At 40.0% G+C, this 72,089-nt stretch overlaps 4 protein-coding genes across 5 annotated transcripts in view; 2 read left to right on the top strand and 2 right to left on the bottom strand.

The window, feature by feature from the left end:
- Window positions 1–3,940, top strand: part of abhd4 (abhydrolase domain containing 4, N-acyl phospholipase B) — a 4,069-nt gene extending 129 nt beyond the window's left edge. The window contains exons 1-9 of one of the 2 annotated variants that reach the window (XM_080503760.1): window positions 1–40; window positions 679–705; window positions 1,012–1,097; window positions 1,189–1,293; window positions 1,425–1,713; window positions 2,594–2,778; window positions 2,875–2,986; window positions 3,080–3,266; window positions 3,369–3,940. The exon at window positions 1–40 is cut by the window's left edge and continues 129 nt beyond it. In XM_080503760.1, the coding sequence (XP_080359886.1) occupies window positions 1–40; window positions 679–705; window positions 1,012–1,097; window positions 1,189–1,293; window positions 1,425–1,713; window positions 2,594–2,778; window positions 2,875–2,986; window positions 3,080–3,266; window positions 3,369–3,458 (1,121 nt within the window). In that variant the 3' untranslated portion in view covers window positions 3,459–3,940. The remainder of the gene's footprint in view (window positions 41–678; window positions 706–1,011; window positions 1,098–1,188; window positions 1,294–1,424; window positions 1,714–2,593; window positions 2,779–2,874; window positions 2,987–3,079; window positions 3,267–3,368) is intronic. The other variant, XM_080503761.1, reaches the window with a different exon arrangement.
- A 2,514-nt stretch (window positions 3,941–6,454) lies between these two features.
- tgm1l1 (transglutaminase 1 like 1) lies at window positions 6,455–25,246 on the bottom strand. Its single transcript, XM_080503082.1, has 14 exons — window positions 25,134–25,246; window positions 20,572–20,864; window positions 20,280–20,471; window positions 16,308–16,559; window positions 13,091–13,209; window positions 11,778–11,885; window positions 11,458–11,635; window positions 10,773–10,911; window positions 9,747–9,939; window positions 8,966–9,119; window positions 8,415–8,699; window positions 7,895–8,055; window positions 7,653–7,789; window positions 6,455–7,546 (listed from the first exon to the last, which is right to left on the bottom strand). The coding sequence occupies exons 2-14, from the start codon at window positions 20,861–20,863 to the stop codon at window positions 7,402–7,404; spliced, it is 2,355 nt and encodes a 784-aa protein (XP_080359208.1). The 5' UTR covers window position 20,864; window positions 25,134–25,246; the 3' UTR covers window positions 6,455–7,401.
- Window positions 25,247–32,404: 7,158 nt separating this feature from the next.
- On the top strand, window positions 32,405–39,928 carry nop9 (NOP9 nucleolar protein). The gene is made up of 12 exons (XM_080503985.1): window positions 32,405–32,441; window positions 33,538–33,867; window positions 35,033–35,269; window positions 35,370–35,576; window positions 36,191–36,298; window positions 38,051–38,192; window positions 38,317–38,509; window positions 38,601–38,741; window positions 38,915–39,034; window positions 39,213–39,425; window positions 39,551–39,656; window positions 39,749–39,928. The coding sequence occupies exons 2-12, from the start codon at window positions 33,645–33,647 to the stop codon at window positions 39,901–39,903; spliced, it is 1,845 nt and encodes a 614-aa protein (XP_080360111.1). The 5' UTR covers window positions 32,405–32,441; window positions 33,538–33,644; the 3' UTR covers window positions 39,904–39,928.
- An 8,714-nt stretch (window positions 39,929–48,642) lies between these two features.
- Window positions 48,643–71,590, bottom strand: rem2 (RAS (RAD and GEM)-like GTP binding 2; the record flags this gene model as incomplete). Its single annotated transcript, XM_080504091.1, has 4 exons — window positions 48,643–48,971; window positions 58,953–59,130; window positions 69,126–69,199; window positions 71,245–71,590. 4 exons carry the CDS (start codon window positions 71,588–71,590, stop codon window positions 48,643–48,645), a joined length of 927 nt encoding a protein of 308 aa, XP_080360217.1.
- Window positions 71,591–72,089: the final 499 nt, after the last annotated feature.

The following is a 72,089-nucleotide window of genomic DNA, read 5'->3' as shown; positions in this document are numbered from 1 at the left end:
CTACGACCTCAGCTCCTCTTCAAAACGACAGTGAGCCCGAGTGAGTAACAAGCTCTCACAACACAAGCTGTCTCCAACCACATGTCAGCTCAACTTCTACAAACTGGATGAACTGAGGCTTTGTTTTATTGACTGTGCATCACATACTTGGGGAATGTGCTTTGTCATTGTGTCTGTTTCCTACTTTCAGTTCCAAGGCTTTGATTACAGAACTTTTTATGCTTTGACATTCGTAGGACAATATACTTGGAACACATGAAGCAAGTTTTATTTTGAATTCAGCTATTATTTTCCTCACATGTGCTGTATTTGACCTTTATGACAGCCCCACTACAATAAATCAGTGAAGTTGCCGTAAATTATGTGATTTGGCAACGTTTCCTGTTATGTAAGTGGCACCATGGAGCCCGCAGGAGTGGCTCATTCTAGATTAAATTATATTGGGATGAATTTATCCTCCTGACAAGCATGTTGTGTTTTTTTATTTAATAGTCGCCGTCTTGAAAGGAAGGGCAACAGTGACACTTCTTCAAATGACTCAGCAAAATTAAAGTGCTCCTTTGAAAGTAGAGCATGTGAAAAGTGTGGTGGACCTGTTGTGCACTGATGGTGGAGGTAGAAATGTGAAACAAGCTGACAAAATGGAGAAGATAATTTCAACCCATCTTTTTGTTTTAGAAGAGACACGACAACAACTAAAACTTGGTAAGACACTTGTCGCATTGTGTGCTTGTGTGAAAATAAAACCCCAACTAATGAGTGGTAATAGATAACTACAAAACAAATTAACCTTTCAGTTGTGCAGTGTCCCTGCCCTGGCAGGCCAGCCTGATGACAATGAAATGTGACACCTTTGTACGTGCACAATGCAAATATTAACTTTGGCTACAGCGGCTTTCACTTTGGACCTGTGCCGGATGCATTGAGCCTGCATTGATCCTGCATAGCATTTCCTCTCGAGCCACCGGCCTTTCATTCTTCACACGTTTCTTTCCATTTTGCTTCTGTCAGGTCCAGTTCAGTCTGGAGTCTGTGGCCTTCCTGGCGTCCAACTTCCATGTCTCTTTTGAAGACTGCGGAGTCCAAGATCCTCGCCTGTAAGAGCACGTTGGCGTCATGCTGCGTTGCGTGATTATACTGAATACCCAGGAGTGGATGTAAATATAAAACTGTTCTTTGGTACGGCAGGTATTCAAAATGACCTATGGGCCAGATTTGTGACCCTACCAAACCAGGACCGGATATGGACCCTGACACTCGCCAACAAGTCGACACGCAAACCAGCAGAACAAGGTACTCTCCTCTGCCATCATTTTCTCAGTGTTTGTGTTCTTCCAAAAAGAAATCCCACAGAGCTATACAGCATACATCATAATCCAGACTACGTAACTCTGATGTCTTTCTCCTTCCTACTTTCCCCCCAGCACCCAAGACCCCCCTGGTAATGATACACGGCTTTGGTGGAGGGGTGGGACTGTGGATCAGGAATCTGGATGCGTTGAGTCGGTCACGGGCCGTCTACGCCTTCGACCTCCTGGGCTTCGGCAGGAGTTCCAGGCCTCCGTTTCCTTCAGACGCTGCCAAGGCAGAAGAGCAGTTTGTCAGCTCCATCGAACAGTGGAGGCAGTCTGTTGGCCTGGAAAACATGATTCTCCTGGGACACAGTCTGGGGGGGTACCTGGCTACCTCCTACGCCATCCAATATCCATCTAGGTAATAAAGCAGATGAGCTACGTTATGGAAAAATATATTTAAAAAAAAAACATCAAGGGCAGCAACACCGAATGACGGTAAAAGAAAGTGATTTACCGTTCGGTTTAAGGATTCAAGACATCACTGAATCAGTTCTGTAGAGAGACATTACTGAAGTCAGAGATTATGCTTGAGTCATATATATGTGTTGGCAGTGGCACTAACAATGTTAAAAGTGTCATCCTGCTGTTAAAAAAGATATTTTGATATTGTGAAAAAGGCACTTTTTTGGTTTTCTTTCTAAAATAAACATGATTCCCAAAACAGGTAGGTAATACATTCTGTTACAGCAATATTTTTTTTTTAAACATTAATAGTGCCTCTGATTTATGCTCATAATACGATTTATTGCAGTAACAAAGGCAAAAAAAACAACCCCACAACACCCAGCTTTGCACTTTCTCTCAACTCTGAAAGCCTATTATTAGGCTTTTAAGTCACAAAGGTTTTCTGCTTTGGTTCGGTCTCGCTGTGTTTTCAGGCTCTGGAGGCCATTCAGACCCAACAAGCTGTTGTTTGATGGATTGATAAAAAGATCAATGTTTGCCAGTATGTTTGCTTGAGCAGCCTTTTTTTATTATTCTATATATTTTACAGGTTATTCTGTTTCCTCTGAAGAGGTTTAGAGATGTAAGTAAATATTTCTAGGATGGCATTTTTACCAAAATACAGGAAGCTATCAGATAAAACCGTGCTATATATTTGGATTATGCTCATAAAAAGTGCTTCCACATTTGTCGAGATAAGCACAAAAATCCTAAAAACCATTTGTGAAATGTGAGATGATTACAAATCAGAGTCAGTTTCTACATCACAATCGTATCTGGCTGTCTTTTTGCAGAGTTTCTCACCTCGTCTTGGTAGATCCCTGGGGTTTCCCTGAGCGACCCCAGCCTCAGCCCCAAGATGCTCAAGGCCAGGGTACAGAGGTGGTGAAGAGGCCTCTTCCCCGCTGGGTGAAAGCCATCGCAGCAGTCGTTTCACTCTTCAACCCGCTGGCTGTCATTAGAGCAGCAGGCCCATGGGGTAACCGGTCTTTGGTCATGTTATGGTGAATATAGTAGCATAATTATCTGTGCCCCCCCCCCCCCCCCATCTCATATTATGCTGTCTTTCATTCAGGTCCAGGCTTGGTGAACAGGTTTCGTCCTGATTTCAAAAGAAAATTTGAGGATCTGTTTGACGATGACACCATGACACAGTACATCTACCACTGCAATGCACAAACACCAAGGTATTAAAAAAAAAAAAAAAATTATAATTTCAGCTTACAAAAAGCTGTGCCACAAACTACTGATGTCCTACCGTGTCTCGTTCTGCCTCATAGTGGAGAGGTGGGTTTCCGAGCCATGTCCGAGTCCCTGGGTTGGGCAAAAAGTCCCATGCTGCAGCGCGTTCATCTACTGCCCCCGACCATGCCCGTCACCATGGTGTATGGAGCACAGTCCTGGGTCGACAGCTCGTCAGGCGACAGCGTGGCCCAGATTAGGGGTGAGAGCCACACCAGAGTCCAGGTGAGAGGAGATTTACACATTAAAATCCATCGATACGTAAACCGTCTTGTCTGAAATACAATATTGAGCTTCGAATTTAATTGTGTCTGTTCCCTTCTGCAGCTGATTAATGCAGCCTCTCACCACGTGTATGCAGACCAGCCAGACGAGTTCAACAGAGTGGTGGAAAATATATGTAAAACAGTTGACTGACCATCTGTGAGTGTATGTTCTGCATATGAGCACTGACCGGGTATAGACAATTCGTATTTTAGCACTGCAGCCTTTGCATGTGAAGCATGCCGGAGGGTTTTTGTATCGGGGCATATCGAAAGAGAATGAGTTTGAATGTAATTACATTTTTTTGTATTGTGACAAGTTATGAAGATTATTGCTGTCGAATTGCATTATGATATATATATAAGCCAGTGTATTTAGATTCATTTATAACTCCATTGAACTCAGTTGTTAACCTCATTACAGCATTGTATTATGCTGTTTTTTTATTGATCCATGCATATATTTCATATTGCACTCGGTGTGTTTATAAGTGGTGGCCACGTGACGGTTGAGTCACTCTTGAACTTGTGCCTGACATTTGTTTCACTGCCCCTCACTTCTATGTTTCTCCCACTGTATCACACAACTGTCTGTATTTTAAATGTGAAAGCAATAAAGCCACACATGACATTGAATGCCCCACGCGCTGCACTTTATAGCCCAACCAGTAGAGGGCGGTAATATGTGATATTTCGAGGCGCTGTCTGTATCCGGTGGAGGTGAGGAATAGTTGATAAATAGTCGGAGCCAAATTGAAATAAATCAGTTTGTTTAAATGGCATTTTAAAATTGCAAAATTAGTAATAAAAACAGTAAGAAATGTAAACAAGTGAGAACATATACCTTTTATAAATAATGTCAAACATGTGAGGAAAGAGACTTAAAGAAATGTGTTAAACAAGTCAAGCAGAGATGTCTAAAAAAACAAAAAACATTCGTATATAAATAATTTTATAAGGCTGAGTGATAGTTGGTTGAGTGATGTCCAAATAAGCACTTAAATAAAAAAAAAAAAACAGAAGGGAGTAAATATTTCAAGGTCTGCAAATACTAAAAGTGTAAAAGCTTCACTTTTAACTGAAAGGGAAACATTTGCCAAACAAGTCAAGTGTTCCTGTTTTAAACAGCCAACACAATTTAAACAAGTAAGGCATGTCTGTGAGTGGAAACTGACATTTTCGATGTCCAAATATTAAAAAAAACAACAGCAGAAGAGGATTTACTCTGCGTTTTGTTTTGGAGTTTTGCTGATGATATGATCTTATTAAACAAACACACAAAATCCACATGAAACGTATACCTTGTAGTTACAAACTAACAAATACTCTTACGTCAGAACACAGATAATCAAGTTAAATGCCTCACAACAGGGACCAGATAAATGTGTTTATGGCAAAAATTGATTCTACACTCGTACAATGAGTAAATTGGATAAATCAATATGTAAACCACGAAAATGAAGCATAGGAAAAATGTTAAGCCTTTAACAAAGAACATCTGCAGTTCTATTGTTTCTTCCAAATGATTAAATATAAATTCATGTCAATCATCAAAAACAGGATTAACTAGTTTGTGTTATGTTTTGGCCACATTTACCTTTGCGAAAACTTCTCCCCAAGTCACTGCATTGATATATTTGACTTGAAATAAAAGAAAAAGGGGAAACATGCCTGAGCACAACCAAAGAACCATTGCATAGTGGAATAATGGTAAATGGTCTAGATTTATATAGCGCCTTCTAACCACACTGAGTGCAGTCCCAAAGCGCTTTACATATCAGTCATTCACCCATTCACACTCACATTCACACACCAATGGGACAGAGCTGCCATGCAAGGCGCTAGTCGACCACTGGGAGCAATTTAGGGTTCAGTGTCTTGCCCAAGGACACTTTGACACATAGACCAGTGTAGACTGGGATCGAACCTCCGACCTCTCACTCCGAAAGACGACCACTCTACCACCTGAGCCACGGTCGCCCTTAATAATAATATATTATATTATAATAATAATAATAATGGTCGATAATAGTGTGTAGAACAAAATTCCAGTAACTTCTTTCTAAATGTGAAGAATGGTTAATTGTGCTCCAGGTTCACCCGTTTAAATGCATTTCAACAGAACCGTATTTAAGGTAAATGGCACTAAATGGTAGTCATTCCCACTTTGACTACTCTTGAAGCATAGAATTTATTTCACCAGTGCTTTTTAAAGGTTAACATAAAATTGCCACGCTCACTCTAAGCTTTGTATATCAAAGCTGTCTTTCAGGAGTAAGTGAATTATTATCTATCGTTTCTATATGTGCCGTCGATACTGTACATTTATAAGTTGTGGCGGTAACTGAAGTCTTGCATTTTAAAGTAAACATGTCAAAGTGCAAACGAAAACTGGAATAAGACGCAAATATAGCCAACAAACAAATCTGCCTGTTTTATTGATATTATCTGAAATCTGTCTCTGAGTCCAACTCCTGAGAGACTGCATTGACGGCTCCCTGCTCCATCTCACCTGATTCAAATGACTGGGTTGCCGTGGAGCTTTGCAGAAACCTGATAATGACCCAACTCATTTGAATCAGACGTGCCAGAGCAGAGTTACAGGACCAGAACTGTGAAAGAGCTGGATTAAGTTTTCTCTTGTGGGGCTGAGAACCAAAAATAAGTCCTCTTTGAAAGATTGAATTTTCACAATGCTGATGAAAAGGCTGTAGGAAATGCATGTATTTCTATTTGATTAATATTGACTTGTAGTTACAAATCAATCACTGGATTTTATAAAGCCTTCAATTTGATAGCATGCTAGCAATAATAACTATTAAATCACAGCATCTGGAGTGTTGGAGTGCAGTATTTTCTCATAAAATATAAGTCTGTACTTGGATGCAGTCAACCTGAACTGTGAAGACTTATGTCATCCTGCCAGAAGAAGTGGAATAAAAGGTGTGCCACACACCCAGACATGCAGTAAAAGTAGTCATTGTTGAGTCAACCACTGTACTCACTACAGCAGAGATGGTTAAATTGATTGTTTTTTTTTATTTTTTATTGCGGTGACGCTTTAATTACATGATCTTCCTCTGCCTCACCGTCGAACCAGTAAAGACTTGTCTAATGATGCATGGAAGAAGAAAGGACTTGGCAGCCGGGTCGCCGTTTAAGTGTGAGCTTTATTACTGACACAACATAGGTGATACAAAAAAAAAAAATCCAAGTAGATAAAGAATATTTTAGTGGCAAAAGGATTTACTTCACATTGTACTTTCAGTGCTGAAGTTGGAGATATTACAACAGGTGAATTGGGTCACTTTGCTCAGATGTGCAGGTGAAACACACTTTGCTGTAGAGCTGATGCCAGTGTAACTGTGCACACGCACATACACACACACACACACGCACGCACGCACGCACGCACGCACGCACGCACGCACACACACACACACACACACACACACACACACACACACACACACACAAACAAATACAGAGCAGCATTCAAAAGGGAATGCTTTTGTATGTTGCAAACTGAGACATTTCATTCAGTGGAAGTTTTTAGATTTGCTGAATCTGTGTTGAAATATTCTTAAAAAAAAAAAAAGAAAAGCTTTCCATCTCTAATTTAAACCCTTTTTAAACATTTCACAATAATCCTTCCTTCATTTGAGCCATGTGAGGTTCATTTTGTCGGACTTCACCTTTCACATTATGACTAACAGTAGGAGTGATACACAATGCAGTACTTACAAGTTCACAAAATAACCCAACTTCATGCACTTTCACATGCTTTCTTCAGTGTGTCGAAATGCACTTGTGTGGCAAATTTAAAACTTCACTATATGTGTTTGCTTTGCTCCAATTCAAATGCAGCTGCATATTTAACTTCAGTGACACAAAGGAGTGAATATATAATATTAGAAGTTACAAAATAATACTGATAATATTACGGTTGTTAATTTTTCTTTCATAGTTTTGAGATATCAAAAAATAGATACTAAATAAAAACGAGTTAAAGATACTTGGCACACTTCATATATATTTAGACGCTCTCGGTGGGAGGGACAGTCATTTGAGAGAAGCAGGAACCTTTTGGCTCCCGCTCATTTATCAAGAACAACAATGTCAGCCACTCCGTGTACTTGTGTGAGCTGTTTGCAGTCTAGAGAGGCCACCAGCTTCCTTTGACCAGGCCGGGATGGGATGAAGTGCTCCGTTAGCGTCACGGTGGAGTGACCGCTGACGTCCCTGAAGAGAGATGGGGAGGAATTAAAAGTGACAAAAAAAAAAAGTGTGTGTGTGTGTGTGGGGGGGGGGGGGTTGGAAGGAAAATGAGAGTGCAATGTGCTCTTACCCTACAACCACTTCATGGCCCTTCTGAAGGCCCAGGCCCTCCACTCTGAATACCACGTCTTTCAGTGTACGTGGCAGCGGGTTGGTGAAGGTTATCTTTGCTGCCATCTCTTTACCAACCACAGCTTCTCCCAGAGGCTGCGGGACAAATCCATATTAGTACAAATACAGTTTTCCATGTGAAAATAAAATGTATGCTGTTATAGAGAGGTGATAAAAATGAAATGCAACATGAGATCCTACTGTGATGCTGAGGTCAGGTGTTCGTAGTCGGAAAGTCGTCTGGTTGGCCAACACTTGTTTGGTCTCGTTGACTTTTCCAGACAATGTCAGCATCAGGGCGGCCTGATCCACCAGCTGGTTCTGATACTCCTGGTAGGGCAGGACCCATTCAATTGCCTTCTCTGTGCAAAGACATGGTGGGGCGAGTTAGTTTTACTTCTGCTTTCATGTTGAATCGAAAACAAGTTGTATATTTCGGGATATGCGCCTACTGTTGGTTAGATGAAAAGATTAACACTGCTTTCTTGCTTAGCTGAGCTTTGCTTAACGTGAGTAAATGACTTTATGTTCAATCCCAGGCAAATAGAGCAGACAGACTAATGGGTGAATTACTTTATATATCCCCGCTCAGTCCAATTCCAACCATCTTCTAGCAGCTAATGTGAAGAATTGACAGCTATTGCAATCAACAAGAAGCAAAAAAATCTGACAAGCTGCTATCAGCATATGGAAAAACTGACTTAACGAGGGAAAATCAAACCTTCATTGGGCAACAGCGCCACAGAAATTTGTTCCTTCTTGATGGCTCCCTTGAGGACACCCGTGTAGTACATGACAGCCACCTGGCTGTGGAGCGTTGTCTGACGGGCCTCTGAGCTCAGGTTTTTCACCATAATGTTCAACTGAGCGTCCGCACCCATCCTGGGCCCCTCGCCCTCCATCTTCACCTCCACAGACACATCCTCGGCTATGGGTGAAGCGTAAACCTCTGGCTTGCTGCCGTAGCGGCTCGCAGTCTCCACAGCAATACGTTCCTCTTCTGAATCTGGTAGGAGAGAAGAAGAAGCTGAATGCATCTCTTGTTGTTTGAAAGTTGTTGCTTTTCTGAAGAAATTATGAAGCACAGGCCTTTCAAACATGTCAGCGAGGTATATTCTAATATTGTGACGAACAGGAGGGATGTTAGGTGAGGGTATGTCCATCATAATAATTCATGCAGAATGATATGATACTTTATTTGTGAGATTTCCTGATAGTTTGAAAGAACTAAAAAAAAAAAATCTGTCTGATTCTGTAAAATCAATCTCATACCTTCTGAATGTTTGTACAGGTGTGTGATGTCTGCCCGCTCGTCAGAGCCCACGGCTTTGGTGCTGATGTAGTGGCCCACAGCTTTCTTCTCACTGTGGAACTGAGTGAATGTACCATCCAGGTTCCTCTGCCAGTAGATCTTATCACTGTTCACCTGACGCGAAAATAAACACAATCAACTCAGTCATCAAGTTCACCTGACAGCTTACACATAGGAAAGCTATAAAACTCAATTATCTGTCACCATTTATCTATCCAAGTACGATGATCCTAAATTGAGGGTTCTGGAGATTATCTCTGCTGAAAGTACCACATCTTTAAACTAGTGCTGTCAAAAATAACGCGTTGATTTAATTAATTCAGCTTTGTAGAAATATTCAAATTGTCAAGGTGGTGGACCTGCACTCGAACAAAACCCAGACTTATGTTAGATATTAATTAATTAATTAATTAATATTTTTATTATTTTGCTAACCTTGGAGAGAAAATTTCATGCAAAGCTAGAATGACGTCATGAAAATAGTCTTTGAATTTAAATATAGTCACTGTGTGTTGAGTCGACATTAATTCTGTGGTTTTCCCTCAATAAATATCCATTACAAGCTTCATGCTCCAGTAGAAAAATAATGCAATTGCAATCAATTACAGAAAATTGTGCAATTAATTATCAATTGACAGCACTATTTTGAACCAAATTAAATGAAGTCTGTGAATCTAAACTGCACCTTTTTTGAGTTCCTGAGTCAAAGGTCTCGTCTTCATGCACATTTCGAGCACTCACCTCAGCAAAGACGAAAGGTGTGTCGTGTTTGAGGTAGACCTGGCCAGAGCGGATGGCATTGATGGAGGCGGGGCCGCATCGGAAGGTGCCCTGACTGGTCTCCTGAGGGGTGGAGTCAACCGCCTGCCAGCCGCCATGACCAGGAGGCAGGTCCGGTCTGGCCATCCAGCAATCGTTCCACACATGGAAATTCCTGAGGATGGAGCAGGATGAATATGAGTGAAGTATATGTCTCCTTCTGAAACTGTCATAATAATTTGAGTGATTTAAGGTGCCCAAATGTCCTATTTTGCCTCGCTTGACACATCCACATTCATCTGATAATGCTCAAAAAAGAGAGCTAGTGCACAATTAATTATCGATGGCAGATTGCTTTATGCGTAACAACCAATATCAAGTAACTTCAGACAATGTTCAATCAATAAAGAAGAGGATAAAATGTTTTATTTTCATTCGGCAACTTTAAAAGGCCAAGTGTCCTCTTTTTTTGAGAAAGCAAAATATAGTCACCCAAAAGGAATCAGAAAGTATGTTTCTTAAGAAAACAATATCATTTATTTCAATTTGATTAAATAAAATGTTTGACTTTATATTTGTATTGGTATCATTTTATGAATCTGTGGCAGATAATTCAACACAGCAATAGAAAACCAACAACGACCCCATCAAAACCGAACACAGATGGCGTTGATACTTCGCTACAATAAGTTCCTGTTTCATAGTTTGAAAGGAAAAGCATGTAAACATGCTAAAAAGAATGAAAAATAGTGAGAATGTTTCAAAGCAATTTTAGGACACCAGTGCTCCCAAATAACCCACCGATACAAGTTGAGCCGCTGCAATTTCAGAGGAGTTGCAGATAATTGAAACTGCCTGACACCTCTGGAGTTTCAAGTTAGAAAGGTGCTTTAGAGGCTGATCTATATATATATATATATATACGGCACATTCCTAAGGTATGGATTTAGCAGCTGACAATTTTTTTCAAAGCCGGGCACCCGGGCTGTGCAAGGATCCACATCTTACCATACAGAGTCACTGTTGAGGAAGTCGATTGGCTCCAAATTTTCATCAAAATACACATCAGTTGTGAGGGACACGTCGGTATCATGAGCGGACTGGAAGTTGGTCACACTGCGAGCTGGTATGCCGAGACAGCGCAGCACTGAAAGCAAAGACACGGGAGCAGAGGCATGAATTAAAGCAGAACTTTACAAGCCACTTAATGACTGAGCTGAATGTGCAGATGGCAATTCTTCAGATGTTTCTTTTCAGACCTTTGCATGTCTGCGTGCACAAGAGGTTTGATCTTTGACAAAAGTCGGATATATGACAGGAATGCCAATGCTAGGTATTTAGGGTGTGTACGAGATATGGCAGGCTATCAGGGGTAACGCTATGTGCTGGGGCCAGCTCGCTATCATGTGAGGTTCCTCACATGCACGTACAATGAATGAAGTGTTTTGTTACCAAATAACAGCTACAGCTAATGAAAAGGGCCTGATAGAGCCAAAAGCCAGGATCGCAATAATTTGTGGATTCCTAATTTAATTGGCTTCATGGCTTTCTCACATGCACACATATTGCGCAGTGCCTTCGCATGCCGGCAGTCTTTCAGTTTTCAACCATCCACTGAAGTGCTTCCATAAACACTACTCATTTGCTCACAGTTTCACGTGACCCCCTGTGCTATTTTTGTCCTCAGGCTGACCTGTCGTAGTGATCCCAGAGAAGACCCAGCACTGTCCGTACGACACAGGCGTGCCATTGGAGGCGTGGTATTTCCTCAGGATCTCCACACTGCTGCTCCACGCTGCAGGAGAGACGCCATCCGAGTAATCCCCTGACCAGTTCCCAACGAGAACACCATAGTCATCCTGAGCATTTATCTGAAAATGACATGGTGACACGATCATTGATTTAGGAGGTAACAACCACAAATTAAACAAAATTATTGATAATTATCTTTATACAGTCCTCATTCAGAGCTATAAAAAAAACAACTATGTTTTCTTTTTCTTTTCCACTCACCATGGCGGATAAGACTCTGACCACATTGACTGGATCCCCACGACCAGATGGTGGCATTTCACTCTTCTCCAAGATAAACAAGCATGCTTCCAGGATCCCCTCATGAAACTAGTCATGAAATAAAGAGAGTTTAAAGTATGCCCTAAATACACTCTGGCATTTTGACACACGTAATAAACAATAGACAACTCCTATAAAAAAACAAAAAAAATCAAAACCAACCCAGGGCAAACAAGACTTTTTTCTTCCATGCTCTTCTGTCATCTAATCAGTTTTAATGAAACCAGGAAAATAAACATCACAAAGCATGTTTTTTATCAATATGCTTAAAAAAAGAAAGGAAACTAACAAGAAGGTGATCCCACCGACAGGTTTTGTTTGTGTTGTTAAAGCTAATTCATTGTATTCCTCTGTGCATCGTAGGAAAGCTCCACTGTTTCCCCAAGCAGTTGTATAAGCACACAGGTGCTGCACTGAGACTGTAGTATATTTTGTGTCTGTCCCACAAACGGCATTGCATTGCTGGAAGAGGTCACCTGGGCACCAAATATATATGGATCCACAGCTCAAACAAGTCCCAAACAAATACACTGTTTACACCTGGCTATTGTAACCAGTGACGGCTGGGCCCATATTTCTCGGCAGTTAAAGTATAATAAAAAATTATAGTGTCTTCATTAGGACAAGATCTGGAGCTGGCAACTTTTGACTCAAAGTGACACACACACACACACACACACACACACACACACACACACACACACACACACACACACACACACACACACACACACACACACACACACACACACACACACACACACATACACAAAATGAAATTTTTACTATCCAGCGCATAGTTAAAAATGTCAGTTGATCATGAAGAACTGCAGAGCAAACAATCTGACATCCTTGGAGTTGAAGAAATCATTGTGAATATCTTACAAATAAAACATAGACCACTGCTGTTTGAGATTTCCACTTTTACGATAAATGTAATGAAGACACAATGAAAGCTATGAAGTAGACTGTGATTTAAAGTCATATATTTGGTACCTATAACAGTTGTGAGCAATAAATGTGGAATTAAAGTCACTTCAATACTTAAAGTTCCTATATACCACATAGGAAAACAATATTTTTACTATGAGACTCCCAATATAAGTCGAGAATTGAGCTAAAAACTGCAGCTTGATGTAATGTGTGGCCAGAGGGCGAGAGAGTTGGCAGCCCTGGGGGCGAGAGTGGTGAGGGCTAATGATGCTGTAATGATTGCTCACGCACTGAAGCGTACAACAGTCTCGGGTCCATACCTGCCCAAAGTTCCACGTGCGAGCACCGATTTGCTTCTCAGTGCCGTAGTAAATCCTTCCAGTATCGTTCAGCACATACTCCTTCCTCTCCTCCTCATCGTCGAGGAACACAGTGTCCGCTAAAAACACATAAAACACATAAAACACATCAAATCCACACACGCTCATTTGGCTTTATACTGACAGAATATTGCTTTCAGTGTGGGGGTTTTCTACAACTTCTCCAGGTTATTCTGAACTTCCATCCAATTATAGGAAATATCAATGAAATAGCAGAGGTGGCCTAAGGTTAAGCGAAGTGGACTTGGGATTGGGAGTTTGTGAATTCTAACCACCCTTTACTCCCATCAGCTCCACCGCAATTTGGCTGCACCTTCACCTTCCTAGAAATATGATTAGTCGATGCAGGGGTAAAAAGACATTAAATTAATGCAGTGCAATTAGTTAGTTAGCTATACAGAAGAGTAAAAATGTGTTTCCTGTCTGTCTTCCTGACCCAGAATCTGTGTTCCAGTCACCACTTCAATGACTAAACCTCCTAAGAATGTGATTTCTTTTCACATACTATGTGAGAAAGGTCCCAAAGGCGAGGAAATGGTTAATAAAAACACAATGACTCCATGGACCTCGCAGTGGGGCCCACACTCATTTATGGGAAACAGTCTGTTTTGAGTGACATGAGCGATGCAGACTTGGGCGTGCACTCTTCACATGAGGATCTCTGTTTATCTCTTTTTCCACGACTTATCTATTGCAGTTCCCATTCTGATTACTTGGGGATCAAAATAAAGAACGAGTTGACGAGAGACGAAAGGAAGTCCGCAAAAGTAACGAAGCAGTGATGGACATGAGAAATGCAAGCGGAAGGAAGAGTTTTAAAGAAGTCATTGGGGCACAAGCTTAGAGAAAGAGGGGAAGTTATGCTTGGGAGGACAGGGTGGGGGCGGGGGTGGGGGGGGGGTGGGGGCGGGGGGTGAAGAATAACAGTGTCTTGGGATTTTTATTAGTGAAAGAAAAAGGATGAAACTGACAGTTTCTGGCAGCTGTGATAATTGTAGTTTTCACTTCTTGCTAGAAACTCCTGAAATGTAAAAGAAACAGACGCACACACACACACACACACACACAGGCGGGTTTGAGCAGGAGGCTGGGGAGCGAAGCAGTTCAACAAAGTAAGGGTTGGGTCAGTAGATAGCAAGAAGGGAGTAAAGCTGGGTGGGAAAGGCACAAAACAGCAGGAAATACACACGGAGGCAGTAAAGCAAGTGAGACGACAGGTTGTTACCAGCTGCAAGGATTACTTAAAACTCACCCCATGGTATTTCATAGAGTAACAGCAGGATTTAGAGTTTTATGAGCGTGAGGGAGATTGGTTGTGGAGGAAAAAGAGATTGAGAACAGGAAGAAAAAAAAAATGGGCATGCTGCCAAAAGGAGCAGAAATTTACATGAGAGACAGGCAGTCTTGAGAAAAAAAATAAATCCAATTTGGGTAGCGCTGTTCTGTTAAATAGACTGTGTTGCAAATGTATGTATCTCTGATAATTATCACAGACTATAATAATTATGCTTCATAAAAGATGACATACTGGCCACAATTCAAGTAAAGTCAATTTTCTTTATCAACATATCAGAGGAACTTTCTCTAATAAATAAATTAAAGAGAAGGTTGAGTTTCAGACTTCAAGAGGTGCCAGGTCACAAACAAAGTTCAATTGTGTTTTCCACAGAGACATACCGACCCACTTATAATCATTATTCAATGTCCAAGATCCTTTCAGGTCTATGGAGTGCTTTAGTGAGGGTTTTTTTCCCCCCAGCCATTAATTGCTTTTGGTTTCACGGCCTGCATTTTCATTATCCTGCTGCACTCTCACTGCTCCTTATAGCGTGGATTTAAGCAGCTGTTATAAGTTAAAAGCTCCAGCTTAGCAATCTGCTGCTGAGTACAATTCAGCAGCAGTCAAAGAGCAAAACAAAACCACTTTATATTCAAAAGTTAAGATTAACATTGCAAGTGAGATCGTTTCACAAAACAAAGAAGCTCTGTAATCTGTTGGAAATGTCCAGAAATATTGATGGTGTCAATATATTCTCATCTATCCAGGGAAATTCTCCTCAGTCTGACTGACAAATCACTAAACACATCTGAGCCTCTTATCAAAAAACATTAGATCTATGCTACGTCTCCTCAGCGTTTAGATTCTAGTCAAATAGAGTTCATGTGTTTTTCTTATAACTGTTGAGTACTTTCCAACAAATACATTTATTTGTTTGTTACTTGAGATATGTTTGATTTACTCAACAAATATGATAATCATCTCTTATTTTGATTGTGTATGGAACTGCAACTACTGATTGTAGATATATATGTACATTTTCCTGATTTTCTCGGTGTCTGAAACGTGCTCAGATTAGAAACGGTAAGCACTACAATTGACAGAACAAACTGCTTTGGAGGTGTTTTGATATACAAACAGCAACATCCATAGATATAACTAGTACACATACATTTTGATGTCAAGCACTGGCAAAATATTCCTATTTATTTGTTTATTTTTTGTATTTGCAATGTTTTAACTGCCTTGTATTTTTGCCAGCAGATGTTTTCTGGAGGCCTGAAAACTGTTCTACAAACAAAGATTAAAAGTCAAGTCATACTGCGTAAAGGATGCAGCTGAAGGTCTGTTTCATATTACACGCAGACTGTTTGGATCAAGTGACCCCTACACAAGTATGCCAGAAGTTTTGAATTAAAGCCCAAAAAAAGTTATGTAACTCTCACAGTCACACGCTGAAGCTATTTGATGGACAGCAACATACTCGTGGCTTGAGATTGGCCTTCCTCACCCTTGTGTAACATTATATCAGAATCACTCTCAGAGATTAAATGGCTAAACAGACATCTAGTTTGTCCAAGTATTTCCTATCAGTCTGACAGAATGACGTCTGTAAGATGACTGTTATGTTATAGGAACATTTTCTCCCACAATTGAGCAGCAAAAAAAATGTTATTCTCTCAGAACTATATTGCCTTTTTTTTTTTTAAGGCTGTCTGTCTCAAAGCTGATATTAATTCAGATAGTATGTGTTTCATTCCAGACATTTCTCCTGCATCATTTTTCTTTCTTATCACCTACGACTTGTCTGCTTCCTCCTCTCTCTCTTTTACATTCCAGCCCTCTATCCTTAGAAACCCCTCACAGTTTCCAGCTTACCTTCACACCAAGGGTTGAAGAGCACAGTGACGTTCTCACTGGAGGTGAATGTAGTCGTCCCCTCGCCTTTCAGAGGGCTGGTGGTCACAGTGAGCCCATACAGGCCGATCACTGCGTTGGGCGGAGAGTTCACAGAGAGCTTGATCTTGTTTCCGGTTTGCTCGATAATCTTTGCTTCCCAGCGTGAATCCTGCAGGTTCTCCACCAGTGGAATGATGACATGTGTGCCTTTGGACACTAAGGGTAGTGGACCTACACCAGACAGATCATAATGCAGCGTTGATATGCCAGAAACAGGGAAACATGATGACATCTTTTACAAAGCAAGGGGATTACTTTTAAGAGTAAGTTTAGAACCTTATGTCTCTCAATGTTGTGATGACACAAACTGGAAGTTTTCAATATTAAATCTCAGGGTCTTTACTATGAAAGTTATTCTTCCCAATTTAAATACTCGGTTTCCTTTTAAAGGACCTTAGCATTCACCTGAAGCAGCAGTAAAACGTTACCTGTACTGACCTAATTCATGAGACTGACTGAACATCTCATGCATTTTGAAATAGTTGTCTTTATATTTCCGTCACCATGTAGCGCAGGTATGCTCTTATATTAAACTTTAAAGTGGTTGTTTTGCCATTTGGTTTAGTTTAGTTTTGTGTTGTTTTGTTTTGTTTTGTTTTGTTTGGCAAATGACACTTTCTTTTTATGACATCCTACCACTGTCAGGCATCAGTGCAGCTGAATTTCCTGTTATGTTGATTTCAAATCTTTGACTGTATCATTCAGGGGGGACATGTGCTAGTGCTCAAACAGCATCTGTTCATGTTCAGAGCGATAGCAAGTCAGAATACCAAATGAATCATATGTATGTTATTGATGGAAACCAAGGAGAAGAAGATCCAACACAACCTTGCAATAAATTGTTTTGTCCAAATCCAACCCCTCCTCATTTATATAAAAATAAAATGCAAAGTAGTGAACAAAGAAATAAATAGCACAGTAAAAATTGAAAGACAAGTGAAATAAAGAGGTTCACTGTCAACCGTTTCTATGTGGATATTTTTAAGGCAGTGGCTTGTAATGATTATCAATTATAAGACGCTGCAATACACAGATTACTTACGTACTAACCTTAGTCAAGAACTTTTACCCCAATAGGAGTGACGTCCTACTTGCCATTGTGAATCGTGTACAAGCGGCACTGACAATGTCACACACAGCTGAGTCGGGGCAGCATGATTGGGGGCCTTTGTATCTGGAGTTTGCAAATTCTTCCCATGTGTGCATTTGTTCAAGAACTTTGATTTCCTCCGACAGTACAAAAATGAGAAATCTGAAGTTAATTGGTCACTATAAAAATTACCCATAAGTGAGTGTGTGTATCCAGGTTATGGGTTGCTGAGCTGTATTAACTAACTCAGATCCACTTTTCAAAGCTGGAAGTTTAAAGTTTTACGCTCAGGTCACAAGGTTTGTAATAATTTCATAAAATGTGTTTATTGATATGTTAGATACATTTTTTTAAGGTCAATCGTAGGGATTTTTGACATTTCATATTTTTGATATACTATTATTGCTGTCTTTCAGATTTAACTGAGGTGACCTGAAATCTGTGTTTCATGTGTAAAACATGAAGTTAAAGTGTACAACTGCTGATTCACCTCACATAAATCCTGTAAACTAATCTTGAGGAACTCGCTTGCGTGTGATTGACATACATATGTAAACAATTGTTTATCAACTCAGTCAATCAGCTGTCAATAATGTTGAGTGCAGGATTCATCAACAATGACCTTTAGAAAGCCGTTGCACCAAACTCTCTGCAAACAAACAACATTTTCTTACATTTGAAATTCAAAACCTTTACGAGAATTATGTTTGTACAAACCAAAGAGTTTAACATTTTGCATGAAACGCGTGGGTGAAAAATGAAGTGAGTTGCATCACAAAGTGCTTTTAAGTTTCTCTTCATTCATTTCGAATTATAAGCAAAACTTGAACGTTTCCATTTGGTTAAATCACATGGTAAGAGTCGAAGTGAAGAAGCTGTATTAAAATTATATAAGGAAGTACCACACAGTAGCAAACAGGGAAAGGTGTCCATCATTTCACCCCACTATGCATGGTTGTCTGAGTAAACAAAAACCTCCTACACTGCACAACACATTCTTAAATACCAATCAGTGTGTTCTTTTTTTTTGATAACTTAGTATTGTTTATGGGCTAATGAGCCAACTAGCAACGTTCAAAATCACAGGAATCTTTTTGTCAAACTGCAGTGTTCTCCTGCTGGGCCATAATTAGCTGTGGCAAGTATGGAGTTTTACCAAGAAACCATTGTTCTCCATGCAGCCGCATCCAGGACTCCCCACCCTTCCTCTCTCACCTCTCAGTGCTCTTTCTAAAGGAAATCAATGAAAAACGCAGTCTTTTTTTTTTCTGGAGAGACTATTTTCAAAGAAAACTGACTTGAAATCTTTATTCTGTTCATTGCTAAAGAATACAACCTCTTAGGGAGCTATAATAATACAAACCACTGCTCTTAGTGCAGCACTTATAACCTTGTCTCTACAATTGCTGTGAAAGTGGCGGTAATCAGAGTCTGTAATAACTCAGATACTTATGAAAGTCAATAGGTTTTTTTTTTTCTCCCTCTCCTGCCATCTTATTATTTAACAGCTCAGCAGCAGGTGACAAAAAAAAGCGTATCTGAATAATGATGTCATGGACATTTTTTTTCCCCTAGTGTGTCCAATGAGTCCTGCAAAAATACCAGTGGGGGGGTGTCCGGTGTCCTGAGGTCTGGAAACTGTTAACACTGAGAGCTGCTGGGTGGAATCCAAAACTTGTGGTGTGGCTATGGTTCAACTCCGGCTTGTTTTGATCACTCCAGATATGCTTAGCATTTGGACCGCATTTCCCATGCTCAAAGTCATCTGTGATTTGCTCCTTTCGGATTTCACATGCAGCTGACAACAATTAAAGGAGCACTGATTGTACACAGGGAAATCAGGTGATTGTGGGGAGCCTTTGAAAACAGGTCAAGGTTTGCTATGCTCCTAAAGCAGGTGTTTCCAATGTCTTTGCACCATAAACCTCTTTTCTCAGATACGCTTGTACCACCTATATTACAGCAGATATGTTTTCCAGCCATCCAAATTGATATGCCAAACATTGTCCTGTTTCTAGCCTTCATTGAAGTTTGAAGAATTGGCCCAAATCCCTGTTTTGGAGTGTGACAACAAACTTGTATGAGAAAACCCACTCAAGCACAGGTAGAACTTGCAAATCCACACAGAAAAGCCAAACCTACACCAGGGCCATTTTTGCTATGAAGTGAACGTATTAAAACTTTCTCTACTGTCATTATCTATATTCCTGGAGACTTTTTACTGACCTCCAGTTGTTTTAGTCCAGGGGATTCCAACCTCGGTCCTCGAGGACCCCTGTCCTGCATGTTTTAGCTCTCTCACAGTTGCAACACACCTGATTGCAACGGCGGGCTTGCTATTGGGCTTTTTCACAACCTTGTTAAGGACATCATCATTAGATTCAGGTATGCTGAAGCATTCACCTTTCAGGTCTTTATAAACACATTCCATCCATTACTCTTATCTCATTAGCTGTTTATCTTTTATGTTAAATCAGTTTGAATCGTACCCACTATTTTAACAATTTATTTGGATATATCTTCTTATGTCTTAATGAGTTGGATTTCTCTGTCTTTTTTTGTAACTGCCCTGGTATACTCAAATATATCAGCTGACGTGGCAAACACTTGTTTTTTTTCTTCTTCTACAGTCAGCAATTTTATGCCGAGCATCATGTCACAAGCCTTCTGCTTTTAGATGCTCTCTTTATTCCACCACCATGATCAGTACAGGCATTTAGAAGAGAAACAAACCCCCCCCCCCAAAAACGGTTGATTTAGATCAAGAGGATGGTGATCTATAAACTTTATCAACATCATACCTGTTCTCAGATCCAAGTGCAGCTTGTCAGTTTCAGCATTGAAGGCCCTGTTGAGCTCCAGCTCCACCTGGAAGGTCTGTCCTCTGCGGATGATCAGCTCGTCTCCGTCATTGAGGTCAGTGTGATGCTCCTGTCTGTTTTGACCCGTCTTGGAGCTCAAAAGGTCCAGCGAACACACCGACAACTTAATCTCTGAGAGTGTGCAGGACATATATTTGGTAAGTTTTATATATTTCGGTATTTTATGATGATTCAAAAGAGTTGCCCAGGCAGCTGGAGTCTGTGGCATTACCTTCAAATTCCTTTGTTTCTCCATTCTCAGGCTTTGGCTTGGTGGCATCTGAGATTAATGGAGCGGTGTTGGGTAGTTTAGTCAGTTCCACCTTATCGGTGACATCGTAGGAGGTGCTGTTCTGGCGCTTACAGCAGCACGGACATATCTTCTTGAACCAGCGACTGCAGCCGCCCTCCTCCTTCTTCTCCCCCTCGTTCTGAATGGTGACCTCCACCCTGGTGGGTGGAGACGATCCATGAAAGCGTCCGATCTCTGAGGTGCCTCGCACTGTTAAACGTTCGCCCGGCATCCTGAAGGAAACATCAAATAATATTGATCTTTCAATTTCAGGGGGAAAATGTTTAATTATTAGTCAATGTAGTATTATAAAACACTGGACAATAATAAAACAACAACAGTTTGACTACGTTTTCTCAAAAATGAAGAGATAATGTAATTGTGTTATATATATCCTCTGCAGTAATGGAGCCCAATACAATTTCTGAATTTCAGGACCGTTTTATGTCATGAGGAAGTACTCTAACATCTTGTCTGCCTTTACCTCCAAAAAGTCAAAATAGTTGAGTTTGGAACAATATTGAATTGAAACAGAAAACAAAGATAAAAACAGCTCTTCATCACAACAATGTGCACAATCTATGACTTGGTTATCTACAATGAGAAAAACACACACAACTATCTGGAAATAGTCCAAACTCTAAATCAGAGCTCAGGTCACACGAGAAGCTACAATAACACTTTTTGCCAATCTGATCCCAACAAGACTTTGATGTGGAAAGAAAATGTGGCTCTAATGTGCCATTTTGTAATCAGATTAAAAGGAAATGTTGAGGGTTGTTGAGAAAATTGTTTAATAAAACGTATATGATAAGAGGTCACTGGTTAGGCCTCATGCTTCAGTTATTATAATTCTAGTTTTTACTTTCATCTCTTTCATAATATAGCCAGTTAACATTCTAATTTGTTTCCCACACTCACCACATTCCTGACTTTATGCCTTGCCATCCGGTGTTCTCAAATCATTTTAGGGTATTTAGTCCGTCACCCTTTCTGAGTAAATTCCCTGTGAGAACTGAAGTAACTCCTACAAGCAGCTGGATCCCATCTGCTGCACCACAGCTGCTGCTGTATAATACACTTTCTGTGCTTGTGATGTCTCTGTGTGCACATACATTGTGCATGTTGGCGTCCAGTGCTGGGCTTCATATGGACGTTAATCACGTTGTCACAGCCCCACTCTTGTACAATGCATCAATAACCACAGAGGAACAACAGTGTTTGTCAGATAAACCCATTCTTTTAAGGAACATCCTTGCTTTTTAAATGTTGGGTCAGAAGTTATAAATCTAATGACGAAGGTAAATGGAAAATTTGAAGTATAAAACATGACTTTACAAAAATAAAAAAATTAAGGGAAGAGAACTTTCATCTAATGCCCGCCTTCTTCTTACCATCTGCCTCTTCTCGTCATTAAAAAGCCACACAGGGCTCTGGCCCAGCACGCAGAAATACATCTATTTAACCCAAACATTAAAGCATCATTGAGGTTTTGTTAGCCTTGTAAAAACACCAATGAATTGTAATGAGGTGCAGCAATGTACGCAGTCAGGACAATTTTAACATTCTTAAGTAAACACCCATAGTGAAGTCATATTTTATTGAGTGACAAAGCTTAGTTTCACTAACACCTCATGATCTTTGGTCCTTTGGCTACTTGGGGACAGCTTTTCAATCATCAATGACAAATGAAGGTCTCTTTATAGTGGTATTTTTAATGTACGAAACTGGTAAAACAAAATAACAAAAGTTATATCAATGGAAGAAAATTACAGCTCAATCTACTAAATAGTTGACCTTCAATGTTTCATTGTCATTTTCAAGAAATGGATCTCTAACGGAGGCATTTTTTGGTAAATAGTGACTTTAGCGCTCTTAAAATATGGATATAAAGCTATATTTCACAAGAAAGGTCTGCTTTGTTTGAACTGCAATTTAAAGCTACAGCAACGACTGTTTTGCAGCATATTTAAATGTTTTGAGGTGAGGTATTCCTTGTAAATAGCACTCACAAACACAACAATAAGATTTATGCTTCGATAAATATCTCAGGTAGCAGAGTAAGCTGAGCATATACTTCCTAACATTAATGGACAGGTGTGACAAGACGTTTCCACTGGAAATAACTACATTGGTTTTAACAAATTCTTATATAACGCAACAATAAAGCCAGCAAAAGACTTGGTTCCTAAATTTAACTATATCTTGGAGTTATTTTGTAGTTGATAAGCACTGTTTGAGTTTGCATTAATCACTCTGAAGATAAAAAAATTAATTGTCTGATGAAGCTTACAGAGCAGAGAAGAGATAGGGCCTCATTTGCATATCTGCCCATCTTTTTCTTTTTCTTTTATAAGACTCAGGTTTACTGAGCTCCCGAATGTAAAACAATAATGAGAGCTTTTGCTGGAATGTAGCTGCTTTGCTATCGATTATCATGTTCAAACAGTTACATGGAGTATTGATTGATGGTGAAGTTATGCTATGCAGTTCAAAGGTCAGACAGCAGCTGAGGAAGAGGTGATGAGGAGGGGTGTCTTATAGAACCAAACCCTTCAAATCCATGTGTGAGAAGAATGCATCATATGCTTCATTCCCCCCTGACATTATGTTATGCTTGTAATATTTCAGCACTGGGAGTTCCTGAGGTTATTCAATGGTCAGATCACATTCCCCTCCCTTCACTGGTTTCCAAATCTCAATATTTGGCAGTTACATTCATAACAATTACAACAGACACAATGAACAGAATCGGCTGTGATTTAAAACAACTTGGGCACCACCCAACACTGAAGTCGAACTATGTGGCATTCTGATTGAAGTTAAAAACAAGAAATGTTGAAATAGAGAAAACACAATGCAGAATACTCGACTTTTTGTTTACACCCTCCATCTTCGTTATGCACTTTCTCTTAGCTCACAGACATTCAGACTCTAAATAATTGGGGTGATAAAATACAAGATACACATCCACTTTAATTGGCTAAACAACAGTGTAAATATTGACTCGCTCCAAAACATCACTAAATAAATGATTTTCAGCCGGGTTTTTTTGTAATTTGTGGCTTGACAAGCTTTTTTAGAAAAAAAAGAAAGAAAGAAAGAAAGAAAGAAAGAAAGGCAGTTATCTCAGCACTGCATTTACGTAGGTGGCCCAAAATTGTCCAATTAGATTCATAACCCACTAAAACCATGAAAAGCCATCCCACAATCCTAATTCTTTGGCAGCCTTGCTCTTCCCTCACACTTTAATGCACAACATAAATGGATCTCTAATACAGGCATCAGCCAAGCTTGAAATTAAGTGTTTGTCATATTTCTTTCCCCTCCTCTACCTATCACTACTACATATATCATTTCCTCCTTTGTGCTGTGCTGGCTCCCTTTCCCGCCCTGCACATCTATTCCGTCAGTTAGTGTTGGCATGCCGGTGGAGCTGGTATGCCGACTGGGCCCTGCGATAAGTGCAGCAAATTCAAGTCGTCTGTTCACAGGCATCAACATCAGCTTTAAATGGCCAGGCTTGTTTTGTCAGGCGATGTTGGTCCCATGTGGAATTAATTGATCATTAATAAATGTCACCATAAAGCCCTAAAATGTCAGCACGCACACAAAAAAAAATGAAAACATCAAGAAATTGTTTACATCCTCAAGGATTTTTTTTGGGGGGTGGGAGGGAGAAGCTCTGCAGCTTGTTGGCTGCCAACCAACAGAGCTGAAGGCATGAGAAGGCTTGAACTCTGTGTTTTTAACTAAACACAGAAAATTCTTTAAACAACAAGAGTTTGAGGGGATGAATAATAGCCCCCTCTCTCTCAAAGCCTCCAGGAAACAATTTACTATGTGTGTCTAATTAGATTTTTGCTGCCTAAAAGCTTGAACAAATGTAAAACACATCCAGAGCTACAAGACAACCAGGTGATGGAAGGGTGCTGAAATTAATTAAAATACAATCATATATGATAATGGTTATGATCATTAGAGAGTCACAGAAATATGGGCTGCACTGGAAGATGCCATTATCACAATTAATCAAAATGAACATGGGTTCTCTTTAGGAAAATTATATCACCTAAACAACATAAATTTATGCAATCGATAAGTGAATAAATGCAAAACTTCACACTGAGTGACCTCACGAGGAGGAAATCTTTAGAAAAAAATTACCTTCTCACCTCGAACCTGTTGGACCTTTAATTTTACATCCCATTTGCTCCTAATATGTTTCTATTAAATAGCTAAATTAAAATTGAAAAGTAAAATGAAGTTAGATCTTTCAAATAAGCGACACACTGCTGCTGTCAAGTCTTGCAAACGTGGATGTGTGTCTCTTTCTTTTTATATTGCGAACCTCTATGTGGAGAATCACCCTGTGAAACTTTAATTGTAGAGCGACTAAAAGGAGGAAACCGTTAGGTCATGCTCACAACACTTTCAGTTTTCACACTCCACTTAACTTTACCCCAAGAAGAATAAAACACCGGGGAGATTAAAAATCTTACTTTCTTTGTGTGCTCTCTGTCTTGGTACAGCGGTGAAACCTCGGTTGCCTCCTGAACAAATTATCCCTCAGCCTTGGGAAAACTTCTGGCAACTTTTTTTTTTTCTCGTCTCGTCTCGCTCTCGGTTTCACGGAGCCAGAATACTTATAAGCCTGCACTTGGAGCTGATACACACCCCTAGTCCTCTCGGCTCAACCCACCCCGCCCCATCCAAACAGGGCAGAAGTTCCTCCCTCCTACCAGGAGGTCCCGGTCCCAGGAGCGCGCGCCCCGGTGCGTCAAAAAGCGCACACACTTTGTGGTGAGTAATGATCCGCAAAGAGAGCAACGGAGGGGATTCATTGTTACGCAATGTTTCTCAAGTACTTTTTTTTTTTTATCCGGAAGGGAGTGGAAAAGGAGAAGATAACTACGTCACACTTAAATGTAATACTTTAAAGCGGAGTCTATTTGCGCAATTGCGCACTGACTAATGAGATGATGTGAATCCAGAAAGGTATAAAAGAAAGGTATACGAAGCATCTATTCAAAAAGTCGTTAAATAAAATCGTAACATGTGCAAAAGAAAGAAAAAGCATTGTGTTGTTCTACTAACTTCAGTGATCACATACTGAACACAGCTTATCAGCAGGAGTGGAAAGTGACTGTGTCCTTTACACAAGGCGACCCCTGGCAAAAGGAAATGATGAGAACCTCCAACTCGATTACAGTCACAGTTTCCAGTTGCTGCTTTGAAGTTGAAGTTGTGGCATTAGTTTTCAATTACATAATTGCAGTTATAACTACCAGTTTGAAAGGTGTAGAGGTGGAGTTACTTTACTAGTACCTGAACACATCCACTCGTTGATAACAGGGTGCAAAAGTTATTATCAGAATTTAAACAAAAATAGATGTTATTTTCTCACAGATATAATTAATATAACTCACAAATTTGTTATCTCAGCGCTTCAGTGATAATCTATCTGTAATGAGATTCGCAAACTTCTGAGCAAAAGCTTTTCAGGCCTCTAATGCCACTAATGCCCCCTCCGTCCTTCTTTATAAGAATAGAAAGTACTTGAAGACAATCTCAGTTAATAATTACTGCCTTCAATACTGCAGTAGTGGAGTGACCTTAGGTATTGAAAATTAGTACCGACTGCAAAAGTTATAGTTTCTCGATACATCTCAAATCACTTAAAAAATTATATTTTAGTACAGATTTACTTACTAGTTCCCCCTTTCACTTAGAAACTTTACCATTAAATAAAGACTAGTACTGGATTATAGTTCCAGTTAATAATTAGAAGAGTAGATATACATATTTATAAGAAAAATACTAATGGTGGCTTACCGACTTTCTTCTTATTTATAGTAATACGTATGATTGGAATTTGTTAATTTTTAAAATCAGATTTAACTCAAGTGATATAGTGGATGTCACGACTCCTCTAACACCCAAAATAAGCCTCAAACTACAGTTGACCTTCACAGAAATTCTTCAAAATAAAGGAAATCCCCTACGTTTGATTTTGTCACCATCCGCCCACTATGCAGCTTTTACTTCCCCAATCTGCTCTGCTTTCTTGCTTGGTTTACAATAAATAACTAAATAAATAAATAATGAAAGTACAAACCCTGAGGTATGATTCTGTAAAGTCTTTGCCCTGAGTTCAAACCCACAGACACATCCAAATATCAACTTAAAGGGAAAGGAGAACTTCAAACTTATTGACAAATTCCCATAAGAGTTGGCATCAGTCTAAAAATGTGGACAAAAACACAAGATAATGTAACGTTTACTCCATGTGATTCATGCTCGGTACCAGCGACCAGTCAGAGCCAACAGTGTGAAGGACTGTACTGAACCGGCCCGCGTTTTCAAAGGATGCTGTGATGAAGTCAAATGAGATTTCATTTGTTGCTGTTCTTTTTCAGGACCTTATATTTATTTATTTCCTTTCTTTAATTACTTTTTAAAGGGCAATCAATACAGTAATACTACTTTAGATTTTACAGTTGTCACCTCTGTGAGTTGCAGCGAGCATTTTAGACTTTGATATTTTTTTAGCTCAGAGAGACACACACACACACACACACACACACATACACACACACACACACACACACACGCACACACACACACACACACACACACACACACACACACACACACACACACACACACACACACACACACACACACACACACACACACACACACTCAAGTTAAAGTCCTAACCACGAAGGAATTACTTCAATTAATACTGCGCACTACTACTACATTGCCTTTTGATGAGAGGAAAAAACACATTTTGTAGTGATTCATGAATAAATCCGACTGAAACAGGTAATAATACCTGCTCTATAGGGTACAGTGTGTATTGGAGATCTAAGATTGATGTGAATGATATTTTATAAGCTCGATATCATTTTATTCATCAATTGAAGGAATGAAGACATTTGCATCAGAAAAGGAAACCTAATCGAAATAAAAGCAAGAGAATCACACATTGACATAATTCTTCTAACTCCATTCATCCAGGTTGCTGGGTGCTGGATGAGATGATAGCTGATTGTGAGTGAAGGTCGACCAACACCCTGGACAGGTCACAGGTCCATCACAGAGCAAACACAGACGCATCCACACAAACTCATTCACACCTATGAGACACTGAGTCACCATTTTTCCCCAAATGCATGTTTTCTATATGTGCATCTTCCGGTGACCATCATTATAGCATTTTTTTTGCAGTCCATGAAGGATAAGTACTCATGATGGGAATTGTCTTCATTTGTCATTTATATGTCGAGGTGTGTTTTTCATACGAGCAGCCTCAGATATAGTTAAATGTCCATCAAATTAAACCGAGAGAGGAAACCAGTTTGATTTATTGCCATATGATATCCCAGCAACCAGCAAGCACTTCAGATTGGAGTGAGAAATAATCGTTTAGAAAAGACTTGTAGGACGGCCAAGGGGAACATAAAGCACACAATATATGGAACAACTACTAACAGGGAACCACTAAATGTAGTGTGTGGCACAAACAACTTTGTTTCAATAGCTGCCGGCTTTGACTGTAATATTTTGAAAAAGAATTAGTGAGACACACCACACCTTAAATACTTGAACTCATGTCATTTTTAAATCTTTGACCATAACTCACAGTCAGGTATTTAAATGGAACTGCAATGGCTTCCAATTTTTTTTAAACCTAGAAGGCCAAGTCAAAATATCTGCAGCAAAAAAAATTGCCTACGCTCTTACACAACTCATGCAATAATGAGACAATACTCAGGAATTGATTCATATATATGTGGTATAATCTCATCTGTAAAATATTTTTTGTTGCTTAGAGCCATACATTAGGTTTGTGACATGGCTGTTTGTGAACTGAAAAATGCACACCATTTACCAGTGTTATTGTTGATGCTGCTGGCCCCGACGGCGGCATGATAAATGACACGGACAGTGTTTGTGCCTTCTGCAGTGCGGTGGTCGTGAGAGGAAACATAAAGGTGACTTGGGTACGCGGAGGACCTGAGCATAACAGATGGGATTGGGTCCTGGTTCTCACACCATACGTGGGAAACCAAACTGTTTGCACCAGACCAAAGGGAAGCTTCCTCACTCTGGGAGACACACAAGGATTTGAAGGAACTTATCCTTTTTTGTGAACCTAAATCTTACAAGAAGAAAGAGAAAATAAGAATTTGGTTGTATGTTAAAAGAAAAAAAAACTTGTATCAGCATCGATTTGCAGAGGAAACATACAGTAGGTTTGTCTCTGTTAAGGAGTGCCAGTGAGAATATTTTCGGAATGTGCAGTATTGACGCGTCCCTGTTAAATAATAACCAACTTCCTCTGACCGTTCTCCGTTTGGGCGATTGGAAAAGCTCAACAAAGTACAAATGCTCTCAGTTAAATTCTATGCTTTTGATGAACAAGGAGCTACAACAAAAAAAAAACCTAACATTATATATGCCAAAATAATGCAGTTGCAACAGTTTTGAATGCATACAAATATTAGCAGCCAGTTGGAACTGCTGAGCCAGCACATTGGGAGCAGAGGGGAATAGCTCCGTTTGCTCGATCTGAAGTTTAGAAAAATTAATGAATCTACTCACAGACATCATTATTTCATCTTTCCAAACAAGTTGTTGGAAAAAAAAAGTATTTATAGTCTGTTTTTAATTGTATTTTGTCAGGCTGCAATAGGCTCAAATTATCCAGACAGACAACTTGGCTAAATAGAAATAAGGTCAGTATAGAGTTCGGAAATAGCAAGAATTTAAGTCCACGAAAGAAAACTGCACTTTGTTTCTTTAACAAACTGGAAAAGTGAACGAAAAACACATAATGTGTCAATTCCATTTTTTAACTTCAATGACATGGGTAGACTGATTTATTTCATGATCATTGATTCCTTGTGCTTTAAGAGCATGTGACTTTATTTTCACCTGCAATAAATAGACATGTTGCTGGTTAGGTAAAAATACAGCTGGCATAAAAAAAAAAACTGTTTACAAAAAGAATGAAGTTGGAAACAAACTAGCTAAAAAAAAAAAAAGTATTATCTTGGATATTTATAACAATAAGATTGCTCAGTTTACAATTCCAACAGACAACCCCACATAAAGGTTGAAAACTCACAGCTGCTTTCATGCAAACAAACCATGCATGGATCAATCTCAGCTTGTAAAGTTAGACATATTTATAAATTACTCTTCTGAACATTAAGAAAAACTGCTGTTTTGTGTTGATGGCAAACTACAAACAACAGCCTTATAAGGTCCAGTTATTTTGCAAATTAACTGGAATAAGATCAGATTAGTAGCGAGTACATCAGTGAGAAATGAGTTGCGTAGAAGCTCAAATATCATTGACTTGTGCAACCTTCGGTTGGATTAATCTACTCGAAGCAGGTAGAGCTCTTTTCTCCTCTCAGGAACTCATGAATGCGCAATAAGATTTCCGTCATCTCAAATTAGAGAGACGTGAGAACTCAACATTCAGATTTTCATTTTTGGTCTGACTCACGCCAGTCACTTCAGAAGTGATGTGTGTGTTTTGCAACGCTGTGATGAAATCTGTCTGCATACACTGCTGTGACTCCGAGACATTCATCCTCTGCAGCGTTCATTCACAGTGTGCTGTGCGGGAGCTGATTCATGCACTGCTGCTGTTGCTCCGGAGATGGAACACAAACAGACAAAGCCAACAGAAGCTCGGCTGGTGAACAAATGATTTGTCTGTTGCTTTGCGTCTCTGCTTTCAATCTGCTTGTTGTCGCTATTTAAAAGAAAAACCTTGGGCAGATAAGACTTATATTTCCCTCTGTGTACTTAGAAAGAATTACTTTTCCTTCCTCCAAAAAAAGAATGGTAACTCAGTCTGTTTAAGGGCAATGAGACTTCATATTTCAAGACTATTGTTGTCTCGCTTTATTTTATCTCCTTTTTCTCAGGCTTTTTTGAGGATCTTTTTAATGATCTCGTAACGGTGTGTACACTACGAAAAACACTACAAAGTACACTACAAAGTACACTGTTGACATAAGATGACATCAGGGAGGGGACAAGGTCCAGACTGTCTGTCACTTCTAAAAACAGATGATTCTCCTCTCAATACATCATTTGCTCTGGATAAATATTGCTGTTTAATGCCTCTCACCTCATACCAAAGAGGCCCCCACTTGAAATCCAGGAAGGGTTACAAAGACTTTCTGTGTGGAGTTTACAGGTTCTTCTTGTGTTCTTCTGTGATTTCATCACAGCATTAGGATTATCTGAGTTCTCGCAGTTTACTAAACCATTATCTAAAACGTTTTAAGATTAAAAAAATCTTAATTTTTCCTCTTAATCTCATCATTCTTGTTTGTATTCCTTGCAGTTTGTCTAATGTACTGACCCTGTCACAGTCCTTTCTTCCAGTAAAAAGACATTCTGCTTCGACATGCCACTTTTGGAAACTATTACATGCCATTCGTTGTCCAATTAAAAATTACAACACTTTAAATGACTTCATGCATGATTCATTCCAATATTTGTAACCAGGGCGTTGTCTTTGTTTTCCCTTATCATTTTTACTTTGAAGAAGTCTCCCTGCAATACAATCTCCGGCTGTGATAACATCACCAGAATGTCAAATATAAAGAATGAATTGATTCAAACACAAAACTTGGTTGGTTGTGATTCACAACTCTTTATGCACCCTATGTTGTCGTTAACCAAACAAAGACCCACCTTTGTCTAGAGAAGAGTTTGAAGTTAGCTTTAATTAAATATCTACTCATTTTGTTTCTTTCGTGGAGCCGCAAAAGCTTCTTAAAGTTTTATCAGATTTAGATTCTGACGAGCATTTACAGGATTGCAGATTGAAAAAAAGGGTACCCACTTAATATAAATCTTGTCACAAAGGCAACTGGACTTGCTTGTAGTGAAAAAAACTAAACGAAGCAAAACGTGACTTCCCAGAATCTGGATTTATCACTTGATCTAGACAGGTGACTGTTCAGATGACAGCTCATGATCATCAAGTGATTCAATTTGCTATGTTATGACCAGAATGAATGAGAATATCCACAGACATGTGAATAACCAATATGTGGGCAATCACAAAGCAGGACTTGCCTTTTGAAGAATCACCAACATATTGCCCATCATATGTCGATGCAGACCTGCTCATTGAATTTGATATGAAGCAATGAAATAATTATTAACTAATAACTGGTTGGTGGTGGTGTAAGATGTTTGACGTCATAAACTATGATCAAGTATTAGATCACTGGTATTAATGGGGGGGGTTAAACATTTTTCTGTGGGTGAGTCATAAGCCACAGGCCACAACCATATAGGCATGCATTGATATGGGGGGGGGGGGGGGGGGGCTTGGCCCACTTCCCAGTCAAAGCATACAAATTCCCCATACAAATATATAAGCTAAGATTCCTCTCTCCAGTAATTGCTGTAAGTTGGTATGTTGTCCCTTGGCCTCAGGCTCTTTCACCTCTGCTCACTCAACAGTCATGAACGACTGACGGAAAGAGATCACGCCGCCCTCTGCTGGTTTAAGTCAGGTATAATATATTTCAGAGGTGACGCGTTTAATTTAGTCTTTTCCCCCTAAATCTTACGATCGCAAGTAGTTTACGACTCAAATTATTATTTTTTTTTCCAGAAAATCACATGAGGACTTTTTAGTTTGTAAATCGCACGAGGATTGTTTTATTTTTAATCACATGATGTTTGGCTTCTCAGGAGGCGGACAGTCTTACGTCATCATCACGCGACAGTATAACCCTGCCGTGTTGGACTTCTCACATGTGAGTAAAACTCGTGTTTTATGTCATGATTTCCGGCTTCTTAAAAAATGATTTCGGGCATTATTATAGGACAGATGAGGCGAAAACCTCAACGGATGTAGCTAAAACTATTGGGAAGCGGCGCCCGTTCGTTTCGATGCACTTCACATGCATTAAGTTGATATGGAATCTCCTCCACATTGTCCATTTTAAATGGCGAATCGGCCTTAAAATGAATCTCCAAGAACATTTTAATCAACACTTAGCATTGACTAAATTCATCAAACATTAATCTCATGTGATAAATAAGTACTTATTTAAGTACTTAACTAATTGTCTTATCTCAGATGTATTACTTGGGGACGAACAGAAGGAAAACAAATCCATACTGACATACGAATTACTCTGATAAAGCTATAAATCAATACTATGTTTATCATGGGTTGGGTCTATTGGAACTGGTATATTTTTGTTAATGTTAGATGTTTATTTCTTGAAGGGCTGGCATTCATGTATTTATTAAATTATTATTAATATTGTTTTACTACTAGAATATTGTATGAGAATAGAATAAATATATTAGAAAATATGACTGTCCATTAAGTTATTGTGAGAGCTTTCTTTTTTCTCATCAGGATCAACCATTTTCCACACATTTTGGACAATATAAAATCAATATATTGGAATCAACAATTTTTTCGTTCTCGATGTATACATTTCTCCTGTTGTAATTATTGGGTCTCTCGCTTGTTTCAATGTATATCATTTACCAGCTCATGCACTGTTGCCACTGAAACCTTATTTCTTCCAATATTAATGCCATATTCATCTCTTATTTGTAAGCAATAGTTCCAACTGCATTAAAACAGCTGTATTGCAAGGAGAGTTCTTTGTCTCACAAAAGTAAAAATAACCTATAGTAAAAGCTATATTTCTTAAAGTCAGTGTTTCAGTCATTGATTTAAATACTATTGGTGAAATGGGTTAAATTTGAGGAAATGTTTACTAACCTTAAGAATGTTCAAAATCGTCAGTCTGCACTTTTTTCCTTCACTTTTTTTTTTTTAACTTAATTTGTTTCCCCTTTATTTTTCCTTTTTTCTTTTTTTTCTTTCAGTGGTCACTTGATGTTGTCTCCGCCTCGTTCTCTCTTTCCACCAAGAAGATCAGATTGAGAAACGTCGCTAACAAACAATATTATACAGGTAAACTGCATACTTTGCTATGCTCACCAAAACGGAGGAGAGGAAACCGCAGAAGGCGGAAGGAAAGAAAAGGAGGCACTCTGGAGAAGATGGAGGAGGAGAGATGAAAAGGAAGGAATGTGAGGAAGGACAAAACAGTCAGGGAGATGGTGGAAGGAAGCGGCTGGACGCCCTGAGTGTCGGGTATTTCCGCCGAGTTGGAGAACGACTCAGCGAAGGTTTTGAAGATGACGAGGAGAGAGGTGAGTGTTGATTTATTATCAATGTATCAATCTATCAATCTATGTTCTTGTGGTAAAGGCCAGAGTGCGAGTCACTGTCCAGCTCTGTACAACTGGCATATTATCAATATATTAAAATCTGAACTAAATCAGTCAACGTCATAACTGAACAATCAGCTCGTTTGGCTCCCAAGTAAAACATCAATCATTCTTCAAAGAAAACTAAATGATTGGATGAAATGAGCTATCAGTTGTAGTTTATCTGCAGAGATCTGTTGGTGCATTTTAATAATAAATCTGTTTGGAAGATACAATCAATGAAAATGGGTCTGTCGAATGTTGCTCGCCATGCATGTGTGCAAGAAATCCAAAGTTTTCAACACGTGCGCCATAAATTACATAATTATTTTTTTTATGCCATTTGCTCCATCTGCAACTAATGTTGTTCACAGAACATAAAAGCTACATGACTCCATGAAACTATGTACCTTTCCAAGTCAGTAATTCACTCGTTATGTTATTTATGTGAATCAATGATGTGTCCACAATGAGTAACAACATCTCAGGAATCTCGTTTTTTTCTGTTGACAACTTTGTAAAAGTGCATTTCAAAAAGAGGGAATACCAATAATTTTTTCTTAAATGAACATGCATTTTTGATTCGATTTTTAATATAAAATTGTGTTTATAAGATTAGTAAAGTTTGTATATTTTTAGCATACATTTTATCCTTCGTAATTTTACCTTCCAAGTCTTGACAAAAAGATTCTTGTAAATATAAGAATATTTTGTATAATGTCTTTTTTCTTCTTTTTTTAAAAAATTGATATTGTCATAATTTTGACAATATCAATATCATAATTTTGAATTATTTTTTTTTTTTAAGTGTCACTTTCGCTGTGTCTTGCACAGGTATTCTGTTCAGTCGGTTGGATTTGTGAAAACTGGACTTTTTTTGGTCTAAAGTTATGCTCTGTGTTGCATCCGTAGTTTGCTATGGCTGCGAGACATCCATGTCAGTTTGTTGCCTCGCACTCATTTGTTTTCATTGCATTGCAGACTTGTTGCATCACTTTACCTGAAACGTAATGAGCCGGTTCTGCCGCCTCCATCTGTCTGCCATTGTAGCTTTGTTGCATCATCCACTGTCATCCCTGCTGAAACTCTGTCCTGATGTTCCCCGTAGGAATGTTTGTGGAGAATGTCCTCTCTGAGGTAAAAGGTAAAGCAGCCCTGGTGGCGATGGACCGGACAGGAAGCATCACGCTGCAGCGGCTGCTGCCGCTGTCCAGCCTCGAGCAGGTGGCTGAGGTGATGGCCGAACTCGGGGGAGAATCGGGCTCGGAGTTCAAGACGGTGTCCTGCGACCGGTGTGGGGGTCACGTGGTGGAGAGTGCAGTCAGACAGATGTCCAGGTGGATAGGTCAGTGCACATGCAATTTGTAAAAGATCACTTTTATGTCGGTAATTTGTGAAATCGGACGAAAATCGCTTACCGAGTGGAGTGAATCTGTCCTCCGCAGATTCATCGCAGGAAGAGTCAACTGCTGCTACAGAAGAAGAAGAAGAGAGCTGCGGCGTGTTGGAAGCCCAGGTGTTGTCTTTAGGCCAGGCGGTGAGGGACAACAGTGTAGAGTTCATCGGACATGTTCACGGGTCGCATGTGGTTCGCACACTCCTGCATGTTCTGGGAGGCTGCGTCGGACCGCCTCGCACTGAAACTCGTCCAGGTAAACAAGCCTCTAAAGGTCAAACAAAGTACAACAGTACTGTGGCCCAACGCAATTCTTACAATACAAAGCAATATATGTTTTTCACATTATTTTGCCATTAAAAGTAAAATGATTGTCACTGCAACACATTCATACTGAAGAAAGGTTCACATATAGAATGAGCTAGTTATTTGTATGCATTCCTGTTTGTTTATTTCTATTATGATTTTGTCAGTGGCACAGAATTGAGATGATAAAAGTCTCGTTAGACTTTTTTCAAACTTGATACAGTAGCCAAAAACTATAAAGGAGTTAAAGTTTTAACATTGACGGCAGCAAAACCTTTGCAGTATCTCAGTTGCCTTCAGATTTGCTGACAATTATCAAACAGTGACAGCTCAGTGGAAGGCAGTTTACTTGAGAAAGTATTTGATTTCTCCCATTTGGCTTGGTTTTTCTCTTCAGTTTATGTTCTTACAAGGCATCCAGGAGAGAGTAAATCTTCCGACCTCTTGACTTTTCCGACGCTGCTTTTCAGGTGCTGCGTGAGGCTCTCTAAACCTGCAGGCGTATTCACTTCATGCTTGTATTTGTGTCATCTTCCCGCTTTCGCTGCTCCTGTATTCTCGCAGGTGTGAAAGATCGAAGCGTCGCTCCTCAGCTGACAGACTTTGAGATTCCCACCTCGTTTTGGTACGAGATGAAAAACCTCACAGAGACCTTGATGGAAAACGTAAACTGTGAGTCATGTTTTATCGGACTTCGGCAGTTCGCCCTTCCTCTACCCATATTGAATTGACTGAACGTCTTGAGTGTTTTATCAACAAAAAAAAAACCCTGCTAGTACTGCAACGCTTTCTCAGTGTTGGCCTTAGATGTGGGTGTTTACATTTTAACCCTCGCATGGAAGTGGAACATTTCAATTCCAGGAATATTTTTTAAGGTTTTTCATGGGTTCATAGGTTTTTCATAAGGTTTTTCATCACCCATGAAAAACCTTAAAAGCCAATACATTTCAAAGTAAAAGGTTAAAACCTATTTATTTGTTATAAAATCTGGTAAAAATGCTGATCTTTGATTTTTTTATGGCATAGAAATGTATCTAAATTGGATATATTATTGACTGGATTTCTATAATATTTCAAAATGTGGCTCATGCCACTGCAGTGAGTGCCAAGTATGTTTTAATCCGTATTGTTACTTGCATCATGGGTTCTGTGGTTAAATATGGTGTTACAGTGATTCATAGTTGGTCACTCAAGTGTGTTTGTGCACTAAGCATAAATTAACCTTCAAGGTAAAAGACTAAAACATGAAAAGCTCAAAGCAGAATTGTCCTAGTTTGTTAAAATACTCAGATATTTAAAAACAATCCTACACATATTCTGCAACAATATTCATCATATCTTTTGTGATTGTCATTAACTCGTTATTGCTGGTATAGAAAAACCAAAAAGAAATGAGTAGCTTAACAAATATGTATTGCGCCTGATAGAGGGTTCAACTTGCGGAACTTTAAAACTGTATTCAGGCATTTATTGGTATGAGTTTTTAAACAAGTGATGTTTTTGATTATTTCTGACAAACCTGTCTTGTTGTGCCGGAAAATGAACAGCATAGAGCAAGTCTGCTTTCCCAAAACACCTCACTAGTCATTTTTAAAGCTATTTTGGCTTCATTTACCTCCTGTGGGGAGTCACAGGAGTGTAAAAAGGGAAGTGCTCAAGGGCAGCTTTTTAAAATAGGATGCCGTGTAGATTGTGTTTAGAATTTATATGACAAAGCTGGCCTTGCAGTTTCATTATCAAAACAAAACAAAACGGTCGATAAATCACCTCGGGGGGGTGGGGGGCGGGGGGGAATGCCTACGCAGCACAGAAACCTAAGTGGCTTTTAGCCAAGTTCTCTGGCACAGGTACAGAAAGGAATTCGGTTTTGTCCTCGGTCTGTCCATTTTATTAAAACACACATGCCCGCTGTGCTTTAAACTGTAGGCTCTAAATTGTAGCAACGCCATTAATCTTCCCAGGAAGTGGAGAAATCTTGGCACTGCGGGGGCTATTAAAATTTCAATTTAGCATACATCATATAAGTGAATCCTGTTAAATATTGGGAATTCATGCACCTACCAGCTGCTTTCCTCATTCATTCTGTGGGAGCTGTTTGGCCAAGTAGCGGGGATGAAGTGCTGCATCAGACCAACTGAACTCAAAAATCACTTGACTTACACCTAAATCCCCGGGAGATAGTTCGATCCGAGTCTACAGCTAAAAGCTACAAGTGCTCAACCTATATCAGAACTAAAAAGCACCTCGGAAGCTGTGAGAATACTTTGGATTATTTAATACTTTTGCATTGGGTTTGATGTTTGCGGCACTGTTGTTTTTTTTTTTTCAAAGTGTAGGTATCCTGAGTGCTTCTTTTGTTTTGTTTGACACGTAATATCTTAAAGTCTGCAGGAATTCTGACAGAAGCATCTGTTTTCTTTCCAGTAAGCGTGACGGATGCTGTTGCCAGTGCCGTGTTTCAAACCATGTTGACTGTGTGTCACAGAAAACGACCCAAACTTTGCAAACAGCTCCTCAAACGCATTTTGGGGTACCTGACCGGTCGCAGCACTGCTTCCGGAGTGAGGTCTGTGTCAAGATTGTGCTCCTGTCATTCCCATGTGCCTCATTGGTTTGGATTTTTGTTTAAAAATGTTTTTGGCTTATGACTTGGAATTTATGTGTTGTTTATGCTCCTTCACCCCCACCAGTCCACTTCTGGTCTTTCTGAAGGACCAAGCCTCCAGTCACCTCATAGAGACTATAGTACAGCTGTCCCACAAATCACTTCTCCGTGACATCTACAAGAATCATCTCAAGGGTCATCTGGTCGACCTTGCGGTCCATCCCATCGCCAACTTCCCCGTACAGAGACTCACAGCGGCCTCGGCCAAACACAAGCTGGTAGGGTTTCACCTGTTGGTTGATCTGAAGGGAGGAACTGCCCCCCCCCCCCAGTATTTCACGCCTCCTTTGTGGTTTTCTTTGTCCACAGTTCCTCAGTTTGTTCAGTGAGCTGATCGTGGGTGTGGAGGCCATCCTGGCCGCAGGTCACATGGGTGTGATCGTTCAGCTGGCCGAAAGCTGTGCAGAAAGTGGAGAGAAACAGAGCGAGATGATGCAGTGCCTGCTCCATGTAAGCTTCAAACCTTTATTGCGACACAATATCGAACCAATACGCCACCACCCTCCTTTTCAGTCAGTCTCTCTGCTTTATGACTGAAATTTTGATGGCGCGTATTCACTGTTAAGTGTTTGATTTGTAGATAATTGAAATCGTGTTGTTGATGTGTTGCTATTGCCTCGCAGGCTTTTCACTGCGCTGAGCCAGGCTCGCGACACGTTCACTGCCTGCCTCTCTTCATGTCCCTGGTCACCTATGAAGTGTATTACCACTCTGAGACAGCAGATGGCAACATCGACACAGAGGTAAACAGCCGAGAAATCCAATCGGATTATGTAGGGCTGAATTTTTTCCGTCGTCTGGACTTTTCAGCTGAATCAGCAGTGCAGGAGACTACCTAAAACGGCTTTCTGCACTAATGAATAGATGTTGGGTCGCAGTTGCTCGATCACTGAAGCACATCTAATCACGTTTGCCATCCAGGTCCCACTGACCTCCATCTGTTACCACGGCTCCCGCTTGGTCCAGGCCTTGGCAAAATTCAAGGAGCGCTCGCTTCTCCTCAGCAGCCTTCGCACTCTGAGCCCAGCTGACCTCCTCACGCTGGCTTCTGACCCCGCGGGCAGCCACGTCCTCCAGGCCCTCATCACCATGTCCAGTGACAAGGGCAGGGGCAAAATCTTGAAGAGACTGGAGGTAGATGTTTTACATTTACTTGAGAGCCAAATTTGTTGTACATTGTTCATTAGCAGAGTAACTTTGAAAGGAACCGATAAACTGTAGGTTTATGAATTATTAACTGGAGCATTTCATCCTTCCAGGGTCAGTATGTCCAGATGGCGTGCTCCAGATTAGGCAGCCGTGTGCTCGAGGCTGTGTGGAACAGCGCGTCGGTCAATCAGAGGCAAAACATCGCACAGGAACTAGGTAACACTGACATGAACTCACTCTCTTGTACAAGTTCCTTCCTACAAGGTCTTGTTTGTGACTTTCATTCTAATCTCATTCCGCTTTTCCAGTTTCCAGTGAAAGCCAGCTGAGGTCCGATCAGTTTGCCCGTCACGTGTGGGCTAAATTTGCCCTCTACCACTTTGTACACAGAAGAGCCCACTGGCAGGAAATACAGACCGGCGAGTCCAAGAAGAGGAAGCTTTTCAGTGACATTCTTGAGTAAAATGTGCACATATGTATCATGTATCAGCGTTTTTTGTTTTTTTTGTAATTCAATTAAAAAAAATGTAAAGTAACTTTTTCATCATCTACTGTTTATTACTGAATGTAAGAAGCAGCTCGGCCTGTAGGGGCCACTAGAGGAACATTTATTCTCTCCTTCAAGCCCAGGTCTTAAATTGAGGATGGCAACCCTGAAATGTGGGACAATATGAGACACAGAAACGTTGACCTGAAGGTATACAGCTGTTGCAGCGTTTAACCAGTTCCTTTTCAGCTGCTCTTACTGAATATTGATCCCATTGATAAAGACAGACCGGTTTTGATTGCCTAAGCCCAATTCCCAGTGTGTCTTATAATTATAAGAACGTATTTCAAGCTGGAATTGATCGTTCAGTTTATCTGAATGTCATTCTTCCTCATTCATGGAAACAGTGTAAAAAAAAAAAAAAGTCTAAGCAGTGAGCAGCATGTGTCATACAGCCTGTTGGAGACACAGTCATTGATTCTCTATTGATCTGACAGGAGACATTTATCTGGCCAGTGCCTCTCTGTGAGCAAACAGCATGGGACTGAGAAGGTACACTGCAGCATGAGCAGGACTGAGCTGGTGGTGTGAAAGACAAAATCCTAGACAGTCAATGCAGGTTTCACCAATGAAAGAAGCACATTAATTCAGGCCAGGTATTTGTTAAAAGTATTGCCCAATAGCGAGAGGGTCCTCAGTTTGATTCAGACTTGGGCTGGGGGGGCTTTTCCATCCTAAGTTTACATGTCCTCCGAGATATACTAGTGATCTGTCCTCGGTATAATCTGCCTTCAACCATAGTAAACTTGTATTGCCTCTAGCGCCTCAAGTCCCAAGATGAACAAAGCAATGTAGAAGATTATTGGATAAAAGTTGAACATTAGATTGAGCAGGTGGTATATTGTGTGTGTTATTGTCAGTCAAGGAATAATATGTTTTGTATTGTACTGCATCATTTCAAGCAATTAGAGGCAGATATTACTGATGGTTCATTAGTTCAATGTTCTTCACATTACTATGATATGTAACTATGAAGGAAATTCGCAGAAATGAGGAAAGTTGTTTTAATATGCAACACCCATTCGCACAACTGAGGTGATTTGAAATTTTAAAACAGTCTCCAGAGGGACAAAGCTTTTAGGTCAACCCCGCTGATCTTTGTGCTGGCAGAACAGAAAGTCAAACTGTTGACTTTGCACATTTTATAGTCTAAAGGTCAGGTTGCTTTGGAATGTTCACAGCATATTTATTCATTAAGATTATAATATCAAACGGTCAGATTCAAAGATCCGGTGTTGCACGTTGGAGCAACTTGAGCATGTGATTTAAATAAAAAGACATAATTTAGTATACATTTTTTTTAGGTGTTATATAAAACTCTATAACAGGCTGACGTGTTTGAGTGGAGGTTTATTTAGATTTTTCTTTTTCCTGTGTAGTATTGAGCTCTCTTACCTCTTAGCAAGAATGTCCCCAGTTCAAGTCGGGCTTCTGGGCTTTTCTCTCTGGAGTTTGCATGATTTCCCTGTACAGGAGGATAATGTGAGGACAAGTGGTGACTCCTGCTTATGACCACAACTTTGTGTAACAATAGTTTTAGCATTTTCTTGGAGCTAGCTTGGAGCTGATTTTAATAATACATATACTTTGTTCTTCTTGCTCCATCTTGCATAAACCCGCATAAATTCCTTGCTGGTCTGGAATGACGTAGCTCTGAAGCCGGTGATGCACCGTGTAAACTAGCATCAGACCATCATAGACAAGTAAGAAAATGATTTAGCTTTCCTGCAGGAAATTAAAAAACACAATATTCAGCTTTCAACATGTGCGTGTATGTTGTTTTGGGTCTTCAGTGAACCTTACACTCGCATTATACTGCTATTTGATTCGCATTCAGCCATGCACACTGACACAGCGCTAATGGCAGCTGCCTCGCAAGGTGCTTGCTCACCAGAAGTTGCAACTTGGGGTTAAGTGTCTTGCCAAAATACACTTGGACAGCATGAGAGGTTGAAAACAAGCTGTGGGACTGGAGAACAACCTCCTCTACCATCTGTCTGTTTGTCTGTCGAAGGTAATACAAAATATTAAACTGAAAATTATCCATCTAAAGTTTTCTGTTATCCTATATAATGTCGGGAATAAAATGAATGAAAATTTACTTTGAAATTAAGAAACAATCCTTTTAAAGCCAGCTAATTGCAACTCATATTTTACTTTGTACTGTATCAAAATGAATCTCACTGTCTATTATTGAATCTCATCATATTTTATGGAGCACAAGTCTTTGTTACCAACTTTTAACCTGCTATTAATCCACACCACTGGATGGAGCACCTGGCGTCCCACCTCTCTGTGGCCTCCCTTCAATTTCACCAAACTACCTTTGATAACAAATGTTTCACTCCAAGCTTGATATTCAGTTTGTGGTCAGGCTCATCCTTGCTCTCTTTTGTTGTTTGGTTATTAAAGCTCCATGCATGTATAATCGGCTCTGTGTACACGGGGGAACGGTGACCTTTGGGTTACAATGAGCTCCTTGAAAACAAATCACATGGATTCCACTGGGATTCAACAAAAGCTTCCTTCCAATGTCACTCACTGTCTAGTTGTCATAGCGTGTGTGTGTGTGTGTGTGTGTGTGTGTGTGTGTGTGTGTGTGTGTGTGTGTGTGTGTGTGTGTGTGTGTGTGTGTGTGTGTGTGTGTGTGTGTGTGTGTGTGTGTGTGTGTGTGTGTGCCTTGTCACTGACATTACCGTGGTGTGTACATGCCTATACCCACACTATCATCCATCACTCCAGATCACATTCTGCCGCATTTCATTCAAGCCAGTGGATAGATTGATATCACAGATGAACTTCACGGTTGTAGCTATTACAGCACGACACCTCTGCTTCCCGCAGCATCACTTAGTCAAATACACCATGCCACCAGTAATCGAGCAAATGTAACGTCGTAGAAGGACAAGGTGATTATCATTTCATTCACTGGCAATAGCAGGAAAGACACTATGGATCCAGATGGAGGGGGAATGTGATTGATGTTGATCTGCTGGCGTCCACCACATATGCAATGCTTCACATCAAGTAGTCAGTTGAGTGCGGCACGAACAAGGTGAAGTTATAAGATGAAGTGAATAACATTGATTATCTGTCCATCATGGCATTATTAGTAAATAAGTTAAAGCTTGGTTCTCATTTGCTGTCAACACGTCTATTTATAATTTGCCACTGTAGAACCTGACACCATTATGTGTGTTATTCATACAATTCTATATATTTCTAATGATTTTCTTAACAGAATTTTAATATAATAAATGTTACTTTTCACCTTTAATTATCCCATTCTTATCATTTAAATTCTTATCGACAATGCACAGCTATGAGTAATCAATCATGCTGGGAAAAAGCTCAAAGTTGACCTGAAGTTGGCACCAGCTCTGACAGAAAACAGTCTTTTTTAAGTGCAGCGAGGAGCAAGTTCGACAGGCTTTCACTGCCACACAATAGGCCCCTTTATCGTCTATTAAGCTCCCTCTGTCTTCCCCCTGCTCTCTACAAGTATTCATTCTGCAGAAAATCACAGTAAATGCTTGCAGAATGAGTCAGCGACAGAAAGACACAGAGAGGGAGGATAGCTGTCACGATTTGAGAGACTGACAGGGCGTCACAGAGACGAACTCTATCATATATTCCTCAACTCCCTCGTCCTTTTTCCTGTGGGCTTCTGTGTAGCTGTCACAAGAATGCTATTATATGACAGTTATCTGACCTGTTTCAGTGTACTCAAACCCTCATGTCTCATTTTCCATTCTGTGAAACGTTTTGTGTATCATTCCAGTTAGAGGAGTTGCCTCCTCCGTCTGTGCATATCGCTTGTCGATCTCTTAATCACTAGCCGGGAGAGAGAAAAGTCAAATCAAACAAACAAAAAAAAGAAGAAAAATCAACATAAATATAGGACATTTCAGATGCCAAAGGACTCTAGGACTCCTCGTCTCCGTGACAACAGTCTCCCAGCAACCAATACTCCTCAAAGCCTCTCTCCAAACCGTCTCGTTCTCTCTCTCTGATTCTCTCCTTTCTCTCTTTTTCACTCTTTCCCCAAATGTATCTATTCCTCTGATTCACTTTCTTGTCCTCTGATTCTGCCATGTGTCTTTCCTTTTTTCTTTCCTTCTATGAGTCTCAGTCCTAAACTGATTGTCTCCCTTTCGTTAATTATCTTTCTTTTCAACCCTTCTTTCTCTCTCTCTCTCTCTCCCCCCCCTCTCTCTCTCTCTCATCCTCCCAGATCATTACTGTATCATCATCAAAACCTCAACACACTGCAGCTACGTGCTGTGATCTCACATGATTGGCTGTGCTTGCCATGTAGCCCAAGGCACTTTTCTACACTAAATCCTGGGCAAAAAGAAAAGAGTATGTGTGGCTGAAAATGTTTTCATCTGTACTACACACCTGGAATAGTTACACATGAAAACATTTATTTCAACTGGGCACACCCTTTCTTTACACTTGGCAACATGAATATAACACGCACATTGATTCAGTAGATAAAGCTCGATCTGTATATTTACAATTCTAAATGAAAAGTAATGACTTTAACTGTAATTCCAATTCAAACTTCACAACTTTTGCGGAAGGCAGAGAAATGTTTGAAAAGTTTGTGGTGCAGAAGAAATCTCAATGGAAATTGTGAAATGTGAGTTTTACTATAAAAGTTCTGGATTCATCTTTTCTCTCTCTCTTTTTTTTTTTTAAACAAAGGCTGCTGTTTAAATGTAATTTTTAACCATTATGCCTAAAACAATCTCATTTATTAATCTTAATACCGAGAGTGTTGTTATATTGAGGTCCATAAATAAAATATGAAGTTGTGGAGCTACCTTTATCTTCAGATGTATTTCAGGTAGCCATCCACAGTGTGATTATTTTCAGCTATAGTATATCCTCGTCGTGTAATCCCATTTGGATCCCAGCAGGGTTTTTGCCTTTACACAGGGCTACATTAAAAATTTTATCAAACAAGAGCTGTTTCTACAATATCTGCCCTAATCCCATTCAGCATTTTTCAAAGGCTCACAACACATTAAGGGTGTTTTTTTTTTTTTTTTCTTCACATTTTTACAAAACCCATCTTGTATTCTTACACGCCATATTGCCTTCTCAAAAAAAATTCTGATGCCAGCATTGGAGCACTCATGTTTTGTTTGTTTTTTTGGGGGGGTTTTTGCACGTCTTAAAGATAAAGAACGAGCAGAACCTAGAAAAGGTAACAATGTTTGAGTTCAGACAATTACTTTTATGTAATAGAGCTTTCTAGAGCATTCTCGGTACACCTCTGGTACAGAAATTAATATTCGAGCTGCAAGAAGTGTAAAAGGTCTGGTCTGCTTATTTGTGCCTTCTCTGTGTTTAGTCAGCTCCCTGTCACAGCTCTGTAAAAATGTTTTGTTTATTTAAGGGTGTGAATGCTACAAAAATCTGTCTATTTTCAAATCATGACAAATAATAAAACAAGCTTTGTTGATGCTTCCTGCAGTATTTCATCAGTGTGCTGAGCTGAATCAACTCAACTTTATTTCTATAGCACTTGAAAAACAACCACAGCGGAAATCACAGTGTTGCACATAAATAATCATTAAAACAACGTGGAGCTGAAAACAAATAGCTGTAAATGAATTATACTTAAATTGCTGAAGACAATAAAAAAAACAATACAAAACAAACACCACCAATCAAACATACACACACACACACACACACACACACACACACACACACACACACACACACACACACACACACACACACACACACACACACACACACACACACACACACACAGAGGAATATCATGCAAGCAAAGGCCCTCAGACCTAATTCGGACTCAAAACGGGGACATTCTAGTTTAAAAGATATGCCTGATCTAGAGGGGATCACAAAGGCTGTTCTGAACTGAGACAGGCTGAAGGTGTGTTAACACAAAGATATGCACAATTACCCGCACACACATTTACATTTAGTCACCAGTTATGCAGAACTTTCATGAAGTTCAATGAGAACATAGAAACTGAAAAAAAAAAGAGCCAGTCCATGAGCAGGTTTAAACCAGGAACATTATTGCTGTGGGGGAACATTGCTACTCACCGTCCCACCAGGCCAGTTCACAAAGCAGTCATTTTAAGTCTTACCAAAGAGCATGATCCCAAATTGGACATCCACCATCCTTGTAGAGGACCATGGAAGGGTTGAGGATATTCCCAGCTGACGGAGTGTGAAAAGGTAAGCTTCCTCCTGAGAGGTCACCAGTACGCTGCTGGGCTAACACAGAAAGACAGACAACTCATGCATACGTTCATACAACTGCCAGTATTGTGTGGACTGCAGGAGGACGCCAGACACAAGCAGATGGGGAACAAATTCCACTTGTAGAAAAATCTGCACATTTGTAGAGAAAAAGCTTGTATGAAGATGAGGGCCAGATTTCTTCTGCTAATTCTGATGTGACGCCGTGTGCAACTTCAACAATTGTTGGGTTTTAGTGAAGTTTACATGGCTGCAAAATTAACAGATGGATTAGAAGAATTAAAACTGACAAACCCTAAATGAAAAAGAACAGAACCTGAAATATGGGCTATTGGCAGTTACAATAATCAGCTGAATGCAACTGATAATATGTGACGAAATTGAAATTGTTAAGCAATATCTATTTGAAATGCTGAAGTAATTGGCTTAAGATATCCTGCACAAAACCACGTCTATGATAATATTTCAAAATACAGAGAAACAACCACATTAAAAACCTAATTATCATAAAGTGCAACTTCAGCTTTCACTGCAGCTTCAAACGCACACTTTACTTGCTCCAACCCCAGTAACATGGCAGAAATTATTGTGGTTGCAGATTTCATAAGGTTTAGTTATTCACAATCACATTAATACATGGATCACATTGATTTCAACAGAAGAATATTGCTAGTCTAATAACTTCCAATTAAAATCAATTCCAATCACAAGAGCGCACAGTGGTGTTAAAGGGCACTTTAGTGCATCTTCATTAAAACTTGTAGATATGCCAGAAAGAGAAAACCTCACACTCACCATTAAGTAGATAAAGGATCACATTTTTGCAAAAGCAAGGTGTCTTGAAAACATCTCAAAGTCGTGTTGGTTTCTATTCTACCCTGTTACAATCTATTTTTGACCTTAGATGTTGTTACAGCCACATCTTTCTCCTTCTTTCTCCTGAAACGTCGTCTCTCAGTCCAGAGGACCCGTGACTCACCCGACAGCCTGTCATACATGCTCACTACCAGTCACCAGCTGCAGCAAGACACTCATTTCATTTTCAAGAGATCATGTGATTATAACAAAAAAAAAAAAAAAAAAGGGACAAAGTACTCTTACCGCATGTCAAACAAAAATGTATTTTATTGTCAGTGGCAAAGACGAGAGTGCTCAGTAGACAGTAACAAACAAGTGAGGACGTGTCAGCGACGCGCTTTGCAAGGGAAACGTTTCTGCAACGTTTCCAGAACGTTCCCATGTGGGTCACCGCGTGGTCAGCCCCCGCGGTAGGCAGTACAAACACACAGAGTAATGCCAGTGGGTACAAAGAAAAGGTAAACATCCAACAGCCACAGGTAGATTAGGTTTTCTCTTGTTTGTCCTTCTGTGCTCCAAGAGCTTCCCACTCTGTGACTCAGCTTCAATGGAAGAGGAGTTCAGTCCGCTCATCCTTGCGTCTTTACAGCAGCTCTGACCTTTCATCATTTGCTTCTTCGTTCTTCAGTAAAGGGTTTTTGGTGCTGATTGCAGCGCATTCAGCGGAAATATGGCTTGGGTGCGGATATTTTAACCTTGTACAAAAAGTCAGAGATGAACAGATGCCATCGGTGGTATCGTCAAACACTTCTTTGAATCAGTAACGGGACATGAACGGTGGATGGAGTGTGAAAACTGTGGCCAAAGATGCACTGAGACAGAGCAGTTTTTGTAAATAGATAGGTCTTGCCTTTTAAGCTGGCATTGCAGGAGACGTGAGCGGGATTGTGCATTACCAATTGGCCACTGAGGTACCGTAAATCACGTAACTGTAAAACCTAAAGGGTCGCGTCTTCGATCGTCTATTCTACATGCTATAAATCAGGGTCTAGAACTGGTATATACTGCTATCAGTCTCTACATTATTAGTATGTGCTACGTGGGTGTGTGTATGTTGTTGTTGCTTTTTTGTGTGACCTCGACGCCCTTCTTCTCATTTTGCCACATTACGCATCAAATCAGCATCATGATGAGACTCTCACTAATTTTCTCTCCCCTGCTCTTGTCAGGTAACGAGTGCTCACTGATTCAACCAAGCTGGAAGAGTAAATCAAGCTCACCTGATCCGTCTCCATTTTTCACTCTCACACAAAATTGGTTTCACCGATAATTCCAGTGCTGCAACCCAGGCTGACATCATTTCATCTTTTTCCCCGTAATTCCTCAGATACTGCAAAATGTCTCTCCATCCAACATGTGTATATTAACACTCATGTGTCGTCTCCATCATCTGGCTTCCTCCTGGCAGTTCATCTCATTTAAAGCCATATTTGAAACCTTCCGCATTTCTCTTATCTTTAAATCTGATGTATGCTTGTGTTCATTTCGAGTGTTTCTTGTCCTTGTGTGTATGCATGTGTGTGTTTCTGTGTGTGTATGTGTGGGTCACAGTGCACTGAGGTCATGGCAGGAACGGGACTTCTGGCGGAGGATCTTGCTGCCTCGGTGCCGGCTCATTTCCCTATAGCGGCCCCGATCCCGTTCCCGGTCTCGCCCGTATGAACGTGGCACCAACCCTGCCAGGAAGCGCTTGGCCCGACTTGTGAGGCTCTCCCTGCGGCCTGACCCGGGGTCCCCATCCGTCCATCCAGGGCCCACACAGTCGCCCCTCGCTGTCCGCACTGCCGCCTCCAGCAGCTCGTTGGTGCCGTGGTCCAAGGAGGCTGATAGCTCCAGGTAGAAGCAGTCAAACATGTTGGCGCTGGACTGTGCCTCTGTGGAAAAAGGAAAATTATACTTTTATTTATCTTGAAACATGTTTATTTTGAGGCTTCACATGGACACGGCTGCAGATGACCATCAGAAGTAGTAGTTTTGACTTAGTGGATGTTAGAACATGAGAACTGCATTGTCACAAAGCAGCTGGTGTGTGATATGTATCACTACAAGATAATACCTCTTCATCAAGGGCGCAGTCACTGCTGTTTGAGAGACTATTACCTTCTTAAGTGTCTGTCGCTGCATTCACACCAAACAGTGACAAATTGAGTCAGTCCACAGCTTCTCACTTCGTAGAGAAGGGACTTTCCTCTGATTACTATGCTCAAAGCTTCAACTGGGGAAGAAAAATAACATAAAAATAACACAGATCTATAAAGATGATTCTTCCACACTAACCAAAACATTCGTCATAAATAATTTTATTTCTCATTGATTGGACTGAAATAGCTCGAAGAGAATAATGACACTATCAACAATAATGCAAATGTAACAAAATTACTGAATATTTGCAGACTGCAATTTTAAAATCTCCTGTATTTTCTATGCTTTTAATGCATCGTAAATCACCTGAAATCATTGTGCATGCAATATTCTTCGAATATCATCAAATTGCATTCCTATTGCAGTATAGGAAATCACCCTCATGAGGGCACAGAAACAACTGCATATAAACCCAAGAAACAGTTTTCTAAGATTTGTCATTGAAGTCAGAAGGAAACCATTTTCGGCAAACTGCAACAACATGCTGGAACAAAAGCAAATGAAGTTTCTTGACACTTTTACGGTTGGAGCACCAAAAACAGTCTCACTGCCTAAACTAAAACGTTATGTTAAATCAGGGCTTCAATAATAACTCACCATTTTACTCAAACGTTTATTGGAGCCCAAAATTATTTGAAAAAAAAACATTTTGTTATACTGTTATATTGCTGTATGCTTTTTCTTGCAGGAACTGGTCACGATGCATTTTAAGGGTGTATGAAAAACAACAACAAAATAGCAGTTTTCCCTTTTATGTTGTTTTTTTTTGGGGGGGGGGGGGGGGGGGGCTTTTGCCAATTCTAGATCATACCCTCAAAGCACTTTATTCAATGTGTCAAAATCAAGTTATTTAGGCAGAACTATTCATCAAAAATGGAGAAACTCATTACTGAATAAAATTTCCTTGATCACGATGTGTATTTCCCTTTTGACTGTCATCCCACAATGGAATCTTGTCAAAACCCCTTGAGAAAAAAAAAGCAACTGAACTTTAATTGAATTTGTGGTTTGGCAGTTTGCAGAGTTAAAATCAACATTACAATCTGTCCAGACTCACATATTTCTTGAGTCTCTGTCAAGAGTATAATTGAAAGCATTGTGATTGGTTTGGCTAAAGAACAAAATCTACGATGTTCTGATGTGAATAATTTTTTAATAAACGTGCTGTTCTTCAAAAGAACCAAGAATTGACAGAGAGTTTCATGACAGAGGACAAAACTAGGTGTTACGGGTGTCATACTTCAAATACTTTCTCTGAGCTCACTATGAGCTGATTTCTTTTTAATCAATTTGTTTTTGACATGTCAAAAACATTCAAAAAAATCTAATTTCATATCCACATACACATTCATTCAGACAGTTCATCCTGACCCAATATACATGCGCCCACCCATACATCATATCTAATAAAAATATACAATCATACACCTATGTACAATTCTATTTACAGTGTCAGAGACACCAATATAAATTCAGCACAGATCTGCATCCCTGGACTTGTTGACAATGATCAGTCTGAACCTTTTTCCAAACATTGTTTCAGTTGTTGAATGATCTAAATCCTTGCTCCATCTGATCAAGGAATTTAGATGAATCTGAAAAAAAGGTGATGTGATTTGCAGATGAATGGGACTGAGAAGCAGTCAGAGTAACGCTTGTCCATAGGTCAAAGGTCATTGTAATAACAAGAGGCGAACAGACAACCTGAGAACATTGTACCTCTGACTTGCTGCTGTCATAAGCAGGAAACATGCGAGAAAATCTGTGAACTGGTGTGAAGTCATACAGAGGGGAAAAAAGTTTTTAAAAAATCCCAACCACTGATGGTGTTTATAAAACAGCTAAAAGCTTGTGATAAATTTGTAATAAAGACTGTATTTCACAAATTGACTAGCAGGGTAAAGAGAGGGCGGCGTCGCAATGGGGTTAATTTTGTCTCCAGCTGTGTTGTATAAGCTCAAATCTCTTGGCTGCAGCTCAAATGAGGGAAATGATTTGTCCCTCAATGTGACTCTCCTGGATAAGGACAGGTGACTAAGCATGCTGTTGACAAGGCTCAGTATCTCAGCTAAAAGCGCTGTTTCCTCCCTGGTCAAACAAACTGGGATGATAAGCTGACAGATATAAATCATTTAGCAACAAATGGGACTCATTAACAGCTGAAATGGGTTCCCCCCCCCCCCTTTCTCCCTACTGTACTCAAGCCTTTACTTCTCTCTTGCACTGCACTGGGCTGATACTGGAGGGTTCATGTGCAGCTGGGTGCTGAAAAGGCTTTTAAAGGGTATTATTGATGTTTGCAATAACTATTAAAAATACACAGCAGGGAGTTAAAATGGCAGCTTGAGGAAGTCACAGCCATCCACACGATATATGGGTGTTCCTTTCAGACTTTTTATTCAAGCGATGATATCAAGTATTAGTTTTGAAAATGTTGAAGTACACAATGATCCTCTCATAAAAACTCAACCTGTCTGTCTGTGAAGAGAGGAAAACAGTGTGTAGCTTCATCAAATTATGACGATAATGCGAAACGTTTCAGTCATGAATATTATTAGGATGAATTGGCAGCTTTGATTTTACACCGAGCAGCAAAAACGCAGGATTATTATACTACTCAGATCATCTTCATTTTTTTTAAATCAAAGATTTTCCTTTCACCTGAAGCCTTCATCAATGTTTTTCAGAAGGTTAAACAAGAAAATCCTTTTATCTTCAGTGAATCTGAAGTGTTTGTAGGTATAAATCACTGGAGTAATTGCAGTGTTCAGCTGATTGCTTTCATGATATTTATGTGGAGCATCTAAATCCTTTATTAGCTAATACTATATATTAAAGGTGGATGCAGATTTAAAATAAATAAATAAAAAAATATATATATATATTTTTTTATATATATATTTAATATATATATATTTCATGTGAGATTTGGGAAGCACAAGAACAGACTTAGTTTTGATCATTGTGGAAACCAATTTAATAAAGTCCAAATCTAAGCACACCCACTTATAATCAAAGACAGTCTGTCTTGACATGGTAGGTATTTCACCTTGAGTGGAGTTTGCTTTGTCGTCATAGAGACGGTTTTGAGAAGGTCGTGTGGCTATTGTGGCTCAACAGTTGGTGAAGTCTGTTGTCTTCCAAGCACAAGGTTGAAGAGGTGAAATGTCCTTTGGGAAACAACTGAACCTGAAGTTACTCCCACTGGAGTCCACACACGCCACTGGGATTGTGTGCATAAACTGGTGAATGTGCCTGATTGTGTAAAAGTTCACAGAGAGTGCTCAGACACTGAAATGTGATTGTTGAGTTGACGATGATGTCAAATAGATGAAAAATATAGATTAAAACAATCTGCATACCTGTCATTGTAGGTGAAGGGTTGATTAAAATACAACTCATTGGCTATGTTTGTTTTCTGTAGCTTTTTGTTTTTTTTATGGCAAGATAATGAAAAAAAAAATCAATAAATAAAGAAGCAGATTTTATCAGGGTGCAATTATCCAACTGCACAGCAGCTGTCGACCCCTTGCAATGTCACCTAAAAGTGAATGAGGTAAGAGGAGGAGGCAACAAGGCAAATCCTAAACCAGATCAGCAGGACTCATCATAATACCAATGACATCTCAATGAATAACCCTTTTAAACAATGAAGGATTAAATGGCCGAGAAAGAAACAAGAAAGTAAAGAATAGGTAGAAGGGACACTGAGGAGAGAAAAAAAAAACAAGGAATCAAAGAGGCAAGTAGTAAAGAAACAGAAAGAGCAGGACAACATGACAAAGTGAGGAAAAAGAATATCAAGTAAAAGATGAATTTATGCAAGCAGATCAGAAGAAATGAAGAAAAGGTAAGGAAACAGTGTGTTGAGAGGAGGAACTGAAGGAAATGAAAGGATAGCAAGATTGATGACAAGAGTTGAGATAAGTAGAACAAGAGTGGAGGAGGGAAGGGCCAAAACATGAATGTAAGATAAGAACAACAAATACAAACACAACAGGTATCAGGGACTGAGGGGAAGCAAAGAGGAAAGGTCGTTAGATAAGAACACAAGAAGAAGAGAGGAGAAACAGAAGGATTTGAAGTTATTGAAGGGAAATGAGGACAAGACAACGAGGGCAAATGAGGAGAATGAAAGTGAAATCGGATGGAGCCTCCGCCGGTATGCTGACAAGGAGAGGAGAAACGAGGGATGGAATCAGACATACAATAGAGGAGAAAGGTCGGAAGATGAAAGATGGGAGGGGGGTTGTGAGTCACAAGAAAAGGAGGAGGACATGCTGAAAAGAGATGACAGTCAAGCTGGCAGATAAAATGAGCATGCAGGAGGAGAGGAAGGAGCCGGAGAGAGACAGACAGGAAGAATGTCGACTAAGCAAACGGAGCCAGAGTGCATATTAATCAAAGCCCCGAGGAGCAGGACCACACCACCACCATATTGAGCGCGTGATAAATATGTTCCGAGTGTGACAGCGTGCATATCACTGCGTGGTGAGGATGTAGGGAGAGATGTGGCACGAGGGGGAAGGTGAGACATAGCAGAATAAAAGTGTCACTGTACACGCCATAAATAGCTTTTATGACTTCAGCACTCTCGGCCAGGCCTTACGTTGGTCAAGAAGGAGGGTCGCCAGACAGCCAGGTCAGTGGGCTACCTCCACGTCAGGAAAAAAAATACATCCGAGTCTATCCAGAGAGAACATGGGAACATTCTGGTCACCCCCCCGCCCACCAAGAGTGAGGAGGGAGCATTTCCATATCGCTGACCACATTGACGCTTCTGGGTTTTTGTGTGTGTTTTTTTTTATGAAGTCAGAGAATGAATAATGAGAGATGCCTATAGTCAGCATTATTCTGACTCCTTTTCTGCCTGCATCCTCCTTCCGCGAGTATCATCACGAGCACCGAACAGCCGTGACCAAACTTGGGCTGACGGCAATGTGGAGAACACGACGTGCACACATTTTACACTTGCTGCCTCTGTTTAAACCGCACGACAAAACAAAACAAACACAATCTGATCTCATACTGTGTCGCCACTAACTTGCAGTGACTGTGTTCACTCTTTCAGTCTCAACCGTTGGCATTACAAGTCCCAAAATAACACATGCAGGGTTTGGAATTTTCCGAAACAGTAAGCATGAACAAGAACTTAATCGTATTGCAACTCTAAGCAGAAAATCAGCCTGGCAGCTTGTTATCTTCACAACTGGTGATTAGTTGAAACCATACCTTTATATATTTATACCGCAAAGCCTCTGAAAACAGTTGTATGGTGTGGGTTTTTTTGTCTTAATTTTCTTCCTTTGACCTGTCACTGTCCATTCATCTTCTATACGACTTTATCCCAGGAAACACACATGCTGCAGACACACACCAACAGGCCATTTTAAAGTCTATAATTAACCTTAACAGCACGTTTTTGCACAGTGAGCGGAAACCTCATGTTTTATACAGATATTCTGTACATGAAGTTACACAAGCATGTCATGTTATGACAATGTCATGTACAAGCAGTTTTGAAAAGCATCCATAAAATAGGCCAGCTGAAAAATAGAAATGATGTTATGATGAAGTATAGTAACAGGTACTCAGGAAAATATAGTTTATTCACTACATATTAGCCTTAATAGCTCAAACCTTTCCTTTAGATTTGATTCAAAAACTCCAAAGCAGCATTACATTGTCTGTAAATTCTCGGGGGCAAATTGCTCTATAATAACATGTGGATAGGAAATGATCATGCAGTCATCTTTTAATTGTAATCACTTTTTCATTTAAGACCGATGAAAATAAATCTACCTTCACTCGTGCCTCAACTGCTCCATTTCTACAACTTTAATTACACGACTTCCATGTTGTCATTAATACTTTTTCCAATGTAAGACTGCCTTACATGTCCTTAGAGTATAAACATCTATAGTTTCAAAGTTTAGCATCATATGTAATTCTGAAACAATGTCAAAGATCCCGAGCATATTGGATGACGTAAACATATTTAATCTTGTGAGTCCGAGAGGCTCCAGCTGTTTTAATTACACTATTATCAAACCTCCACATGCAAAAATACTTTGTGATTGCAATATACCCTAAGAGTCACACTGCATTGGCTTTTCATTCTGGCAAATATAAGGAAAGTGTGTGTAATAAGTTATCTGCTGCACAGATAACTTTTTGTTCTCGGTGGATTCAGCTGGATAACATATCATTTCAATAGATCATTTAATGTTAACTTGGGGACTATTCTTACATTGCTCAAAATGTTAAACTGTTCAGTTACAAATGAGACACTCTTATCGAAAAACGTCAATCAGCTGCAAAGAAGATGCATTATAATCAGCATTGTTCTTTTTTCTGGAAAAACAAGATTTCTTGACCAAATAAAAGATGAATCAGCAGAACAGCAGAGATAAACAACAATCAGACCTCATGCAACCAGCAGCAGTGAGGCAATTCGGCAACACTAAGAAGCCACAACAAAGGCAGAAAGTGATAACATAGACAGCCCAGGAAGCAGAGTTGAAGAAAAAAAATAGAGGCATATCTTTTCAAAAAGAGGTTAGCATCAAGTAATTGAAGTATGAAAGAATCAATGTAGGTCTTCAACAAAAGGTACACAGCCTGCCTTCGCTGCCATAGTCTGATAGTGTGAGAACTCAAGAGTGGTTCTTTCATGGACCGCAAAATAAGCTCTGCTCTGACACACACACACACACACAAGCGTCTCCTCAAATTGAGACTTCCATTCATACAGATGCACCTTTCTCATGCATCCGCCCTTCCTCCTGTCACTCTCCTCTTCCCGTCCTCTCTCTTATCACAGCACTCGCTTTGAAACAGCCCCGCTGACATCAGGCACTGAGGAGATGGAGCGAGATGAGGCATCGGCTTGTTAGAGTCCTTGATGTGTTTATGTACATGCTGCCAGTTGTGCACATATGGCGAGTACAAACATACATAAAGATAGCGGCTGCAGCAGAGTCCTGTAAGAGGGAGATAATCCAAACAGAGATGAGCCATCTGGAAAACAAAACAAAACAAAAACCCAGCGAAAGCCAGCAGACACAGAGGATAGGGTGTGTGGACACATCTGCAAACACAACAAATATGAAGAAGTATACACTATACATGCAAATTAAATCAAGGTTAAACTGTCTGATGTTTCCATTACTTTCAGCTGTCTCCACAAGGCATATAGTTTGTATTTGAAACAGCCAGCCTGGGAGCGCCTCATTAAAATTCACCCATAATGTCCAGCATACTTATGACCTGCCTTTGGTCTGATCTCCGCAAAACTCTGTATTTGCGCTCCAATGAGTTTCTATTGCCAAGACTTTGCTTCAGCTCTGCATGCCAAAAATAGAATAATTGTGTAGTGCCTGGTGCCCAGAAAAGATAGTCACCAATATGTATTTGCATTCTGCAGCTGTTGCACCACCTTCATATAACCTTAAAATATTATTTCCAATGATAAAACATGTTTTGAAAAATTCTATAGGTGTGTATGCCTTGAAAGTGTTTGGCAAACTTGACATGTGTCTCTCTGTGATATGTAGATGTTGATGATATCATACAATAAAATGTGAAATATTGAATGAGTCAGCACATTTTCCACCATCATAAACTTTTCTTCACATTGCCATAACCGGACAAAATGTATTGTATTGCTTGTAAAAAAAACAAACAAACAAAAAAAAAAACTACAGCTTTCACAGTAGTTTCCCTCAAAGTAGCCTTTTGTACAGGAATCTACATCAGAAATGCAGATAATCCATGTAATCTGTGACAACACCACTGTGCTCATTTAGCCAATGTACAAAGTTTTACTGTCTCTAATTAGCAATACACTTAAGGCTAAGTGTCTGTGTGGGTTCAAGTGATATTTTTATCTGATGGCAGCAGCAGATGGAAAGTCACTTAATTGTAAGCACCAAATTTGACTGCACTTATACTGACAGCTGGTGAGACACTTCCCACAAAACCAGAGAAATCCTCAAAAGTGTATTGAATTCGTCCAGTGAAAACCTCGTCGCAATCCAGGTTGTAGATATTTGTTAGAAAGTAAACATAAAAACGCCCCAGGTGGCAAAAAAAGCCCTTTTAGTCTGCTTTTGATTACGACGATAAGACTTGGAGGAAGCTACTTCCTATAAGGTGTTTACAACAAAGTGTTTATCTCTGGATATTGTGAACAGTGAATATATCGACTTTGCTAATCAAAGATAGATCTCCCAGGAGCCCTCCTAATGGGGATAATGTCGGCCTTCAGAAAGATTCATGGCAAAATAAGAAGGCAGAAAAACATGTGTACCAAGACAGAATACACAAAAGACACCAGTACTGTTTTCTCAGTGAAAATGCACATATGTGCCTACTAACCATGCATTTAGTATGTGTTGGTCACTTAGATACACTTATTTATATCAGAAGCATCATTCTATTTGAAGTTTTCCATTTGGAGAGTGGTGTGAAAAGCAGCAAAAGAAACAAATGGCAAACAAAAAGCTTTTGAAATGTTCCTGAGCATCTTTACATGCATCACTCAACCAGAAAAATTGGGTTTGTTCATCATCACTTGAGTCTGGGCAGATGCAAACTATCTTGCTTACTCAACCCCCGACTTCCCTCTTGGTTACTGTTGCTATGCCTGTCAAGCTCGCAGTTTGTCATTTCCACAGTGTGCAGTCTGTACTTAGAAATACAATACAAAAGAAGCTTGTGAAGTCAGTAGTTTGATTCATTTGAAAGTTTGTGACACAGCAATAAATCTGTCCTCCGGTTTTGTCACAATGCCTGTAATTGTGGTTTTTATCCACCCAGCCAATTGGATTGATTATTAATTCAACAAGAAGATAAAATTACATCTCAAAGAAAGGAGGGATTGTGTTCAGCAACAACACTGACATTCAGCTTTAACACGAGATAGGCAAACTTAAAAAGTGTCATTTTAACACGCACGCACAATAACTGAGCGTAATGCTGGGAGCATACTGTGAAGAATAAGATTAGATACTGCTGAAAGATTAAGAGTGGATGGTAGTTCTTTCATCAACCAGGTGCTGCAGATATTTTAGGAGAGTAAGCTTAGGCGTGATTTTAGCACAAAATTGTATCAACTTTTTCATTTCATTATTTTAAAGGGATTATCCAAGGGGAAAAAAACAACAACAAAAAAACTTGTGGGGAAACCGTCCTCGGACAAAAGATCACATCCTCTCATGGGCTAAACATCATGGTGAGCTCATGGGGGAATTTGAAAACAGAAATTATAGCTAAAAGATAAACGATTGCCTCGTATATGCTTCATGTCTGGCCAGACTCATACAAAGAAAAGACTGTCACCTTGACTCTTCATGACCAGGATCTAAACAATTCATCCTTGAACCCAAATTACTTCACATTTCTTCAGGGTGTTTCAGACATTGCAAACTGATGAGACTGGGGGGAGGAAACCAGAAGTTTCAGTGACATTTCAATCCAATCACTTAATCCTTCAGTTCACATGAACACACAAATCCCTTTCGAATAGTTTCCCCAAGATTTCACCTATCTAAAATAGAATGAAAGGCTGTGCATCGAGGTATTCCTTCTTATTTACACGCAGGTTTAATGCGGGGGGGTGTTAACCTGTTTTGTGAAGTAGGATGTATAAAAGTATTACTGAAAAATCACCAGAGTTGCATTACTGTAAAGATGTCTGTCTTTTACCATACCTTCTGAGCTGATCTCTCGAGAGCGAACAAGGTCGCTCTTGTTGCCCACCAAGATGATTGGTGTTTGCGGCTGGGACTCCCTGAGAAGGAGGCGGAGCTGGGCGGTGCGGTGGAAACTTCGCCTGTCAGTCACCGAGAAAACCAAGATGCATACATCGCAGTGAAGAGTTGAAAGGTCCTGGGAATAGGAAACACACACACACGTATCACACAAACAGCACCTCTGTGGAACAGATTAAAATGCAAACATGACGAGAGCTCAAGTGACAGCTGAGTAGGTGTGGGATTGCAGGTAGCTCTGACAAGTTACGCTTTGTACACCATTAATAAATTGGCGCTCTGTCCTTGAGCAACATTCACTTTTCAAGTCCCCCTTTGTCCCTGTCCCTGTGTGTTTGTGTGCAGCACCGTGAAAGGGCATCAGTGCTACTGCCAAGAAGGCAGCGCTCAAATTTTTTTATCACTGTCCCATGAGAGGGTGCAGAGAGGGCCCTGCTCAGCCAGACTGCGTGCACGTCACGTTCCACTTTGAATCTCCTGACCCTCTTAACACTGACCAACAATATCCCGTCGGGGCTTCCTGTCACAGAGGCTCAATTAGCCCGAGTGGCTCTAGCAGAAACAGCAGCTTGTAACTGCCTGGGACCATCTTTGTCCTCTGTTTCTCTCCCCTGATTCAGTCACATTTACATCGAAGTAAAGGTGGTTCACGGTTGCAAAATGGGTCATGACAAGGTCTCTCTCTCCATGGTGCTGAATATGTGGGTCTACGTTTACTTGCATGTTCACACATCGTGGACAACAAAAACTATTAACCCTATGTAATTCATTGACATTAAAATTGTGTAGGAAGCATAAAGAATAAGGATATTTGTATCAGATTATTAATTTTTTTTGTGAAAATCCTTCTGGGCAATAAATCTTAATCTATAGGAAATTATGTATATTTCCCTTTGAGACGGCCCCACATTTGTAAGGATAATGAAGGCATTTGGGGCATGAGCAGTATGAAGCAGTTTGGCCTTCAGTTCCGCTGTTTATCCCAAAAATACATACAGCACAATTTGAAAATGAAATCATCAAGCTTACCACCGGTGTGACAAACGCACTACTTTTTGTGTGTGTGTAGTTTGTCTTATGAAAAAAAATAGAAAATGGGTCATGTGTCATCATGCTCAATGAAGTACAAAGAACTACTGCAGGTTATTTATAAACTGAAGAACATTTTACCCAAAATATCATTTTATTATAGTACTTTACTTTTTAACAAACAACTATCAATCATAATTCAGATTTTAGTTTTGTTAAATTAACCCACAAAGAAGCTTTATTTCCACCCTCTTTGTATCTGCAACACAATCTAATTATAATGACATGTTATAACCCATTAACCTCATCATCAGCAACAGTAGTATTTGTTTACGTGTACAAAAGTGACAAATCCCTCTGTACAGCAAAGACACAAGACACAATTGTTGATTTTAGTAATTGGAGACCTAAATGGCATTTAAAAAAAGTCCACATATTTTTCAATAAGACTACAACTAAAAAAAGCTGTCTGAGAATACACATTTCCTCTTGTTGCTGGAAAAAACTCATAGTGGCATGCTTACAGCGAAGAAGGAAAAAAAACCTAATAAAGATCTATTTCCTGACAGAATAAACGATGAAAGATGTACACAAAATTGAATTTAATGCGTCCCTGAAGTTTTGTGGGTTTCACAATGGCTCTCCACAGAAGCATGGGTGTGTAATAATAGATTTAAGTGTTTCTGTGGGGTTGAAGAGGTTAAAACATTCAACATTTCATCCCAAGTTAGACAAACAAAATCAATACAAACTATTTTCCACCCATGGATGGAAACCCGAGACCAGACTCCACAGTGTAACGACAATCACGTTCTCCGAGCAACATGTCGATGGACACTGCACATATTATAAAATTAGACAGCCTACAGCAACTACTGTTTTATATCCAGCTGGCTTTTCTGTAGTAAAGTACATACTGTGAATGCAGTCTTTAAATAAAATCCAGTGTTTCTGTGCCTGTTTCATGGAGCAGAACAAAAAAACAAAGTTTATATAACCGTCTTGAGCTTGGAGCTTTTTCCACTTGCATTACTGTAAACTGAGGGGATTAAATTTGAGGGTTTCTTTCAGTTTTAATCTTAACTTCATGATTGCATCATTTCTAAGCACAGAAAATAATCCCATAGTGAGGACCTGTAGGCATAATTCCATTTTGCTTCTACTGGAAATAAACACAATTGACTGGATCACTATAAAACATTTTATTCCCACTAGAAAACCCAATAAGTCTGCCAACTGTAGAGTGTAGATTGTTGTTTTTGTCTCTCTGCGACTGTATGAATGTCCGTGCCCTACATCCACACAAGGAGGTAAACTTCTGCCCTCCGGAGGGTTTCAGACGCCTGAAAAATTCACATTGTCTCATATGCGGAAGGCAAGATCCATTGGATCACACCCTGGAGCAAGAAATGCTTTGGCACTCTGTCTTTTTCTGTGCTGTGTCAAAAAGACAGAGGAGGGGAGGGGAGAGGAGAGGAGAGGAGAGGAGAGGAGAGGAGAGGAGAGGAGAGGAGAGGAGAGGAGAGGAGAGGAGAGGAGAGCCACTGGCCACCTGTCAACATCTGATTAGGTGATGAAGACCAAGGATGGAAACAACAGCGGAGCAAGAGGAAGATACTCATCTTTGTAAGCAAAGCAGTCCAAACATTGAACGGCTATCGATTAGGAGCGTGATGGAAGGCTCCAGGAGGGAAACTGGGACCAAGTAAATACGCCTCTCCATCAAAAGGAGGCAGAGAAACTCAGGACAGTGCCAACTCTCCCGCTCTCCCTTTGCTTCCTTTTCTTTTTCTCCTGATTAAGCACCACTCTCTGTTCACAGAGAGCAGGCCATCTGTCTATTCCTACTCCTCCCATACATATTCGCACGCACGCAGAAACACACACACACACACACACACACACACACACACACACACACACACACACACACACACACACACACACACACACACACACACACACACACACACACACACACACACACACACACACACACACACACACACACACACACACACACACACAGAAAAACACAAAGCCAAGACACATACAACCGGATTCAAATCGACTGCAATTAAACCCAGTATCCACTAAGCACTCAGGGAAATATTAATTAAATCTTAATAACATAGAACCTGTTTTGATGATGACTGACTTACATAATTAGTTCTCCCCTTGCTTCACTCTTTTGTCAGAGGCGTGTTGAGCTATGCCACTGAAGTCCAGCATTCCTAAACATCTGGTCAGTGATAAGTAGTTCTAAATATAAACTATTTCCAAAGCAAATTTCAGGAGAGCACTGACATTCTCATACTCAAATGATTGCTTATTCCTAAATATACTTCTATCATACAATACTTCTGTAATACCCAAATCCAATTTCCATTCATAGCTAGATTTACAATGCCAATCCTGATATTGAAATTATGAATAAATAATGGTTTTATTTTTGGTGGACGTCTTTTGCTTTAGGCTACATCAAATCTCTTCCATGGGCTTTGTGTTGTTGATCATTTATGACTGTATGAGCTGTCTTACTGATGGCTTCAGTTCTACATTTATGACTGTATGAGCTGTCTTACTGATGGCTTCAGTTCTACAAAACATATTTTAGTGATGGATTTTTGAGGTCATCAACAACAAATTATCAAGAATTTGTTGCGATATGAATAGAGCTGGACACTTTTCAATGTGTAAATAAAGTCAAGTGAGTAAGAATTCTTAAAGGCTTCCATTCATTATAATAAATGCCAAAGTTTCTGTAGTGAGAAGCTGACAGAAGAATGAATCAGGCCTGTCTGTGCTAAACAATATAAATAAAGGCTCACAAAACAGGCTTTATGAGACTCGATTTTTCTACATTTCCGGTTTCCGGCACAGATGTACTGTAGATAAGGAAAAGACATCCTATAAAGCCCGGCAGACTTGACTTTTCATTTGAAAACCGAGATTGAGGACATTAAAGCAGCAAGATTTCAAAGCTATCAGAGGAGTTGTGGTGGGAAAACAGCATCTGTAGGAGTGAATATGAATGATGTCTTTTTCTCTGTGTTTTTGCCCGTGATGGATTGGCGAGCAGGGTGTGCCCTGCCTTTGGCCATAGTCAGCTGGGATTCACTTCAGTCAGACCCCGTAAAACCCCCTCTTTTAACTGTGTCTTAGATATCAATTCCTGGATTGAAGACAACTTTTTACAGCTCAATCAGCTGAAAACTGAAGATTTAATCGTTGGTCCTAAGGCTGAGTGTTAAACATAGACGGACTGCCAATAACTCCATCTGAACAAGCAAGAACCTCTTTTGACTCTGAGCTTAGTTTTATTACACATAATAAACAAGTATTTAAAAATAAAAACCTGTTTTTATCCTTTCAAGATTACAGTCCACTCATTTCTTTTCCTGGATATCACATAGATGAGGTGAATTTTTCATTCCAGTTATATTGATTACTGCAGTGTCACACTTCCATCTGATGACGACCCTACAGGAGGATATTACAACAGTTTTAGGATCTCTACTTTGGCTCCTCATGTGTTTCACGATTGATTTACTGTGATTTTAATTGCTTTTCAATGGTTTCATGCCCTCTTATCTGGCAGTTGTTTTTCTTTTTTTTCCCTGAGGTTCTTGGCACCAGCCTTTTCATTATTATAAAAGTAAAGGCGAAAACTCATGGTGAGGCAGCTTTCCAACATTATGCCGTTCGTTTATGGAACAGTTTTTTGGAGTGAGCTTGAGAGCCGCTGTGACTTTAACATGGGGAGCACTCTGCCACATTTTCTCCTGATAAAAGTGCTCTCTGTACAAGAATGACTGGAAAGCAGTAAAGAAGAGGACTATATTAATAAATTAAATGTAACATGTAACTGTCATTTTCACAGTTCAAATAAAGACAGGCAAACACTCCCACATTTATCACACTTTAAAAATCTATAATTTTTTCAGCAGGTGTTCCAGAATAGGTGCAAGTGATTAGACCCTTGTAGGAAGTGACAGATGCAACCTTCCTCATTTATACTTCTCATATTTTCTCGTCCGCTGTTCTTTTGCTATTGATGTGTACCGTTTCTTCATACAAAACCGGAAAAGCTCTCTTCACCCTTTAGAATAATTCTTGTGGGTGTAAAAGAATCTGGCAAAGGATTTTATAAAAGATCTCTGAATGATTTGGAATGAATCACTCTATTGTGTGGAAAAAAAATCCCTGGATGTAGTGAAAGTTGCAAACAACAGCCAATTGATGTCCAGAGCAACTGAATGGGGAAAAAAGACGTCTGAGACTAACACAATATAATGAAAGCTCTGCATGTAACTATTTGTGTCAAAGTTCATGTGCTTTCAATAGGGAAAGGGTTGCACAAATTTGACCTGTGAGGAGATGTACTAGAAAAAAAAAGAAAACGATTGTATGTTTTCACCTTGCATGCATTGGTTTTCCCAGGGCACTCTGGTTTGCACCCAACACTGCACAAATACGCATGTATGTGTGGCATGTGACCTTAAATTGCCCATAGGTGTGAACGTGTACATGAATGCATGTGGCCGTCTGCATCGCTGTGCCTGTCTTGTATCGCTGATGGAATTTGTTTCAGCAGGTTGGGAAGCTTGTGGAGCAAGGCTTCATTATACACAGACACTGACACATATACATTTGCATGCACTTTGCAAAACATTCACACCACTGTGAGAGCCTTGCAACCCATCAGCAAAAATTAGCAGTGGGGACAATGAATCACTTATCAGACCTGTTTTGCATAACCTGTTGTGGTTCTGCAAGCACTCTCAACAATTGGCCCCTCCAGTTGTGGAGAAAAGGCAGACAACAGCTATCAGCTATTTTTAAGGCGGGTATATACCTCATTAAAGAACTGGCTACCTTGCCTAGAAAGAAGACCACGAGCCACTGGACCGCAATCTATGCCCCCCTATATCGTTTGCTCCACACAGCTTGATACATGAGGAAAGCAGCTTAGGGCCTTTACAGGGAAACAAAAGGTCGAACACATCCACACCTGCTTGCACAAACATGCACAGACAGCAGTCACATGCAAAGATAAATACATACAGGCACAACCGTTTGACTTTATCAAAAGCAAACACATGCACTTGGCACACAGCTGCTACTTTGGTTTGTAGTTGTTTGCTGGTCCATCAGTCTGACTGGTTGTCAGAGCGATATGAAAGATCTGGCAGATCAATAAAGATGCTGAACTGATGAATGAAGGGAGAGGAAAAATAGTTGAATAAAGGAGGTTAGAGACAGTGTAGCAAAGGACACGATGAAGAGACAGATGACAGACCTTGCTCCGTTGCTAAGTCAAAATTTGATAATAGGATGACAAAGCTTAGTGCGGACAGAATGGTTAGTTAGTGGAGTAACTTTTTTTTTTCCTGTCACTTACTTTCTGCTGCACAGAAACAACACTTCCCTCTGGAAATATATTACTGAGGCCATCTGGCCTGCACTAGCTAAGCCAAACACACATCTGTGCACAAAAACATAAGCACTGCATAAGCCAAGCACCTATGACCACATGACTGTTGAATGCAGCTGACATCACAGCACACACATAATACACAATATAGACTGCTGAACACATGCACAGCATGTCTACCACCTACTTTACATACATAAAGGTATGAGGCAGATCCATATGTCCCCATATGACCCAGATTCAATGTCCACTATGTATGCATGTGGATCTCCTGTCATGCTGAACAATCCATTAGTAAATCCCAGAATCCCTACCCATTTCAGGGAGGCTGCTCTTTGGTGACCCCTGACCCGCATGTGGAGGTTGGATGAAAGAGGATTTTCTCTCAGGACACAATAAAGTACAGATAATGAAAACATGTTGCAAACCTTAGCATTATATTATTTAATCTATTTTTATAATCTTTATCTCTCAAAAAGACATTTAAGACGAGTCCAGAGCAGTGTGCATGTGTTCAATACACCTGTTTTATCATTTTAATAAAGAAAAGATTCAATAATAATTTTTCTAAGTGAATAAAAATGAAATCATATTGGAGTTTTGCAAATCATATAGTTCACAGAACTAAACACGTTAACTTTATTGTCTTTTCTGGGTTTTATTTTTGTCTTTAAAAGGTTTCACCATTGAATGCCATGTCTGTATTCGTTTCGTCTTTCATCATATTTTCCCACACCAATAGAGGTGAGGATCCAACTTCCCCACATCAAGGGCACTGACAACTCAGAGGTTTTTTTTTTGTTTTTTTTGTTTTTTTTAAATCAGTTTGAAAGGCTTTGTTTTTTTTATCTCACAACTCCAGAGACTTCTTTACAAACGGCTAGAATAAGTTCCTGGAGTAGCACGGTGAACAGCTATTTCAAGGATACCAACATCACACTCCTAATTAGGTTTGTGTCTAACTTGTGAATTACAGTAAAAATAGAAATTGATCATAGTGACAACTTCGAGGATGATGAAGAGTTTAGCTTCTCAGAGTAAAACATTCCACACTATTGTAAAAGATTACAACCAGCTTTTTTCTTCTGTTGTTTTTTTTTTTTAATGCAAGTAGCAGTAGTGACTCCCAGTGGAGATGAAAACAAACAAACGTGTTTTGGTATTATAGCTTATGTGAATTAGGGGAAGAAATGAGAAACTGTAAGTAATGTAGAACGACTCTCATAAGACCACACATCAGCAGAACAGGAAATAAAAAAAATGTCCAGGGAGTTCGGAACATTTTTTTGATTTAGTGCTCAAAACCATTTCCACTACAAGGCTTTTTACTGTTTCCTTCCTAATCAAGCAGAGTCAAGTAAAGATTATCTTGTATTAAATCACATTGAAGTTTTTTTTTTTCATGATTCGCTTTAATATAAAACAATTTGTTTTCATGCTGATAAACACATTTATACGACTGGCCTACATTTTCCCGGAGCCTTAGGCTGAACATTTTGGTTGTCTATAATAAATATTTTAATTGCAAGCCATCAAATAATAATGGATACTCCAAGACTGGCTTCAGGTTGACAGAAAGTCAGACATGCACAAACACTTAGACACACAAACAGGAGAAAACAGATGAATGGTCCCACTTGCTCCCAACTGTGGGCCTCCAAACACAACTGTGTAAGACATACATCAGCCACAACCAGTCAGTCTGAAGGCAGGGGACACAGCATGGGCCAGCTAGGTCAAAGCCGAGTTTGCCAGTGATTCTATTTCAGGCACACAGATGACTTATTTAAACCATCCTACCCCCATGACGTCAACAACACTCTCAACGTCCCAGCGTCTGGCTGAGTAGACTCAGCCCTCGGTGCATGTGTGTTTGTGTATTTTACACATTCTGACCATGTCACTGCAGCATGTGCATACTCGCATGCAAGCGTGACAGCAACCTGTATGTATATTTGCAGGTTTCTGCACTTCACAATGGGCTCTGCACCGCTCCAATGCTTTCCAGTTGGACAAATTTATAACACCACCTTCATAAGTCAATCAGCTGTGAGTCAAACCGAGAAGCAGTTAAGGAACAATCACTGAGTGTGAATTAACAGTTTTTCATCTTTTCTGGCAGTTTGTATTGCAGTGGGATGAGGAGGCGCTGATGAGGATGGCCAGTGAGTGCATGAAGCCCCACAGCCAACATTGTTGGATGCTGACAGTTCTAGCATGCTCTTATGCACGAGTAAGTGATTAATTCAGCCCTGGATGTGTGAGTGCACGTTGCTATGGTAACGCGGGTGTAGGTTGGGTCACCCTGTGGAGAACGCTTGCAGCTTGCTACAAGGCCAGAAGCCTTGCCTCTTGGGACTGCCAGTGCTGTACAGTTATTGCTGTGCCAGTTCAAGGCCAGGGCAGGAGTTTAAGCAGCTGTACAACATCTGCCTAACACACCTGATTATATGTGCTTTCCTCAAATTTTCAGTTCAAAAACTGTATCTTATCTACGGGCATCACAATTTACAAAAACAAAACAAAAACAAGGACTGCTGAATGGGACACTGTCCAATCCTCTCAGCCTCTCTCCCGCCCATCACTGACGGCCCTGGAGTTGGTCCAAGCTTCCCGCTGGCCTCGTCTGTTGCTTCAGCCTTAATGCCCTGCCTTGTATTAACACGCACAGAATAACAAATGTAATTAACTCTATTCGAGATTTAACCATGGGAATGAGGCAAGCCAGCACAAAAAATAAAAGTCAAGAAATGAAGGGACATGGGGCAGATTTGTAGATGGTGACAGCTGCAGGGTGGAGAGGAAACAAAACTGAGCTTGAGAAGGGGGGAACAAAGAGCTTGGAGTAAAAAGCGAAGAAATGACTCTTGAGTTATTTTGAGTTGAGTATAGCTGGAAGTGAAGGATTTAACCTTAAGGAGAAAGCCCCTGAAGAACCGCTGGACATTGAGAATAGGATGATCCTACCCATACGCACTAATTAGAGTGCTCAGTTGTACCATCACATCATTACTAATTGACATTAATAGCTTGCATGCTTTTTGAATTTGCATAATGGCATCAGTGTCATAGGGGGCTTTCTGACAAGCTGTTCGCGCTCCCCTCTGCTGCCTGCTGCAGCTCAACTTTCTCCTGCAACATACAAAACCATCGCCACAGGGTCGCATTAACTCTCTCACCCTTTTCAGTTCCAAAGACTGATGAAGCGTAGCAGCAGCAGCAATTTTCACCCTGGCCAGAAATTTCTTATTCGCTGTAGATTTGAATTGAAAAGGTTAACAAGGGAGTGATTTCCACTTTTTTTTTGAAGGAAAGAACTTCAAAGACCTCAAGTACAGTGAGCACAGCTGCTCTGAGAGGACTCCATGTATAGTGTAGGACACACACACGCACGCACACATCTACAGTATACACACGAAACCATCAAGCCTTTATACTCGAGTGCACACAAATAATTTGGCCATCAGAGAAATTGAACAAATGGCCTTTTCTATTCTCTAAATAGATGCAAAGACAACCAGAACTGGGGGAACTGAAAGAAGGATATGGAGAATAAAATCATCCGGTTCATAAAATACAGAAAGTCGAGCAAATTTCTGCAATATTAATGTGAGAAACTAACTCAAGTGAGACAGTCTAAAACACACCTGTTTCCAGTTGTCGAAGATGATGACTTTGCTGTCTTCATCGTCCACCGTCACAGTGCACTCGTAGCCTTCGCCTGTAAACAAATAGCCATGTCACACACCTCCGTACATGCAATAATACAACACACACAGTGAGACATTCTTAGTAAATACGCAAAGTGTGATATATCACAGAAAATTGCAGTAAGCAATGGACCAAAGTATTTGCGGAGGTTAGTTCCTGTCTGCAAGTTATTCTGACTCCTAAAAAAAAAAGTCTTTGACCCTTTGCATTACAGTTCAGCTTCAGTTAAGAACGTCATATTTAGAAATATATACCTATTTAGATATTTTCAAACTACAATTTAAAGAATAAGAAAATAGATATTGCATGCTTGTTATACTCTTTGATGTTTTTGAATATACATTCAGACACAGATGTAAATGTATTGTATTAGCAGTTATTTTGCACTATAGTTAAGAGTGTATGTGATAAAACAATGTATGTGTGTGTCATGTAGGTCGCCCTGACATGTAGTTGTTTGTAGATTTCAGAGAGTGATGAAATACAGGTTTGATAATATGTCAAGTTTTAGATCTACGTCTGCTCTTATTGGGATCAATCAGATGATCATTTCACTTAAATTTGTTGATATTTAGAAAATTTCAAAGCAACAAAGTAAAGGAAAACAGTGTTGGAAATATTGTATAAATAACACACCCATACACTATCTGAAGAACTGAACCATTGTCATCACATTCACATTGGTAAGGTGTTATTCTACGCTCAGATACCATGCTGGACCATCTGTTCAAAACGCTAATTAAACAGGTGTTTGATAGTGGGTTGCTTCTGTTTTTTTTTTTTTTTTGTGCACTTTTGATGGCTAGCTAATTGAATACTTCAAGCACACTACTTAAATCATCATGCATAATAGGAGTGGTTTCAAAGAAACATGTACAAGGTCCTTGGAAAGTACTTTCTTCACCTATTTATCATGCATGGCTCCAAGTATACGACACAAGCACTAATGAATACTGTATGGTGTGAGTCAGGAGCAAGTTGGCGTTATGCCGGAGAGAGAGAAGTCGCCTCTAAGTGACGCTGATTTATCGATCGAGTGGTTGAAGGGTTATGGACTAGAGCTGATTATCCCCTGTGTTACAGTGTGCTGCATGAGTGACAGATCCCCTGACTGACATAGGCCACAGGGGACGGGAAAAGAAATCAAGACTGTTAGCAGGTTTAATGTAAAATATACCCAGAGGGGAAATCTAGCCGCTGGCAAGAAAGATTATAATCAAAATATACCTTTCAGGTCACAGGAGATCCACACCACACATATTTTTTTTTTCTCTGGCAGCTGGTTAACTTAACATAAAGGGAGAGAAAGGGGGGTATATCTAAATACCTGTGTCTTAAAACACACTAAGCAGACTTTTTGTATGGTCTAACCAGCTAAGTAAAAGCAGCTCTCATGACGTTAATGTTTTCTACAAGCTAAATGTTTGCTATATTAAACACATATTTAGGAAACCTTTGACAAGGTAACAAATCAACACAAAAATCTTATCAAACCATTGAGTTGCATATACATTGGTTGTTAGCTGGAGATTTTAAACAATTTAAAAGACAGCTCTCATAATTAAAATTTCAACCATTTTTTGTTGTTAAAAGTTATTGAAACAATTTACATTTTTGACTTACTTTTGTGACTTTTAAAGTTAATTCTTAAAAACCTCCACTGAATGCAATCTAGAAAATTGAAAAATGGCACAGGTCTCAATATGTGGGTTACAATTTTCTCTAAATCAGACAGATGTTCATAATTGACATACCTGCCACTGGTTGTAGGTTTCAAGTTCCCAAATGGTCAAATTAGTTTTCCTAATACCAAAAAATATTTTAAAGTGAAAGCATCCTTCTAATACACAGGTTGAGAATGTGCAGTTCTTTCGTCATGTAATATGTGGATGTCATCAATATATTGTATTATTGCCAGAAGTTGCCCGATACAGTCTCTCGCCTGACAAGAGAGTTAATCTTCGCAATAGTGTTTTGAAGAAACCTTTTTTAAAGTTAATATTCAAATAGTGACGCACAAAAACACATCCATCAGGTCTTCATTAAGGCCATTACCAAATGCTTGTGTCTCAGAGTCTATAGAGAGGGATCTGTCCGACTGCCCGGCCAGTGATAAGGCCAACGATGACTTGCCCACGCCGTTCTGCCCCAGTAACACTATCTTAAGTGCCCCACTGTGGCTATGGTAGGCCGACTGGGTAGTGGCTGATGGGGCACCAGCAGATTGGCTGAAGGAGTCGTCTCGAGGCACCGCTGTATCACTGATAGGCAACGTGGTCTGCCCTTCCAAGCCTGGGATCCAATCACAGTCTTCGGAGACAGCCTCTTCCCTGCGCAGCTGGTGTTTGACAGGAAGGGGAGTGCTCCCTCGCCGTAGGGGTGGCGCCGTAGTGAGGAACATGTACTAGAATGAAATTGAGAGAGAAGTTAAAAAATAAATAAATAAGTAAAGAGCAAATGTGAAACATACTCTTGGGGCTTGGGAGCATATGGTATTGTTGGCTGGTGTTCATTCCTTGGCTTTAAAATGGTTGTAAAGTTCCAAAGAGGATGCAAATCTACCTGTGACACTGTCTATTCTAGTCAATGTTATCGTTGGTGAGTGGGCGGAAGGGTGTTTCCACTACGTGTGCGAGGAAGAGGGAGGTATCAACAATGGAGGTGAAACAGATAAGTGGCAGTGTCGGAGAAAGCCAATGACGAAAAGGTTGAGGGTGTCAAGGGGGAGAACTAAAAGGTGACAGTGGAGTGGGGCTGAAATGAGTGAGGGCAACAGGGAACCACTGAGAAATGACAAAAGATAAAAGGATGCCAAAGAACAGCAGGTTTGTAAAGAAGAATGGCTGGGCTGAGGACCAAAACAAAAAGAGGAGTAGGTATGGATAAAGAAGCAGGAGGGA

The sequence above is a fragment of the Blennius ocellaris genome, assembly GCF_963422515.1.
Source record: "Blennius ocellaris genome assembly, chromosome: 10".
Taxonomy (NCBI): Eukaryota; Metazoa; Chordata; class Actinopteri; order Blenniiformes; family Blenniidae; genus Blennius; species Blennius ocellaris.
This window is presented reverse-complemented; position numbering and strand designations above follow the sequence as displayed.

What these genes read in the sequence shown, in the direction of transcription:
- tgm1l1 (XM_080503082.1), bottom strand. Translation starts at nt 20,863, where the DNA reads ATGCCGGGCGAACGTTTAACAGTGCGAGGCACCTCAGAGATCGGACGC. An exon ending in GCACTTGGATCTGAGAACAG is followed by an intron (nt 16,560 to 20,279) that starts GTATGATGTTGA and finishes TGTCTGGTGTAG; the next exon opens with GTCCACTACCCTTAGTGTCC. An exon ending in CACCTTTCGTCTTTGCTGAG is followed by an intron (nt 9,120 to 9,746) that starts GTGAGTGCTCGA and finishes TTTTCGCGTCAG; the next exon opens with GTGAACAGTGATAAGATCTA.
- nop9 (XM_080503985.1), top strand. Translation starts at nt 33,645, where the DNA reads ATGCTCACCAAAACGGAGGAGAGGAAACCGCAGAAGGCGGAAGGAAAG. An exon ending in AGCACTGCTTCCGGAGTGAG is followed by an intron (nt 38,193 to 38,316) that starts GTCTGTGTCAAG and finishes CACCCCCACCAG; the next exon opens with TCCACTTCTGGTCTTTCTGA. An exon ending in CCTCGGCCAAACACAAGCTG is followed by an intron (nt 38,510 to 38,600) that starts GTAGGGTTTCAC and finishes CTTTGTCCACAG; the next exon opens with TTCCTCAGTTTGTTCAGTGA.